This window comes from Harpia harpyja, chromosome 6 (assembly GCF_026419915.1).
Source record: "Harpia harpyja isolate bHarHar1 chromosome 6, bHarHar1 primary haplotype, whole genome shotgun sequence".
Lineage (NCBI taxonomy): Eukaryota > Metazoa > Chordata > Aves > Accipitriformes > Accipitridae > Harpia > Harpia harpyja.
In genome coordinates this window covers 55,418,140-55,474,375 of record NC_068945.1, presented here as the reverse complement: position 1 = coordinate 55,474,375, position 56,236 = coordinate 55,418,140, and the positions used below count along the sequence as shown (strand labels likewise).

Sequence of the window (56,236 nt, the reverse complement as noted above, 5' to 3'; positions counted from 1 at the left end):
CACATTATCTTCAGGAAATCAGTGCTGACAGAAAACCACCTAGGCCCTCTTGTGTGTATCACTACCACTGGTATAACAGGGGCTGGAGGCTGGCTGCCCTTCCCACCAGAGAGGGGGTATCACCGGCTTGCCCTGGACCACGTGTATCTCAAGAAGTTGTGCTTTCCCTTAAAAATGTTGTTCCATTCCTGTCTTTTCCTACCTCATCAGCATTGCTCACTGTTTTGTAGTGACTTTTGGCACATAGACATGGGTGAACACTACATTTATATTCATTTCAGAAGCTTTTAAATGTTGCTGGAGCAGCATGTTGGGGACATATCGTCAACTAGATTTAGGTCCATTACAGCCATCTTCCACCTTCTTTATCACCAACATACATGGGTTTTAATTTCATAGAAATATAGCTGCAAGCTGTGTGATCACCTGCCGGTTCTGTCCAGGTGCCGAGTGCCTCCAAGTGCCCTGACCTGCCTCACCTGGGACCTCTCCTCCTCGCCCCCAGCCCACGGCCCAGGAGCCTTGTTGCAGCTCAGCTGGAGCCCCGGACCTGGGGCTTGGCAAGTTTGGTCCAACACAGACATTTGCCCAGGGACGGATGAGCTGCCAGGTCTGGGCTGTGCCAGGCAGGACAGTCCCCAGGCTGATGGTCCCCGCTCCTCCTGTGTCTTTACCTAGCTAACACACAGATCCCACCTCTCCTCCAGGGCTGTGTTTTCTCCAGCCAAATATTCCCAGCACATTCCTTACCTAAAGATATTTCTTTTCATCATTAGGAATTGCAGTAGAAACCAGGATTTGGCTGGCAGCACTTCCTGCTCAAAGCTAACGGGAGAAGGACGTCCCAAGTGGAGAAGGAGATCGTCCTTAGCCTTTCAGTTCAGAGCACTTTACTGGCTAGCAGTAACAAAGGGAAATAAATAGGGCTTGTGACTTCATTGGTGGGATTGCAGGTCCGTTGAATAAAGAAAACCATCATAATGCAATGTTAATTGCTCCGAGGCATTAGTACAGCACTGCGTTTGGTTTTAAAAACTTGTGCAATATGTAATTGCCAGCTAATTAACTACATGGATTAAAACCTGGTTCTTTCACTGATCTCAAAATATTGATCATTGGGAGTCACCAATAAACGTGACCACATTTAGCAGCGATGCCAAAGGGCTGAGGTCTTTTTGCCACAATTCAGTTTGTTCACTGGTGAACTAGACAATGACATAAAACTTCTGCTGATAAAGTCTGGAAGACATGTAAATCGAAGGGTAATAAAGAGGGACAAAGACAGGTTACTGTTATGCAAACCTGACTCGCCTGGTTGCAGTCCCATGACATCCACTGGCAGGTAGCTAAATACCAACTTACACAACACCAGAGACAAGACACGCAGACTGTCTTGGCAAGCAGTAATTCAGAGACAGATTTAGGAGTAATCATAGATGATCATTTCAGCATAAGCTGCCAGTCAGGTGGTAGCTGAAAAGGCTGCTTACACAACCCTTTCATGTATAAGATGAAGCTATCCAGAAGAAATAGGGCAAGAATCCCTGTATGCAGAGGTTGTGAAAGATCATAGCCTATGAAAGATCACTATTAGAATGTCTCTAGTCTTTATGGACATTTCCTTCTATAGATAGAATATATACATCTGTCTATTCATAGATAGATTTCCATCTTTGTGTGAGTAAAATATATATATATATACACTTATATGCATAGTACGATGCATGATCCCTGTATAGTCAGTATATGTAAAATACCAATTGCCAGTGCCCACTTCATGCCCAGCAAATATGCCAGGGGCACCTCAGTAGTTTCAATATACCTTCCTTTCAAGTATAGAGGTGACCAGGTTTATATATCTATTTTTTCGGGACATGAGACATGTCCAGAGAGTCTTGCATGGGGTTCTAAAACAAATGGCTCTTTACTCAGAAGTACTCTGGTATCTGGTTTAGTTCAGAGTCCCTTGTTGAATACAAGAACTTTTTTGGAGTCCAAGGATGAGCACTGTGCAAACTAGGTTCTCTCTGCCTCTAGTCCACATCAAATTTCTTGTGAAGTGGCTAATGAGGCTGTCTTTTTTATAATGCCCAGCTTTCCTGTTCATGCAAGTCCCTGAGAAGCACCACCAGGTGACAAGCCTCCCACAGGTTGGTCTGTCACTTGGTAACTGTTCCTCTTTAATTCAAACCTGAAGAGCAGATTTGTCCTAATGGCTAGCTGGTTTTCTTATCCCAAGGTACTCCACTGAAATAGATGACTGTCAACACACGAATAAGACTGTAGAATCTTGCCAGCATTGTGCCGTTCACCACTGAGAACTGTATTGCACCATGGCAAAGACAGCAGGAGAACAAGTATTAGTTTCACAAATTCCCTGAGTTGTCTGGAGTCAGATTTTCCAAATTTTCAAAAGACTTTCGATCTTGTGGACAAAGGCACAGAAAGACCAAGGGACTGGATGCTGAAGGTGGACAAACTTTTAAATTACAGTGGAAGGAATGAGTTTAAGCTCCTGGGGAAGACTCTGCATGACATGTGCAAGAGAAAGTCACTTTCTTTGAAGTCCTTTGAAAGAGTCAACAGGTGTGTGGATAAGGGAGACCCTTTTAATATAATTTACTTTAATTTCAAAAAGGCATTCAACAAGGTTTCTATTGAAGTCTTGAAGGAAGCTAAGAAGGTTTGAGACATGAGGGGAGGTGCTTACATGGATACAACATTGATCAAAGATAGAAAATGGAGTAGGAAAAATACTCAGCTTTCACAGAGAGTGTGAAACTCCACTTAGTGATCTGTGCTGGAACTCATGCTACTCAAAATGTTATTAAACAATCTAGAGAAGGATGAGTAAGTAGGTGACAGTTTGCTGGAGGTGCCGAGTTACTCAGGGTAATAAAGATGGGAGCTGATTGTGAAGAACTGCAAAAGGACCTTATGAAACAAAACAAATGCAAATTAAAATGGGAGATGAAATTCAGCATAAACAGATGTGTACAGGAAAAAATAATCCTAACCTCACGCATGAAGTGATGCGTTATGATTCATCTACTACCACTTAAATACAAATTCCAGGGGTTATAAAAAATAGCTTCATAAAAATGTCAGTACAAAGCTCAGTAGCACTAAAACCAACCAACCAACCAGAAACCCAGGCAATTCAAATGTTAGGCAAGAACAGAGATTGTAACACAGAGCTTTACCCCATTGTATGAAACTTACACATGGCTGCTTGGTGAGAGTGGTACTTTCCAAATTCCATGTGTTTTAAGAGAGTAGCGGATAAAGAGAGTGACTTCAAAAAGCAACAGAGACAGCCTTAGCCAACACGCATCTCGATATCCTTGCCTTTGCTGCAGTGTTATAACAACCATCTCAGTGACAGCATTTATGTCTTATCAATTGACTTGGGAAGGAATTATTATATACAATTGTATCACAACCTGCAAAGTCACTCCCTCTTCTCATGCTGGTTACAGCACACCACATATTCAATAACCATATGGGTTCTTGTCTCAAAATGCCTTTGGGCAGCACCCCGTTGTAACAGCGAAGAAACTAATGAAACTCTTTCCAGGTCTTGCCTAATCCAGTATGGGCTGTGAAAGATAGACCAGGGATTCAACCCATGCATGCTTTCTTACAACAAAACAGCTATGGGAATAGTCTCCACAGCTATAAGCAGAGATGGAGTTGAATTAGGCTCACCCAGCCCATCAAAAATGCACTTTTTCCTTTGGGGTTCATCATGGCAGCAGGATGGATTATTTCATACAGTGTTGGACTTTCCCAGCAGCAGATGCAAGACCCAGCATTGTGGTCTCTGTATACTTGAGTACTTTGTCGTGCTATTCTGTGTGCCAGTGCAGCCTCTCTGTCTGATGGAATTAACTGTGTGTAAACCGTGTGGAATCTGGCTGGGACCAGTGAGTCGAGAAGCACCTGCAGAAACCAGGCTAAAGTGTTTGAGTATTCAGCTGTGTTTTATTAATTACTATAAAGATTATAAGTGTATGTTTCAGTATATGTTTTTTTTTAAGGAAACCAGTTTTTAAAGGAACAAATTCTTAGTTTTGCCAGATTCTCACATGCCTATTAACATTTTCATGGTCACAACCAAGGACATGAAAGGCAGCAAAGGGACAGCTTTCTCTTTTGGTTTTAGCATGTGAATCTATTTGCTTTTGTCTGAAGGTGTAAAGATTGCAAAACCTTGTACAGAGGCGAAATCTTCCTTTTTATCTTCTGGAGATTTATAGTTGCAATAACAGCAAATAATGGTCTTCAAGCAACAGTGCTGGAGGTGAAGCTGCAAAAACCACAGCGTGTGGGAAGAACAGTAGCTTTAATGAGGTTTGTCACTGGCATTTGGCTTAACAAGTAGCTACAAGCCTTGAAAAATGGATTAAGGTTAGACTGGGGCACATTAACAGACCACTGCTTTGTTATCACAGGGACACGGCTACACTCTGTTTTGGTTGAACAGCCTCAATGTTTTCACAGCAGATTACAGGATAGACTTGAACCTGCTCAGCTGAGACAGAAATCACAGGGAGGCACCCTCACCAGAGGGAGATTAGTTGTCATGCTCTGACCTTTCTGTGACTTACAGACATATCTCTACCCAAAGCCATTTCGCCCAGAGATTATCCTCTTAAATTGCTGGGGTATGTCATCCTTCTGACACATCCAACAATGAGCCACAATTCCTTATGCTTAATATAGGGTAGCATCTTTTGGAATAGGGAACACTTCCTTGAAAGGGAAGGCCATGCCAACCTTGTTCTTTACAGCCAGAAAGCTGAGGAAACTGCATCCCAAACGCTCTGAGAAAACAGCTTTTTTTCTTCTCCCTTTTGTGGGAAAGGGAAGGAAGTTTCAGACCAATGTTCTTCATTTTACCTTAGAAGATAAAAGGTTTAGAGTCCATACAGTTGGTTTGATGTGAGTGGGTATTACTTTTATTAATATTTTGGTGATATGAATCAGCCATTATAAGTTTCCTAATCTCCTTTTGTATAAAAGGGCTGATGTGAAAGCTTTAAATAGCTACACTAATAACCTAAACTAGTGACAAAGAAGTAAGAATGTCGAGCCCTCAGATCCTTCCATGCATTCTTATCTACCCACTTGAATTTCTTAAGTACTGTAATTACAGAAAATTCTGAAGCCATTTTCAATAATTTATAATTAGCTGGCTACATACAATATGTTTACTTGACACAAGCAACTACAAAGAATCAGAGTCTCAGATCTCATAGACCAATATTAATCAATGAAGCATAAGAAAATGTAAGTAGTTACATATATTAATAAATCAGAGTATGCTTGTGTAAATCTATCTAGTGATCTAGAAACAGCTTGAATTGGTTTAGATGCAATCTAAATTGCTGGAAAAAAAGGAGTTATACAATCCAAATTTTCTGAATTTTGGCTCAACGGTAAACAAACAATAAACTTGCCCTTCTACTTCAGAAGAGTTGTGTAAGAGGGAAGTAAAAACATTGCTGGAGGCATGATGGCTCCCTATCCGTCCTTAAGAGACCTCTCTGCTCCAGCCAGGAGTAGGAGAGAGGACAGCAATTCTGATTCCAGGAAGCCTCACCATTGAAAATGCTAGAAATTCTATTCAAAAAGCAGTTAGGAGTAGTCAGATAAAGATTAGTAAGGAAATGATATGGAACAAAATATGTTACTTGAGAAGTATTCCCATATCCTTTGAATTGGTCTGGATTATGTTACAGCAGAAATCAGGGTACCTTTCTACAACATACTGTGCCACAGGAAAATACTTTTTGGAAATGCTGTATTGCTAAGTGCTTTTCATCCCTTACCATGAATTAAAAACAAACATCTCTATATAACTGTAAAGGGTGTTTTAAAATCATTAACAAGGTCAGCTGTGCTACTAGTAAAATGGGAAAAAACCAAACATAACATCCACGGTTAACAACTGATTTCAGTCAGTGTGACTTTACAGAGCATCTTTCATCTCAGTATTTCCTTATTTCTGAGCATCAGGTTATTTAGAAGGCATACAGCTCTTCACATAAGGTGCCTCTATCCACCAGGTTTAAGACAAGAGGATCATCTGTCACTCAAGTGTTTACAAATTTCACAGAGAAGGTGTGCACCTACAGGACCCTAATGGGGCTCTCATGGACAAAAAGTCGCACGTGACCAGGTTGAGACACAATTACCATTGCTCAAATGCATCCTCACAGTTCCTGCCTTCAGCAGCTCAGCACAGATACTATTTTATTTATTACAGTAGAATTGGAGGATGTAGGAAGAGACACATTTGTGAGTCCCTTGCCTTCTCCTGCACAGTCTGAGGCCTGGAATTTCCCTGCAGACTCCTCTGCCTGATGACCTGGGAGCCTACCATGGCACGCTCACCATTGGTAGTCGCTCTTAACTTGCACCAAGGCCGATTAGAGTGAGCAAAGCTGGAGTGTTGCAGCTGGAGGTTTTTACCAGCATGGAAAGGAGGAGGAATACACCTGCCTACCACTTAGGCTGTGCATGTTCTCTGTAAAGATCATGTAACAGAGACTTTGAATTCAAGTGCTAAAGGGCCATTATTGTAGGCTACAGGAGCCCCTTTCTTACATTATAGTATGACCTGAAGGGATGAGCAACAAAGGACAATAAATAATCTTTACACTAGGTGCCTTATACACCCATACTAACAGCATCTCTGTTTGTAAGGTACACTCTGGAATTTAAAGTTACGTAGAAGTTAAAAGTGTAACAACTTCTAATTATGAAAATCCTGTCCAAAGGGACATGAGAAGTTCTTGCTGTTGAAGAGCTGACATTATTTTTTGACAGATACTGAAGTCAACTGAAGGCTGCAACATCTTTGGTTAATTTGCTTTTAAACAAGCATTTTTAGTGGCTTTAGAGGCAAAATTTAAATAACGAATCTTTGTTTGAGAAAGGATTATGTGAAATATAAATAGAGAATAATGCCTTACATCAAATTCAATTACAAGCGCTTCATTTTTAAGCACAAACAGCCAAGAAGCTGAAGCACAGATGCGCTCATGCCCCAAAACAACCAAAGCAAAAAAGCAAAGAGAGCCCACTTTCCCTTCTCTTCTCTAGAACTGAGCTGACTGTAAATTCAATCACTTAGCCACAAACTGCATGCAAGCCAACGGAGCAGCTCTCCTACGGAGGACTGTAAGGACAGCACAGCTATGCTCTGGTCTGTGTTTGGCAACAAAGAGCACAGGAATGAAATCTGATGCCCAACATGACAACTTTAAGACACAGTCAAATGGCTATTATTTTCACTGCCAGAACTAAACTTTATTTCCATGTGTATTACATACTGGTATTTGATGCCAAGTACATTAAAATTACTTTAACAGATGATGTAAGTGAGGAATATTTATTCTTCACTAAACAAATTAAGAAGGAATGTAAAAACCTATAAGAAAAAAAAAAACTGTTTAAGCTTTGTTTTGATTTTGGCAAACCAAACAGTTAAGTACTCTTCTGTTCTCTCCTCAGATCTTTCAAAGTACCAAAAAAGCATCTTTTCATAATCATGCAGCTGAAGAAAAAAATAGTCTTATAAAATCCATTTCTTATGCTAAATATGGTTACAAATAACAGTATTAAACACAAAACTCCCAATTCCTATTTTTAAATACAAATACTGTATTTATATTATGAAATGGAGATAATTAAAATATATCAATGACTACAAATCTAGTAATTTAAAGCAAACTTAAACATGCTGTTTGTTTTCATGTGGAAGAATTAGGATATTGCATGGTTCAAGCACTGCAGTAATTTCTGTCAACCCCTTGATGCCCAGAATGTCAAACCACCAAACACAGAGACATGTATTCAGGTCTGAATAGCACCAGGTGTTTTTCTTTTTTCTTTTAAAGATATTAACATTTAATAAAATGAGTGATGTGACAACCTTCTGAAAGTGACATGCACAAGTAGACAATTTGCTTCAAGTCTCCAACTAATAAGCTAAAAGTTTTAGACAATAGTGAACAATTACTAATGTGTTTCATGGTACACAAGAAAACAGTGCTTCCACAGTATATCCTCAGTTCTCAAGTACAAAAATATCAGTTATGGATAGTCAATAGTTATCAAAATTTTTTATTGGTACAGAATGAAAGCAGCATTTACTTTACTGTTTTTTAAACCATACATCATAAAATTCCCTAGTACACATGTGGAGGAGTGAAATAGGCTCTGTACTATTTACCTGCTACTGATCCTAGGTCCAGATTTAAAATCTTTCCTGGCCAAATACAAACAATATCATTAATAGCAAAGGGAAGGCAGTTCCTCAGTGTGAAAGGTCAGCATTTAGAGTCTTACTAAAGCACTATTTTTGAAACAATACATCACTTAAATGTATAATTACATACACTACAAGTGGAAAACAAGTTTTTATTAACAAGAACTATTGAGACTGGGCATAAACATCTTAACCACAAACCCTGGAAATATTATGGGTGCTTTGATGTGGCCCTTTTTGGTGAGAGAATAAGAACAATGAAGTATGGCTTTTCAGTCTTCCTTTAAGAGAACAGTTTATAAAATTTTGTAGGCTTAAATTATTTTAAAGTACCCCTAACAATTTTCTGTAACATCGTTTACTTATTAGAAGCATTAATTACATCAGTATATTAAGCCATTGGCGGATAGTTGATCACCAGCATAACACAGGAGCCGTTTACTTTTGCTGTTGTTTTTAAGTAAGGGAGGTACTTTTCTAGTGAGAGCCATCCTACAGTACTATCAAACATTTCAGAGGTTACTACATAGCTTCTCAAATAAAATCCTCAACAGTTTTGTTTTCCAGCAGATATTCAAATCAAGCATATGCAGAGAGCAAATACAATCAAGTGCAGACAGTTCAAAAGTATCTCTCAAACATATTGTTTTATAGTTACCCTCTGCAAAATAAAAGCCCCTCCTCACCTCAATGAGACAGGGCGAGAAGGGGAAACAGGTCTGCCATTCATGTAGGAGTTTGGCTAGCATAAAGTTTTATTAAAGTTGTTAACAAAAATAGTTAAACATTTTTACAATTTAACATCCAGTCTGACAAAAGGCAAATCAATGAAAAAAATACAAAAAAGTAAAAAAGTGCACTACCCAGTCCAGTATTTTGCTTTAAAGTCATGTCACTTACAGTATATGAAAAATAAACCCAGAAGTGTAATTACTTTAAAATACACCGCTTCCATATTTCAGTATTTTACACATATATTCTATAGTGGAAGAGGAGATCTCTTAAAAACTTTACTCTTAAAATATTGAGGTGCATATGCCAAGTGGGATAGACTTGGCAAGTTAAACTGCAGTAGAGAATTCTTTCAAATTTGGCATTTCATTTACATACCTTACCATGCCAGCAAGGTCTGTAGTACCTAAACCTTCTAGTAAGAACAGTCATTTTCTTCAATGCAGATTTACCAATACAGACAACTACAAGAAACAGTGAGGTCAGCAATTCTATGGGTTCTTAAGAAGATACGAGTCCTGATTTAGTCATCAAATGGTACAATGTCACAATAAACTTTAAGGCCATGTTTTATTTGCTGATTAATGGACAAAAGGCAATGGATTTCCCCCCCCAAATATTTTCTTGAAAGTCTGTGCTCATAAAAATCATGAAAAGTTGGAAAGACTTAATTATTGAAACTTTAAATATATTTTACACAATCTTGTTTGTACAAAAATACAAGTTAAATATAAACATAAAGCAATCATGATAATTTTATGTAAATCCATTTTGTGATATTCTGTTATATATAAAAAAGTTTCTCAGCTCTGTCTCATTTGTGAAAAGATCAATACCAGATTGAATCACTACTGGCAAAGGGCCCTAAAAAGCACACTTTAGCATTATATATGTTTTACAATGTAAGTACCATTTCCTGATTTCATCTTTTCTAAAGACTGGCAAAAGATAGGGCAGTATGTCCATAAACCAACAAATAATTTGGCTACAATGTCATAAAACACAAACACACAAATCTGTACAATAAACCCAGTAGCTATGCAGTACATACTTGTTACACACACACATACACAGACATGGAATGAAACTTAGTGAGACACCATTTCTAGTTCACTGTTCTTCAGCCTGGCATTTTGTCTTACTTCATCAAATGAATATGACTTCGTTACCTTTCCATTCTTAAATACTGTATGAAGGAGATCCTGCAAGAAATACCACTGTTTTAGCAAGAGTGATTTGGCAAATGAACAAACAACATAGGTTACACAAACTCAAAAGCAAGCACCCAAATCAAGCCTGGTAAGACTAAAGCTTTAGACTGTCAAGATTCTAAATTTTTACAGCTTCTTCTGACACCTTTTACTAATGGTTAGACAGAAGAAAGGATTTAGGCCATCCTGTGCACAGACAGAAGCTTTGTACTGAGCGGTCTTTATCTGTCCACATCTGGCCAAAGCCAAATACACACATGCTAAATATACCTTGCTAGAGCAGCTAGTAAGAAAGGCGACACTCAACTAATTAAATACAATTCAATTACAGAGGTTTAAATGAAATCTTTATTTCCTCTAGAGGAACTGTGAAAAAAAAAAATTAAAAAATTTTAAAAATCTTTCTTCACAGTACCCTTTGTACATATATTTTTTAAAACAGTGTATCACGAAGTGCTTGCAAAGAGCACACAAAGGGCAATAAGCACAGCTTTGTACAGAAAAGTTAGCACAAAAGCAACGTTGACTGGTTGCTCTGCTTGACCTATTGCAAGGACCTATGGCTTTAGGGAAATGGACCCACAAAAGAGTACATTTCCCTGTCATTTTCCAGGAAGCCCCAGAATCTGTACCACACAAATAACCCTCTCTAATATCCCAGGACAGAAAGTTTTTTAATTAATTATTTCATCTGTCAAAAACGAAGGAACTATATATCACCTAATTTCAGAGCTGAAGTCTTGTGATTTGTTTTGAAGAGATTTCTCACCATTAGGTCCCTCCCTCTCTACATATATATATATACATACATGAATGTTCATCACAAACATATATACATGCAGATGTGTATATATAACTCAGAAAGTCTTTTTTCTTAGATCTTTGCATCCAGAGCACATTATCTACAGTGTACATACTTCAAGACAGAAAACAGACTGAGTTATCTCAGATCTCAGTTTTATGCTTACTGTTGCATAAAACAGTATGCCTAGTAGTACCCCTCTGCCTAGTAGCACAGAAATGTGCTTCTGTATACCAGAAAACTCAAGAAACTTCCAGCTTTTAAAGGCTGAAGTGCAATTTGATAACTTATTTTCAGTTCTCTTAATTCAGGAAGAGACTCAACATGCAGTTAAACATTTAATTGCTTGCACACTGAGAACATAAGAAGTATTACACTGAAAGTCTGAGATTGGCATAAAGTTTGTGCTTATTTTACTGAAATAGCTTTTCATTTTACAATCGTGAAGAATTAACAGGGAAACTGAATTCCTGTTTTATATTTACCTCTTTGAAAATTGGGCAACTACTCCACGTACAGAGCATTAACACCTGAAGGAACTATTTAAAAATCTCAGTGGGGAAGTAGAAACAAATTTAGTTACATCTGTCCCTCTCCCACCTCCAACTTAGGTCACTACTCAAATTGTGCAATATAGCCCACACAAAACTACTTGGCTAGCATATATTCTGCAACATTGACACATTAGTTTTGGGAAAAAGCAGCAATGTTCTCTTGTTTCTGGAGACAAACAAGAGAGAAAGATCCCTAATTGTAAAGCCTGAGCATTCTACTGGCATTCTAACATTCTGCTGTTACTGAATTTGGCATTGGGGACAATTCTGAGGTAATAAGATGGGAGTTGAAAAAAAAAAAAAGTCAATCAAAAATAAATTCTGAAATTAAGTTATAACCTGCTTTTTCTTGGTCTATTTTTTGCACGAAGAATGATGTAATACATTTTGGAATTCATACCTGTCCATACTCTTCAAGATCTCCCTTGCCTTCTTCAAGTGTCACATAATCTCCAGCAGGTGTCCTATGCAACGACAGTCGTCCTTTCTTTGACCTTTTGTTTGGATCAGCAACCGGATCCTTGAAGACATTTACCTAAAATGAAAAGAGTATTTTTTAAAAAGGAATGGGCTTTGTGGGGCTTCTGTACCTAATGCAGATGGTGGAACAGGAAGTGTCAAACAGGTTTTCAAGTGGGGAGGCCTCTATTGAAAACATAATGGTAGAAGTTGTACAAAGACATACCCCGAGACCGTTGGTCACCACGTAACTACACTTGAAGGAACAGTTTAAGAGATCTCTGGTTAGTTTCTGCAACAAAGCTCCACCAGATCCAAAGGCAATATTCTCAATACTCCATTTATTCTTCTTCATTCCCTCCACAATCTAATAAGAAAAAGAAATTTATGATGGAGCATACTTTTAGGCCATGCTGGTTTTCCATAAAAATATTATTCTACTTAAACAAGATGCTTTTACAGACCATTAAGCCAACTAACATTCAGTTTCCAGGAGATGTACATAACAATTCTGTCAATACTTGGCACGTTGTTTGCATTTTTATTTGTGATTGCAGCATGGCATAATTATAGAAAGCTTTTGCTGTAAAACTATTATCATGCGAGCATATATACTTCCCAAACTAGGGTAGCACAGTAATGCAATGCCCAGACAATCAGAGCGCTAAAGAAAATAGAAGATTTCATGGGAGTATTGTAGAGCCTTCCAATTTCTCAGAATTATGGGAAGACCTCAAAGCATAGCTTATATCCTGAAACAAAGCAGTCATCTTGCTCATCAACTCCAGAAAGTTATTACCCACTTTGACCAATGACTTCAACAGAGCAGTTCTCCTGAAAATCACATTGACTAGGATTAGATTAGCAATTTCAAAGATGGGTAATGGAAACACATAAAGCTGTTCAAAAAGTTTGCTTTGCCACCTTCTCAGGCAAGTACAGATCAATGTGAACTGCACTGCTATCATCAGTCAAGTTAAAACTTACCATATCATTTCCCCCCCCCCCCCATCTATCCAGACAAACATGACATCCTCTAGCCTGGAGTAATGGGTGCTAGTTTAGTCATGCTCATAAATGGCCAAGATTTGTTTCCCTGACTTGTTACCTTTATGACAGCCTGAAATGATGGTAATAGTCCCAATAAGAGAGTGTTTGAACTCCTACGTCCTAATCATTTTACTAACAAAAGTGCGTGAGAAAACTTCAGAGTGGGTGAAATGACAAAATCCCATCCATCCAGAGAAAAGGAAAGTGAGAAGCAGAATGTAAGGACATAATCTCTGGGGAACAGTGCAGAGTTTCAAAAATCAACATCATCGAAATCTGGCAATCTTTTGTGCAGTCTCAGCCCCCTGCATCAAAAAGAAATGCCAAAGTAACACTGAACAAGACTGTTTCAGGAGTTACTGTTGTCAAGCCATTTTTTTTAAGGGACAGCTAAGGCAAAATTAAAGTTTCATTCATTAGGGAAAAAAAAAGAAAAAGAAAAAGAGATAATTCCAACTTCAGACAGTGGCAAACAGGTAGCCAGTGTAAACAAAAGAGCATACTAGTATTTTTTTTTTTATCCATTTAGTCACATGCAGACTGTCTCTTCACAGATACTCTCAGTTGGAATGCCTGACAAGAGGCCAGCCAACAGGAGGAGTAGACTGCAGAGCCATAACTTTTTGAGGGCATGCTCTCAACACCTTCCCACTACATTTTTAGCAGAGACTTCCCCAGCAGAGATCTCATCAATGAGTTTCCATCATTTTAAAGGTACCAGCTAACTCGGCCTCATCCAAGAAGCCAAGCAAAAAGAATCTCAGGCCCTACCACCATGACTTTCACTTAAGGGAACCCTTTGGAAGCTTTGTATCCTGAACAAATACCCCCTCAATATGTGACAATCCTGCGAATTTTAGCAGTGGTCATCATATCCTTTCAGACAGTGACCATGCACAAAAGGAATCTGTATTTTCAGGTGATTAGGTTCTCCTGGAAGCAGTTAAAAGGGGTACTCAGGGAGGATGAAGGATTAAAATTAATTAAATTCTCCCTTAAGCAACTCAGAAGTAACTGAAGACAAAGGAAGGGTAAGAAAAGGGATTTGGTATACCCTTTCCTTAAGCATAAGGCTCAATAGTACCATAAGAAACCAGACTTGACTGGGCCTGGATATGGACCCTGCTTATCTATGCTGTCTTTTGAAAAGGCAAGTATAGGTAAGCTCCACCGAGACTCTAATCAAGTTCTGTCCAGATGCTGACCAAGCCTGAGCTAAGGTATTCTACTCCTTTCCTTATCCAGTTTTATAGATCAGGTCTGACACTGAACTCGCTTGAACATGCCCACAAGATGTAGCACAAAATACCTGGTATAAACAACATCCTACCAAGGCACATGATGTTTAGACTTCACATTCACTGATACTTGTAGGTTAACAGATGCTAGTACAAGTATCGTATAGCTGGGCCATGGCCGCTTAACCTTCTTGCCTGGGTGAGAAGAAACGTGAACCCTCTCTCAGCTAGCGTTCCTGCTCTCATTTACAGACAGTTTGCTCATGTTGTGCCACAGGCACAACTCCTCACTTACCTTGGGTGAAGAACTGGCTTCCACCTTTCCACGATCTCCCAAGGAATCTCCTTACTCTGACTAATCATTGGCTAGTGAGGGGTGGAAGGAAAGGGACATCGAGACTAAGCTGAAAGACAGCTCTGACTACCAGTGACGTACAGCACAGGCCCATCATTAGGTATGGGGAAGAGATGGCAAGCAGCAGCAGTAATAGGGAAGAAAAAAAGGGGGAGATCTGAAACGCCTAAGCCTCCCCCCAAAGGAAAGCAATACAGAAGAATTTCTTGTCTCACACTTTCAAACCTATGCAAGGAGAACAGTTCAGGTGTCAAGGTTCTGACCAGCTTCCTCTGACCATTATGAGCATGATTAATGCATCAACTGTGACTCCAGATTAGAGGATTTTCTTTGAATAAAAATTTAAAGACATCTGGAAATTGAATGTTCAAAGAAAATCCTTTGAAAGTGTAGTATATTGTGGAGTTAGCAGATTGGAATGATTTTAAAAAGTGAAAATGCTAGAAGAAAGTCAGAAAAGGTTCCTTACCTGTTCTACCAGCATCCCCTATTAAAACAAAGAATTTTAAAATCCAGTTTATATTCTGAGTTGTTTTCTATATTGTTGTTTCAGCTAGTTTGGATAGTTAAATAAGACTGATTGGTCATTACTCATTCTAGATTTTCCTATGGTACCCATTACCTTCCATCTGATCCATAACAATAAATCATGCCTAGAATCTAAGACTGATATGGAGTAATTAGAATAATGACTTGCATAGGCTATGAGAGGGGGAAAAAAAGATGGCCACAATAATACATTTATATCTGTTCATGTAAGCTCCTTTTTGAAAAGGATGAATTATACTTCAGGGTTGTGTGTGGTTTTTGGGGGTTTTTTTTGTTTTGTTTTTTTTTTTTAAATGGCAAGCTGTTACCCAGTCTTCCAAAAGTCAGCATGGTAACCTTGGTTTTGCTGACATAAGAGGATAAAGAGATCCATGAAATTTAAACATGACTAAAATTAGGCTGCAAGATCATGGTCTTTTTGCTCCAACATAACTTGCTGCTGTCAAATCAGAAGTGTCTCTTTCCCTCCTGCCTGCTTCTCCCAGCTGAAAACAACAGTTTATTTTCTCTCCTGTATTGTGCTCGTGAGTACTGGCCCCTTTTTGGGGACAATGTAATTCACTAAACCACAAATTTGATCACTTTTGGCTGAGTTAGTTTGCTGCTACACGTGCGGGCTAAATTACTTTAATGACCAGCACGGTTCAATGACCAAAGCTGACACGAGGTGCGCAGCAAGCTTACAGAGTCAGGAAGGATGAGAAGGCGGCCACCAGGCAGCAGTGAGTTAGGTCTGCTCTGTATGTCTTGTGGAACTGGATCTTCAACTCTCTTCTACTGTGTATTACAGGTAGACTGTTCCTCATCATCAGTTACAGTCTGATGAGGAAAATACGTAAACAGGCAGATCATCTGAACAAAGACTTGCTCCTTCTGCCTCTTAGCCTCTCCCATTAGCTGCTGGAATTATTTTCCTGCTCTATTTAGAACTTAGAAAGCAGTGCATTTTTTCCTCTAATGTAAAGACTTTAAATACTAGTTTTAATATTTTGATTACTGTTGATGCTATGAGCATCCTTGAATTTTGTCCAGTATAACTTTCAGAAAGGAACCTTTGAGTTCCGTACAAGAAAGAATTCATAGTCCAATTTCTTTCCCGTCATGACTCACGAAAATCTCAACCACAACATACTTTGCCTAACACAGGCATCAGTCCTGTCAAATGGTTGTCGAGAACAAGCAGAGGTTTACTAAAAAAAAAAAAAAAAAAAGTCTCTTCCCCTAGTATTTAATGATAAGACTTTCTTTCCAGCTATTAACCTCTCATGCTTGTGTTCTGTTAAGCACATTAGCACAGTTGTATATTCTCAAAAAGCCACATGGGACAAAAAAAGATAAAGTAAAATAAAATTTGCTTTAAAGGCTTTTGGATGAGGAACAAAATTGTAGTGCGTGACTGCACTACGGTTGGCGTATCAAGTAAAAATCTCAATGTTAACTGCTCTCTAAGGATCTGTGTGACGAATTTGAGTTCTGTCTTTGAGGTTCACATTATGTGCCCACGTTAGATACGCAGATAGTTTCAGACTAACTAAAAAACAAGCCTGATGTCTCTCTTACTCCTAATTTTGAGAAGCAAAATTTAAATTAAATTTATCCAACTTATTTCTGTTTCTGAACTTGAATACAGCTGAAGATTAATGATCCAGGACAAGCCTGATAAAGTCAAGTCCTCCTCCTTTTACATGCCCCTCATCATCTGTAGTTACTGCAGCCTGTACCTTTGTAACCACATTATATTGTTTAGTATCTCCATCTAGTCAATAGTGGTGAATTTGTAACTAGTTTCAAGCACACAGCATCTACTAAGTAACCAATTTTTGTTTTGATGAAATTGCACTTTTGACTCAGACTACAGTCTAATCTGTTATACATATTTTCGGGGCTTTCAACAATCCTTATTCCACTAGTTGCCAAATCGATGAACTCACTTCCCTTACCCTTGTTTTTAAAAAGTCTCCTTCAGAACTACACCTTCAATATTTGAGTGCAAGCATACTTCAGATGGTACATAACTAATGAGCCAAACCAGTTAATTACTACTATTGATATAGCATAGCAATCAAGCAGTGTGCCTTAGATATCAACGAAAGGACCAAACACTGCTAGACATTGATCTGAATTAGACTTGACAAGCAGGATGAAAGCAAACAAAAGGAGAGACGGTGGGAGGAGAAGGGTTACAACAGAGGGATTAGGAAGTGCCTTTTAGTTTTTTTATGCATCTTAATAATTCCCTGTGGAGTTTTAATGAATTTGTTTTACGCATTAGGATATCGCTGCCAGTGTCTGGAATGAAGGGCAGGGTGGGGTCAGCAGTCTCTGCTGCAATATCTGACGAGTCATAACAGAGTCCAGATTAAATATCAACATTGCTACTGTCACCCTGACACATGAACAGGATCTCCTACCTCTTGCAATGTGTTGATATCCACACCATCCCCTTGAATAACTCTGAGATATGGTGGCAGCAATTTGTAGCCTTTTGAGTTCTCTGTAATGGGAAACTTCTTCCCTAAGATCTCCAAGACCTATTGAAAAGAGAAGGGAGACAGTTCAAAATAAAAATAAAAACCTGCCATTCCAATAAAGAAACACAATTTCCACATTTGAGTCATGGTCTCTCTCTCAAAAAAAAGAAAAATCCATAAATATACCCACATATCCTGGTCTAAATCTATCCACATAGGCACACAAACAAAAAGCATGCCAGCCATTGTGGTGGAAGCTATTAGATTAAAGCAGTCACAGACCATTTGGCCTTTATGAACTTGTACCCAAAAGCTAATCAGAACCATGTTTCCTTCCCTTCTTTCTTTGGTTGCTGCGAGTTTTTGCTATTAAATGTGCAACTGAAGATTCTGCTCTTCTTTTGACCTCCCTTAAGATGGTGGATGAGGCTTTCAGTTTTCTACAATTTTGTTAGCCATCAATAATTAAAATGAAACACTTCAGTTAGGAGTTTTTCTTATCAGCTCTGATAAAGATTATTCAAAGTTCCTATTTGTGATATGTCACTTGTCCCAAAGGAAAAAAAAAAAAAAAAAGTGTTAAAGCTGTATGGATCTAATTTGATAGAGTACTAACATAACTAAAGTCTGCCCTACTTCCTTATTAAAACAGTACTGACAGCTACTCAAATTCAGAGGTATCAACAGCTTTTATCATAGAACTGCAACAATCACTATGCTCTGTAAAGAGCTACAAGGCAAGATGCATTTTTCAACTTGGAGGTCGTGTGCCACTGACTTAAATGCATGTCTTACAAAAGGCAGAATAATGCTAAACATGCAGCATAAAACAGTGAATTACATTAATACAGGACACCAACATACCTAAACTTGGTGGTAAGAAGTCTTACTGGCCTGGCATTTATTAACACTCAAGTTGTTTCCTATTTTATTTGTATTAAGTGATGAAAGTTTCTCTTTATAGAATCATTCCAGCATTATTAGACCAGCAAAACTGGTAACTGTTGTAAAAGCTTCAAGAACAGGTTTGATTAAAAAGATTAAACTATTCAGACTGCAAAAGAGTTTCCATATCTATATTGAGATGAGATAAATGTTTACATTTTTCATAGGTCCAAATTATCCAGCATCAACTACATACCATGCATACCAAGTTAGAGCATTATGTTTCCTATGTTTGTTAGCTGGTTATTACAAGACAAACAATTGCCCTTCCCAACCTTGTATACGAATGACTTGAAGAAAGGATTACCTTTAAAACAGTGTCAAGGGGATTCCCAGAATCTGGTCTAATAATAAGTGGTGCCTCTGGACTTCGGGCTTCAATTATATGCCTTAAGTCATCACCCCATATTTTTTCACATGCATTGTAAATGTCGTAGCTGTCACTAACCACAGATACAGGCACTGAAGAAAACTGTGTCACTATGTGTTCAAAAGCATCTTTTTCATGATCTTTCCCCCAAGCTGTTATGGTACTGTAAAGTCAATTGAAAAATCCATATTAGAACAGCATTTATATGTTAAATCACACATTCTATATTTCCTACCAGCAACAGTTCAAGATAATGATAGGCGATATGATTACAAGACAGTATAAACTATGTGTTTATCAGCTCTGTGTTGCATGGATAGTAAATATACCATATACTAAATAAACAGCACCCTGGATTTATCTTTGGCAACTCAGACAAACACTTGACACATTAAACTTCTTTCACATGTAAATGTGAATTTTTTTTTTTTTTTTAAACATTTGTGAGAGAGTTTCTCTTTTAAATCTGAAAATCAGACAGTTAGGGAACTACAGATCCAAGAACAGAACATCTGCTCTGGCAGCTTCAGACTACAAAATGGGAAGTAGAGAACTAGCAGCTTATGTTAGAAAAATCTTAGAAGAAAACATGTCTATTTTCTTTGTTAATAGTGATAGAAAACCATTACGCTCACTCATACAAACATTCTTCTAGAGGAACCTCAGGGCATTACCCTTGGTACAAGGGTACAGGCAAGCACATAAAACAGAGTTGCTAAGAGAGGTAATAAGTTACTGAATGTCAATTGATCTGCAGTAGCTGTTCTGTATGTAGCTTTCACAGACCAGCTGACATAACTGACTGTAGTAACTTTCGTGTGAACACCAAATAATGCTCTCATGCAAAGCATAGGTGTGCAGTAAGAGCTAGTGGGCATTGAATTTTTACCGTAAAATGCTAGCGTTAGGTACTGTGTAGACAAGCCCCAGATCACAGTAGTGAAGATAAAAAACAAAATTTGTTTCAGAGAAGCGGGGCAGTCCGAGGAACAACCCTGGTGGCATGCCAGAGGCAAGCATCACACTCACAACACAATCTCGCATTGCAGGTTGTGGAACAGTAGAAGAATTCTGGAAAGATTCGGGTCTCTTGCATGAAACCCTCTTCATGTATTAACTTGGAAGGGGTGACTGCAGTCTGTATTTGGCAATGAGAACTTTAACTAGGGCAGTTCAAGCTGTCTGCTCTCATCCCACTACTTCAATATGCTGTGCAAAAGATGCTTGTTCTCTGACTCCGTGTGTTTGCTTCCATTACAATGAGTTTTATAGTTGCTTGGGCCATTATTTTTGGATTTAACTGTGGTATTAAGCTAAGCTAAGATGTTTCAGACAAACTTTGTCTACTGATAAAGCAGGAGTTCTAGAACAGCACTACAGCAATGGTCCAGAAAGTTATATGAAGCAGTGTTCCTTTAAAGATGATCACTATGATCAGCCTATGAGGACTATTCATGTAAGCCTTTCTATTATCTGTCTTGCAATCCTAAGTGAAAATATTCACTATTTAAAAGCACTAGGTTTTGTACTAGATAAGAAAATAACCAACCGTCCCTTCCTTTATATTCTGCTTATTTCAGTATGCAGACATGCAAGTGAAATCCAAGGATTTGCATTCACTCCTGACCTTGTACAGGATTTGGATATAAAAAATGAGAGCGCCTGTTTGAGATCAGTTCCTTACTCTCAAAAAACTCATTCACAATTCTTAGTGAGAGATCAAGGATTTACCATTGGGTGAATTAGTTATACTGATGGGAAGCTTTAGAGCAACTGCCTCTTCTGGAGGAAGAACATGATCTGGGAGAGTCCAGAATTGCAACTTACATGGTTTTCCATTTTAAGATTTTATCTTTAAAACAAAATTTAAAGTTCATAATGTGAATCCTCAATATCTACTTTAACCTGCAAGCCTTCAAGTCCATTCTAAAAAGAATCATCCAAATTTACTTAGATGCTGATAAGAAGGTTATAGTTAAAAACATTTAAAACACATTTATAGTTAAGAACAACCATGCCACTGTTGTGCCCCTAGAACATACAGAGGCATCAGTATTGAACTTCAGCCTCAACAGCTGGGTCAGTCATGGCTAATACTGTATAAGTGAAACAGCATTAAGCTGTATTTCCGGATACAAAGATAGATAAGAAAAAACTACATTTTGTTAAACTATATTTAAAAAGGCTTTAATAGCCCAATATCTTACCTGTGTTCAGCAGCTGGAACAGAATATCCTGGAACTGGATCTTTTGTACCGTAGTACTTTTTAATTAATGCAATTCCTGCTACAGTGTCTGTTCCTTTGAAGTTCACCAAATGAGCTGAAGCTCCTATTCCTGCAGTCTGAAAAAGATGCAACTTCCAGTTGCCATGCCAAATATAGAAGCCTAAATCCAGTCACCGCCTAGCACTAGTTTGTAACAGCAAAACTCTGACTTGGTTCTGCCAATACCCTCTTCATGCATTTACACAGGAAAGACAGCTTCCATACAGAAAAAAGCTCTCCTGGACTAGTGCTCACAGTTCAGACACATACCCACCCCAGATCTCCCCCCTCCACAATAAGTCCAAACACAGTGCTCTATGCATTCACAATTTCACTGGTGAACTGGGACACAATTGTTAACAGATACGTGCTACAATCCTTTATAGTTAAGAACAATTAGACTTCTCAAATCATTAGACAAGTAGCATTACCTCTTGTGAAGAAACTCCTCTGTAGCCAAAGTCATGCAGTTTATACTCCAGTCCTTCCAAGCTGCCAGAAGTCTCTAGCAAATATTTGGCCAAAATCTTTTTCTGCTCTCTAGAGTTTGTAGCCACTGTGATTGGATACCATGACTGCACAAGAATAGTCTAAAACAAAACCCATCACATTATTAGGTTTACATTTGCTTAGGACTTAAAAATCCCCACCTGGCATTTAATCAATCAGGCACAAAAAGGTCTATTTATTTTCATCACCCATTCAGAAAGTCCTGATGCCTCCAGCAGTTTGCTTTAGGGCTAAAGTAATTAGCCTTTACAATACCTTTATAAGGTAGGCCAGGTATTGACTATCTCAGGAGTTTTCACTCCCAAGCTACAGACACACGATTCCCCCCAACCTCTTTTCCTTGTGGATAAAAGTACTGTTGTGAATTTCCTGTAAAATTATTACAATCTCTTGCCAGGCAGTGGGAAAAGGTCTGTGTAAGAGCACTAAAAAAAGAAGCCAGGCTTACTTAAAGCAGAAAATGAAAGCTGCTAGAGATTCCCCTTAAAGCATTATGGGATTCAGCCTTTAATTTAAGTGCATTAATATTTACTTAGAAAAAACACGTTAACTTTCCAAAACTGACCTCAATCCAATTTGTGAGCCAGTAGCACTCTGGATCTGTGTTTTCTACTGTGAAAAGAACATTTCCTCTGGGAATTACAGAGCCCTCAGGAACAGCCTTTATTTCTATAGGAAGATGGCCATCGTATTTCTGTGTAAGAAACAGTAATATTGTTAGACGACAGGAAAGATTAGGACCTACCTCTCCTTTATTTTACTGCAATGGATAAAATTCAGTCTATGAGTTTACTGATAAAGCTTTTTTCTTCTTAATTTCTTTCAACTCTAAAAATAACTTGGTTTATTTGTACACCCACCCACCAGCCCAAATAAATAAAAAAATCTGCATTTATCAAAAAAGGAAGAAAATCCTGTAACCTAAAAAATAGTCTCCTTATCAAACCAAACGATGGTTATCAGTTGTATTCCTTGTGCAAATTGAGTCAGGAAGGCTTAAACATTCTGTAAGTTCTACTCACAGAACAAGAAATAGTTGCTACTCAGTTTTCTTCAGTGCTTTCACATGAAGCAAGCTAAAAAAAGTTTAGCTATTATCTAGGCCTTCAAAAAAATCCCTAGTTTTGCTTAGTATAGATGTGTGCTTTGTTAATTTATTACAGCAGGATCCATTTAATATGTATTTTAAATAATATTTTATCATCTCAATTATTCACTAAACATGAAATCTAATCTTAAAGTGTCATTCTTTTGTCAAATTCAGTCTTCTATCCCTGAAGGACTAAAAATTGTGTGAAATATGCCTTTTGAAAAAGAGTAAGTTGCAAACAGCAACTCTAAAAGAGTAATTACAACTTTCTGACAGAGCTTTGCAAGCTAAATTGATAATACTTAAAATGTTTTGTATATTAATGTTTTTTGACAGAAAGCTTCTCATGAGATATTCTTTTAAGGCAACAAAAATTGCATTAATTCAGAGGGGGGGATGCAGGAAGGCTTCTTTTGACTAAACCAAAATTGAACAGAATTAGTTAAACCACATTAAAACTCAGTGTGGAGAGACATGCAGCATTGAAAGTGTATTAGTTCAGTTTAGCCAAAGACAGATCAAGATTACTTTAAATACAGATGAGAGCAGTTCACAATGTATAATGTAGCTTAAACACAAATATGGATTGAATTCATATCTGTAGTTATTTGAAATGGATGCAAGTCCTCTACAGACCTCTCCATAACTCCCTCTTAGAAAACAGTGGTTTTATTTACCTTGCTGCCATTTGTAAGATTTAGTTGAAATTTACTTTTTTCTTGCACACCTTATGGTCCACCCTGGTTGCAAGATGACATCCAGACATATTGACAGACAGATGCCACCATAAAATACGGTCAGGGTATCCAGGGAAAATTAAACGCAAAGAACTAAAAATTGTGTTTTCAAGCGCCAAAAATATCCATTCACTAGAACCCACAATGAAACTTAGCTTTTAATTAATCTGCAGAGATTAGAACAGCTCTGATGAATGGTATTAGTCTGAATCTGCTGCTTTTACTAAGAAGAGATGTTTGCAATTACTTGAAGACTGACACCTTTTTAAACAAAAGGGGAAGAGGATAATTGTGGAAGGACTTAATTTGGAAGTATTTGTGTGTCAGAAGTGCTCAAGCCTTGTATTTCATAATAAAGTTCAATGTAAGTAGCTCTGAAAAATTTAGGAAACAATGGAACAAAACATGTATTTTCTGGAACTATTTACACACGCAGGAAGTTGTAATGGTTTCTGCATTAGAATAAAAATGGTTATGATTAGTTACAGAAAGCAATGTAAATGATGCAGGCAACCACTAAGCACTATATTACATATGGAGACTTGCCAACAAGCCCCCACTTATATAGCTGGCTGACGGCAGCCATAAATCCTTATTACCTGCAAAGCCGTATTTGGCATCTGAAAGGATGAAAATCACTTTTCTCTAAGGAACTGCAATTATATGATTATTCTTTGACAGCTGCTACTCCCTGTACACTGAACATAAAAAGCTAAATTTATCCAGTCTTTACTATCATGGTGTCCTGGTTTCAGCTGGGATAGAGTTAATTTTCTTTCTAGTAGCTGGTATAGTGTTATGTTTTGGATTTAGTAGGAGAATAATGTTGATAGCAACAACTAAAAACATCAGTGTGTTAAGTAGTGTTTAGACTAAGTAGAGGATTTTTCAGCTTCTCATGCCCAGCCAGCAAGAAGGCTGGAGGGGCACAAGTAGTTGGGAGGGGACACAGCCATGGCCAAAGGGATATTCCATACCATGTGACGTCATGCCCGGTATATAAACTGGGGGTAGTTGGCTGGGAGGGGCAGATAACTGCTTGGGGGCTAACTGGGCATCGGTCAGCGAGTGGAGAGCAATTGCATTGTGCATCACTTGTTTTGTATATTCCAACTCTTTTATTATTGTCATTTTATTATTATTACCCTTATTATTTTCTTCCTTTCTGTTCTACTAAACTGTTCTTATCTCAATCCACGAGTTTTACCTTTTCCCTTCTGATTCTCTCCCCCATCCCACTGGGTGGGGGTAGAGTGAGCGAGCAGCTGTGTGGTGCTTAGCTGCTGGCTGGGGTTAAACCATGACACATGGTTAAAAGGAGAGACTGCTGTATTTATTCTACAGATGATTCATAAATCCTTCATTATCTCATACTATTTTCATAAATTTTTACCTCCAGAATATAGTTCCATCCCTTTTCATTGAAGACATCATCTTGAAAATGCTCCCTATATACTTCTTTGGCTTCCCTGATTTTCTCTTTGGTCACCACTTTACCTGTGGTTTCAGAAACAGATGAAAGCTTAGAAACTTACAACACTCATCAATTTATAAAATAAACAACAAAAAGGTTCAGACACAGAAGTCACTTTGCCTCCAACAAAGACAGGGAGAACCTGTCAAATGCAGTACTCTAGCTATGTTAAAACCAACTTTTACTTTCATTTATTATATAGATTAGGATGCCCAAGAAACCAACAATAAAATACACTTGTGGTTTGCAGGTGACTCAGGAACAATTTGCAATTATTACTCTTTTATGACGGTCAAAAACTCGTCATGAGTTTTAGTAGCAGTGCTTTTCACAGAGGAATGTAACGATTGTGCACATTGGCACATGCAACAAGACATAACCAGAGTAGTACAAGGGTTAAGCTATGCTGCTCCAGGGAGAATCCGTGTGGAGAGGCCTTACAACCAGTCTTTGATTGACCACCTTGTGATAGGAACTGACAGACTAACCACATTATTTGAATAAGCATTGCTACTGCTGTAGGACCAGTCATCTACTGGAAACATGACAGAACAATCCTCAGATTGCTAAAGAGAAAAGAAACAAGATTATCACGTGTTTGATTATAGTGGAATTCCAATCTTTGGCAGAATTGGCAGACATATTTATGAATTGTGGATCAAGACAAAGATATATAAGCCATATGACTAAAGTTTTCCTTCTAAAGCTTGGCAGAAGACAACTTGCATTCAGGTCAGAACAGGTGATATTTGCACATAAATCAAAAAAGCAAACAAAATCTTAAACATGCACCAAGGAATTTTCAGATGTTACTCTTAAAGTTGTCAATATTGAAAACACTTTCACATGTAGCTGCCATATTCAATGATCTAAGCTGAATGGCAACCAAAATTTAAGGGAAATTAAAAACATTATTAGTTTACACAGTAAATAAACCAGCAAATACAGGCTAACGTTTATGTTCAAAATGTGAAATGTGTTTTCCCTCTAATCTTCTATCTTGTGATTCTATGCAGTCTCGCTCTATTTCCATTCATTTCAATTTAGCCCACTGAAGCTGGGATATGAACACCTCTTTGTTTTTAATAAACCATTGGTATAAATAAACACAGTAGAGAGGTGTCTGAATTAAGAAGTCAATACCATTTTATGAGGGTGGACATCTCATTTTCAGAATCACATAAATAAGATCTTATGCATGTCACTACCTATGCTGTACCAAGACAACCTGGAATTGTTTCAACTGTAAGGCTCCAGCCTTGAGAAAAATTAAGATATTTATTTACAGGTAAAGTTTTACTGGAATTTGAGACAGTTACCTTTTAAGTATTTATTCAGAATGTACTGCAAACCATAAAAAACAGTTTCTTCATATTTCACTTTCCTTAATTTGGAATTTTCAGTCTTCTTTTCACGACATTCAAAGTAGGAATATACTTTGCTTGTGTTAGGTGGGTATTGCTTGTAGTGTGTAACCTACATTAAGAAAAACTTCAGTAAGAGCTCAAAACATCACTACAAAACACAATCATATTTGTACGTTAAAGCTTAGAGTAACTCCCAATGCTTCTGGACTATTGTTATTTATCCGTTCACATTCCATGCAGTAGGTATTTAGGGGATTTCCCCTTCTTTAGGTGCCTTCAATTTTCAGTTCAAAAGACTGTCTTCCCTATCTTATTCTTTGCTACTGTGTCAAGCCTTTCCCCCTAGAGTAATCTTCACAGTCAGCTTTTCCACTCCCTGATGACCTTGCTTTGATTAACTGGGAAAGACACTGGTTAGGATTTTGGGAGCAGCACTGAGCACCAACGTGCCAGGTCAGTTTTCACTCTTCCGCACTTTGGCTTGGCCAAATAGCTACAGGCAGCACTAAGTTGCCTGCCACTACCAAAGTGGAGGTACCTGCTTGTATTTGATTGAAGTTTTGAAGGCTATAGTCACGTAGTTCAAATAAACACTACCCAGACTCAAGAAGGCGTTGACGATGGCCTTTACCCAAGCATCTCATTCACCATGAGCAGAGTGGGTTTCTCAAGCCCCGGTTACATCAAAGCCAGCTTACAAACCTGTTACTGTCAGTAATGCTGTTAAAATCTACCTGAGGTTTGTACCTTCCCACAAAGTTTGCTAGATGGACTTTTTTCCAGTCTTTGAAAAAGGTCATGTTCAGCATAAAGAAAGCATGAAAAGTTGCAGCCTGTAAGTGTGTATCCCATGGAAACTGGTCATATGAACATAAAATGTTATGCTGGATTCAACCATAACAGCTTTTTTTAGCTAATGATAGTAAATCTACCCAGAAATTTGAGTAATATATAATTTGAAACAATTACACTCTAAACATTAACAACTTAAACCTGCAAAATTTTATCTCCTAACGTGTAAAAAGCAAACTCCATGCAAAATCCATAATTCCACATTAAACAAAAAGAATACATGATGACATAAATTTCATACTATCAGTGATAAATTATAGGATACATAAATCAGCTTAAGGCATTTCCAAAGGTGAAGCTATCAAAAGTTTTCTTAGATTATGACGAAAAGTCTGTGAACAAGCCTATGCATTCCATAAGGGAAAACTGTTCCTACGGCCAAGTAAAGCACCATTATACATCAGAACAAAACTCAAACAGGTGTGAAATTCATGTCTGAATTTTTCCAAACCCCCAGATTTATAGGTTAGAGCATGAGTTCATTGTAAGTTTCTTGCTGTTACTTCTTACTCTAAAATCACCTTAAAAATGTTTGTTTATAGTATCACAAGGAATTGGAAAAGCGATAATTTTACCACTTCTTCCTTATTGTCCTGTTTTTTTAAATGTACCTCTGACACTTTCAAAATAAAATATTTGAAGGTTTCCCTTACCTGTATTGCTAAACCTGTATATTAAAGGATTTTAAAAATACAGTTTTTGTTTTCCTCTCAAATGCCATTTATAGTTAGTATTTCACTCAGTTTGGACAATGAACTAGACTGCTCAGCTGAGTTTTTCAGTTCTCCTATACCAGCACAATGCCGTTACAGTTGTGTTTCCAATGCTGCAAGGAAACATTCAAATAACGAAAAGGTCAATTTTCAGATCTTTCCATTATCTTTATTTGTATGAAGTTTTCAAGGCCAATCAAATAAAACCCAAGCTTGTCATTGCAAGTTTTCTGCCTTTACTTCAAACAAAGCACTGCAACACAGGCATTTAATGGAGCACTAACCTATTCTGTTCCAATTCCACAGCCGCTCAAAAGCAGAATGTTTAAGAGTAGTAATGTTAGACCCAAAGACAAAACCTGGCTTTTAGATTTAGTTCTAGCTGTTAATAAATGTCTTAATCAACAAATTATAACATGTCCTTTCCTAGTTCTACGCAGAACTTCCAAAAAAGTAAATCGCACTGCCAGCTCACAGAAAACTCTCTTCAGAATATCATCATGTTTAAAGGAAAAAAATCCCAAATAAAACAAAACTTAACACAAACACCCCCTAACTCCCCTCCACTTACTGTGCAGCAGTCAAAAAATATGCTCCGTTTTACATGTCTTTCTAAGGGGAATATGAACACACACACACAACTCCCTTACAAAAAATTGTATTAAATGGACTCAGAGAAAAAGACCATCTAACAAATCATTAGAAGGTTCATTTCCTGTAAAGCACAGAGCATAGAAACTCCTTGCTTCGCACCTTTGCCACTCAAGTTACAGCAACTGTATGAAAAATTTTGCTCTTTTTTATGACTGGGACTGGACTTTAAGTTGGTGTTTCTTTATGATTTGATTGTATCACCTGGGAACTCTGTTTATTTCCATTCTTCATCCTATTGGCATGCTACAGCTTCATGATTTCAGAGTAAATGCTCAACACAGAACCCACCAGCTTCAAGTGTACATAGCAGACGTCCCAGGAACAATTCCCCAAACCAATATGTGAATTCCTTGTGACAAGCTCTAGAGCAAACCAATGTTAACGCTGTTGTTCTCACCACAACAGTTCAAGCAAAACAAAGAAAACTACATCTGTGTGAGACTGCCTACTCAGATTTCTTTAAAAAAGTTTAATTATCCAACTTACTGACTATGGGCAGGTTGCTGAAGCCAACACCTATATTATAATGAAAATTTGCATAATCTTCAGCTACCATCTTTAAAAAAAAATTTGACTTTTGCAGTTCAAAGACATCTCCTCCAGCTAAATGCTTCTCTCTCTCAAACAGGTTACAGGCCCAAGTTAGCTTAAGGTGTACAGTGCACACACTGAGTTGGTACCACCTCTTCCCATTGCGTTTCAATACAGGGGTTTTTTAGGGACCTCCCATTCTAGCTCTGCTTTGAAGCACGATCACAAAACACGGTGCTCTGGCTGCAAATCAGAACTTGAGGGCTGAAGTCAGGCTGGAATGCTAACAGCCAGATTTATCCTTTATGTAGCATACCTGGGGAAACAGCTACTCCAGACTACCTTGCTGGCAGTTTCAACCTAAAAAAACCCACTCAAGTTCCTCAAACATTAAAACACAGGTGTAGCTAATTTTTCTGACATTAAATTAGAATCTTAACCTGAAAATATATACCGGCTAGTGTCCAGAAAATAGTTATTTCTAGGGATTCAAACCAAAATAAAAGTGTTGTGTATGATAGAAATGTAATTTTATCAATTAAATTGCTTCAAGTACTTGAAAGAGATAATGAACTAATTTTACAAGTTACATGTGTAACATTCAATTATATTCTTCGCACATTAGAATCCATTTAAACAGTGAAAAATACACATCCCTGGCAATGAAGGTATTTACATCTAAGCAAACTTTACATCTGTAATTTAAAATAACTTGTGCTTCTTTTGAAGCTATTAGTTTTATCTATAAAGCTGAAACACCCTTTGGGTGTCCGCAAGGCTTCTCATAGACTACTCAGTATTTAAAGACACAATTGCAATCTTAAAGTACCACACTTCCCAACAAGCACATGCTTACTACCAGCATGCTATACAAGTATGTGAGAAGTTAAACACAAGACCTACATCCCCTGTTCACTTATCTGGCCATCTGTTTTGCTTCCAAGCTCTCAGGCAGGGCACCATACCTAGCAGGAGCATCTGCCCACAAAACATCACGGCAGCTCTGACCATTAGCTGGCTTTTCTGGACTTCTAGGCCATGGGGAAATAATATCCATCCACCATAGCGGTGGTCAGGAGGTTTGGCATGTAGTGAAATGCCTGGTGGTAAAAAACAGTCTGAAAAAGGATCAAGCTCTAGGGAGCGGGAACAGTTCACAGGAGACACAAAGAATGCCACTGAAAACAAAAAAACCCAACCAATCAAACAAAAAAACCCCAAACCCAACACAACACTACAAGAGACTTGGACAATGAAAACTATGCTTCAGAAAATGCCTGAACTTTCCTTGTTGTCAGATGAAGTTTTGCATCTTTCTGTATTCTAAAGAAGAGCGGAGAGAACAATCAGTGACAATATTTGGAATTTATTTTAGGTGACTTACAGATCAAGACAGTATTGATAAATCTATGCTTTCAGTCAGGGGATGACAGAAGCAAGACTTGTACAGGCAGGCTCTTGGTAAGTAGGAGTGACTATGAAGCCAATAGGAAACCCCTTCTCTACAGAAGAAAAAAAAAAACCCAACCAAAAACCAAACAAAAGCCCCTACTGGGATTAAGAGACCCTTACAAGAAAATAAACCCCCAAAATATCTTCAAAGGCCTTTTGATATTTAGTTCAAAGGCTGTGGTTTAGGTTTTGTCAACAAAAAGCATGACAAACAGCCTTGGAAGAACCACCTACAACAAGGTTACGTACTATGACTGAAATAGAGCACTTTTATTCCAGTTGTGATAGCTCCTTATTAAATTTCATCCAAATAAAGGTACATTCTGAACAAAGAATACCTCCAGAAGGACTACATCTACTTAACTAAATCGTCAGCTATTTGAGAAAAACCATGAAGCACAAATTGCATTTAGATCAGCCATCCAAAAAACTACCCCAAACATTAAGAGTTAAAATTTAAGAAAAAGGAATTAACAGGTATTCATCATAAAACAGGGATGACTGAGGTAAAAGCTGCATTTTTATAGGCTCGATAAGAAAACCTTTGTCATAAAGCCAAATAGTCTTATAATCTACGATCTTTGTTGGACAAGAAATTGCAGTGAAATGACTTTAAAAGGTTATTTAAGTCTATATAAACTCAACCATTTGAAAACTTGAGAAAACTAGGTCTGAACCTGAGTAGAGAAGCGAGGCATGGCCAAATTCTCCATCAGGGGTTTATTCCTGGTGCTCACCTAGGTCAGATGGGTGCTAACATGAGCCATCGGAAGGATGCTTCTAAGCCCTGCCTACAGTGAAGGAAACAAACAAAACCCCAAATATCTAGCCAGCAGGATCTTGCCTGGACCATAACTTTACAAGTGTTAAGATGATATCAGTTCAACTGAGATGATATTTGAACTTTCTGGAGTTACTTTGAAAAATCTTTCATGCAAAATGGGTACAGAACAACCCAGCTTCTGAACCCATGGCACTGTACAGCCAGAAGCGTGAAGAATCAGAGGGTCAGGTGGAAGATAAAGCCAGAAGAAGCACGGCCCTGGAAGCCAGCAGCTGGGCCACTCAGCTAGGGCACTTCAGGTCTGCAGCAAGTAATTAGGGCCCAAGGTATGGGTTGGTCACTGTACTGCAAGCCTTGTTCATACACTGAAGTGAGCTATATCCTTTCCACTGTGGATGAAAATTGATGGTAGCCTGGTTTACGTGACAACTAAAAATGAGAGCTATGGTTGTAGGGTACAGTGTCAGAATGGCTTGTTGATGCTGGAAGAGATATATTTGGGGGATCCGCACCCCCACATACAACTTACTGAGTTAGATGACTTACTTCAGTGGTGCTTCTGGCATTTACACCGGGGAGACTTCTGTGAAGCACCTCTAAGATTCCCACTAGTTATGGAACATTGTGGAAAGAGGCCGTGATTTGAAAGACCGCTTTACCTAAACCTTTACGAGGTTTAGCCAATGGAGAGGTTAAAGCAAAGGTTGCCAATAACCTATATGGAAAACAACATCATTAACAACAATGAGGAGATGAACCAGTACTTGGGAACGAAGGAAATGCTTTATCAGATATACCTCACTGGGATGAGACATAACTAACAGCAGTTATAAGGTAGTGCTGAGCCCCTTCAGGGGAAAAAAAACCAACCCAACAACACAAAAAACCACAACTGTGACTAGCAGTTATATTCAACAAGGATGCTTTTGTAGCTTTCAAAGCAATCATAAAAGGAATGCACACCACAAACAAAGGTGGAAATGAAAACCAAACCAAAAGTCAGTGTGGTTAAATGATAAGCTTATTTGAACAAAAGAGAAAACGTCAGAAGAATCAATCTTCAATAGCTCAACAAAAAGGACATCCGACAATAGCTGGTAAAGTGCAAGACACTTGAAGTGAGTTAAAAAAAAAAAAAATATCTAAGAGTCAAGTACAATCTTACTATTTTAGTTATACATGAGCTTCAGATTACCACAGGAAAGTAGCCTTAGAGAGACTCCAGAGCCCTTATTAAAAATGTGTAAGTAAAGCATAATACAGATTAAGATAATATTTAAGAACTAAAGTGAGAATATTGGGAGATATCTGCTCTTATGAGATGAGAGGGACAAGCTAATGCAGGTTATGACTGAAGGTTGATCTTGTACCACTTTTAATGTCTCTATTCTAGTTCATCCATCATCTTTTATATGTGTATTAAAAAATAAGAGGACCAGAGGTGAGCAAAGAGATCAGTCAGTACTAAGAAAACTAAGGAGAGCACATGCAAGCAACTGAATTCCTATGGAAGCTGCACATTATCAGCAGAGATGCTGTAAATGACCACGTCCACATTCATTTAAAAAAACAGGTCAAGTGTAAGCACTAGAACTGAATGTATTCTAAATTGCTCAGAGACAATACAATGTTTAAAAAAAGGTAACACTTTACAGCAGATTTCTTTACCACTAAAAATTTCTGGGTGTTTTGCATCCAAGATTATAATAAAGAAGATGACAAAATGCCTTATGCTTACTGTTCACACATTTGCGAATAGTCAGCTGTACTTGCTCACATACTGCTACAAGTTTCCTGTTCTTTAAGGAAAAAAAAAAACATTTACCTTTTCAACAATGAAAGTTGCAATGATTCTGGAAGGGGTTACTTTCCATTAATTTAAAAATTGGCTGAATTCTGTATAGTTGCAGTGTTCCTTTAGAGCAATGATGACTCGGGGTTTGTAACAGGACCATGTGACTGCAAATCAAAACTTGGAAGATAACAAACCTAGATAGAGCGAAGATTGCTTCTTATGAGGACAGTGAGCCAGAAGTTTGCAATGCTTTCCCACTGACAGAATTGCAGGAGGTAAGAGAACACATTCATACCCCCACCACAAGATTTTAATTAAAAAAAAATATATATATATACACATACATGGGCTACTGAAAAGAATATTTTGCAGTCATTAAGTACTAGTCAAAATCAGTAACCTAAAGAGTACTCATGTCTCTTCTTTGCATACCTCTAGCCTTCTAAATAAAGAATATACAGGCTGTCTGAGCCTGCAATAAACACACTCAGGTGTGTGTATTCAGAAGTAACTGCTCTCCTACATCCATGCAGAGTAAAAGAAGTCATTCGAATGACAAATACTTAAAATTCAACATGTAAGGCATACAGAGTTAAAACATATCTTTTAGCCTTGCTTGAGGCATCCAGAAAGAACTGAATTCTGAAACAGATCTCATTTACAGTCTAGATAGCAAGTCAGCTCCTCCTATGGGGTAATTGCATGGCGGTTTATTATAGCTATGAGCTTAATTATGAAACATTCCAAGCAACAGTAATATATTCCATTGGTAAAAGCAAAATAAGCTATTATTACTTTAGTGAACAAGGTTCAGTCCTCATTTTGATAGCCTTTCCCCACTTGCAGCTCATGGTCCATCCCACCCAGGCCTGGCATACGCCAGTCACTGGTATCTTCCAACTGAACAACGCAGCTCTGCTGAGCTGATCCTCCCAATACAGTTTCAGACTACATACACCCTGGAAGATTTCTTGTCTGTGCAGAAATAAACAAACACAGGATAAACAGAGCATTGGGAATCAAAGAGAAAGAAAATGGAGAGGTGGTGTGTCAACAACATCAGACGAATGAGGAACTCAAGGGCATGGACCTTTTTCCTTGGGAAGCGCAATGAGTAAACAGAACCCTCACCGTCACAGAGGGACAAGACTGCAGGGACTTCTTGGTATAGACACATCATGCAGCATCAACCGCAAGCTTCAAGGAGCCTGCTGATGGCCCCTCACTTGCAGCTTTCTAGCAACAAGGATTTTAACTTCAAATGCTTCCCTTTTTCAGTAATACTGAGTCACTAGCAGAAAACTTTACTATTAGAAGCGTCATTGCTATACTGGACATTCACACAAAGAGGTTCCCCCGATAACACCACATTGATGAATCTCTTGAAAGTCTTATGATCCAAAGAATTAAAAAGACTGCTGTTATTTATCAGCGGGATGCACACATACCATACCATATGCCCACACCCAGGCTCTGAAGGGATGGCATATAATACCCAGCACACAGGAGGAATTATACTCTTGGGGGATTTGGAGTAGCTCAAGAATACGCAACAAAGTATACACAGGAAGAAAAAAAACCTAACTGATGTAAAAACATTTATCTTGTTATGGGGGTTAGAGATAAAGTGGACAATTTGAAGGCCAGCTTCAAAACCCTGGAGCGCTTGTACAATTCAGTAAGCCCCAGTTCATAATGGAAGCTCAGTACTGGGTGCAGCGTGTAGCAAGTCTCTGAAATTCACCCACTGGGAACTATTCCTACATAGAAATACCCAGTATACTAGAAATTAGCATGATACTCAGCTGTTTTTCAAAAACAGCTTTTGAGATTTTGAAACTGAATATCTGATAATCTTCTCTAATTTAAGAGGAAGTGTCCTATGATGTGCACATAGACAGGGAAACAGTTTAGAGGGAGGGGAGGCCGGCTTAACTGTCAACGTAGGCAATAAACCAGTAACCAGTTTTCTCTCCATGCCAAATTTCCAGCTGTAGAGAACTGGGACACTGGAGCTAACACTCAAACTAATGAGTTGTGACAGATATGACCCTGAGACACCAGAACTTTTTACTCACGGACAGCTGCCTAAGCTAGGGTTGTACTGTTTGGGGTGGTCTGCACGTTTATTTTTCTTTTTCCCCGAGCTGTTTATTTCCACGTGACTTTTGTCACCAGCATTAGTTTGTATGGATCAGCATCTACTGCGATAGGATCACCAAGTAAGCCTCTGAACTGATACTTGTTTTTTCTCAGAGTCTGAATGTTATATATGGACAGTACTGCACACAAACAGATGCTACAATTGTGGATACAGCAGAAATATCTTAAAAAACCCTAACACACACATAAGATCAATTGTCATTTTTGTTTTAATTGCTAGTGAGAGTGTTTGGTAACTCCTGTAAAAAGCTTGATGTTGCAAACTACCAGATATTTTAGTGCAATTGTTACTGAAAGTGCTCTCACTAAGTGTGTTTCATTGATTAGGAAATGCCAGTACCATCCAGGGAGAAGATAAGTGATGTTTGCTCATATTACCTAACAAGATAAAAGAAGCTACTTGTTTAAGCGTTGTTGTTCAAAGATGCCGGAGTTCCTAAGATTTTGAAAAAAGCATATAGGAGGGGAGACAATTTGAATAGTCCTAGCAAAGCAAAGCAGACAATTCCAACTGTTTTTAATATAATACAAAATGCTCCTAGCTGCCACAGAAAACCTCATCCAAATTCAGTTTTCAACTGGGGAAAAAAAAAAAAAACCAAAAAAACCAAAACCAACTCGGGCCTTTACTTGACCTCTAAGATTTCTACCACTCCTGGAACGTTACCACACCATCTTTCCTATGAAACAGCAAACCAGAAGCAAAGTGGTCATCTGTCATCCCAGCGTTCCTCACTACCACTAATCCTAGAGCAGATCCAGTGAATTTAGGAAAAGCAGTGTGCAAATTAGGTTTAAAATAGACACCATTTAAACCCAGGCCTACAGTATTTAATGTGATTAGTCTCAGACATGGAAGAAAAGAGGATCTTCCATATTCGAGTAAGTTTGATAACGAACACTTAAACATAGTTCTTAAAGAGCACTGTAGCTAGATTAAGCCCTTTATGAAAGCAGTTTTGTGAGCCCTCAACAGCAGTGTTAGGATGCTCTGACTGAGCTGCTCCGAGATTTATCAGCGTCTTCCGGTCTTCCAACATACCTTCACAGAAACAGCAACAACAAATGTTAAGAATTTCTTTACAAAAAGAGCATCTTTATGTAGCGTCATATAATAATAATATCACAGAGGAGCTGGGACAGGTACAACAGCACAAGTCAGCAATCGGAGCACCTAGTGAGGCTTGTACTTTGGTAGTTAGCCAGTAACAAGACCTGGCCGTAACATCATATTTGCTTTGTTCAACTCTTCTATTTAGAAGTACCCCCCCACCCAACCCATCTGAGTAGTCAAATCTTTAAAGAGCTATAACATAGTAAATGCTTTATAATCAGGACTGTTACTGTAGTTTTGTTGAGGGCACCAACAACCGCTCTGGCATTGCAACGCAGCTCCTGAAGGGAAAAAAGATAGTTTTTCAGCCTAGGAGACAGCCACAGGGTGCATCCGTAGGACCGGACTCGGACGCTGGCTCTGCCCAGTGCCGAGAAACCGTATGCTCACGTTAATGCAACGCTGCGCAAGAGGAGGACTCGGGCCTGGGCACACTCACGTTGTGAGGCACGTCAAGAGCTTCTGGGTGAGAAACCACCGGATCTGAGCGCGGACAGCGAGCGCGCCCGTACTTGGCCGTTGCTATCAGGCAACGCTGTTTTCAAGTAATTTCACGGAACGAAGGAGCGATTGCGAAGCGCGGCTCCCCACTCTGAACGAACACCTTGCCTAGCAAATCTGACGCCGCAATGACCAGAAACTAAGCCGAGGACTACAAAACAGGCACTTTGGGGCAGCCGGCGCCCTAGCGCGCTCTGCATCACAACCAGGTACAAAGCCGCAGGCGGGCAGCCAGCCGCCGGCACCGTTTCGCCGCCCGAGCTGAGCGAAGCGGGAGAAACGAGGCACGGAAAAAAGGAGTCAGCGCTCTGCCCGCTTTCCACCCTCCTGCCGAGGCAACATGTGCGCCCGCTCCCGTCTCCGGCCAGGGAAGGAGGGAGCGGGCGGGCGGGCGAGCGAGGGAGGGCGGGCAGCCCAGCGGCCGCCGCCGCGGGCCAGAGGATGCTCGGCGGCGGCAGGAGGCCCCCCCCGCCGTGCCCGCCGCGGCCGCCCCTCGCGCCCTGCCCTGCCCCGCGCCTGCAGGGCGGCGGGACGGCGGCGCCCCCCTCGCCCGCTTTCACTTTCTTTTCTCGGCCGGCCGCCGGCGGCGCGGCCACGGGCACCCCGCAGGGCAGCGGGCTCGGGGCTGCGGGGGGGGGGGGGGGGGGGGCAGCCCCCCAGCCAGGCCTCCGCCGTCCCCCCTCGCGCCGCCCCGAGGCCGGGCACCCTCTCTCACGCCGCGGGGCGGGGAGAGGTGGGGGGCGACCTCCCAGCCCCGCGAAGGGGAAGGGAGCCGGCGGCGACGGGGACGGCACGGCCCGGCCCGGTGGCCAGAGCGCCCCGGCGCCAGGCCCGGCGGGTCCGGTGCGGCGGCAGCGCCAGGGCGCCCGCAGAGGTGACCCCCTCCCGCCCAGCCGTGCCCGCGCCCGCGCCCACCTTGTAGGAGTCGGTGGCGAGGAGGATGTTGAACTCGGCCCCCGCCGCAGCGCACTCCATGTCGCCGAGCCCGGGGAGGCGCCGCCGCCAGCACGGACAGGACTACGCCGCGCCGCCACCGCCAGGCGCTCGGTGCGGGGGGTGGGGGGGGGGGGAGAGAGGAGAAAGGGGGGACGGGGATGGGGCGGGGACGAGGGGATTACGGCCGCGGGGCGGGGACCGCGCGCGGCTTCCCGCACCGCTGATTGGCCGCGCGTCTCCGCCGCCGAAGGCGGTGCCGTGAGGTCACCGGGCGGGTGGGGCGGGGTCAGGGCGCCAGGCAGGCTCTGATTGGGCCCGCCGCCCGGTCGGTGCAGGGGAAGGGAGGAGGTGGCCGTGACACCGCGGGAGGCGGGGAAGAGCCTCTTGCCCGCACGTTCTCTTTCACTGGGTTCCGGGCGGAGGGCAGGAGGGGCGGGGCCGGCTCGGTGACGCCGCTGCGCGGCCGGTGCGCGCTCTCTCGCCATTGGCCGGCAGCGCGGCGGCATGCTCGGCCGAGCGGCCGACGCCTCCGGCGGTCGGGCGGAGAGGGGGCAGCCGGAGGGGGGGGAGGGGCGTGCGCAGGCGCGGGGGCCCCCGGTTTCGATTCTCTGCGGCCACCGCCTCCGGGCGGCGGTGACGGGAAAAGGCGGGTAGCGGCCTCAGCCCCTGCGGGGGGCTGGCCCGGCCCGGCCCGGCCCTGCCCAGGCGCACCCCGGGGTGCCGTGCCCAGGGTCAGCCGCTCTGGCGGCAGCGAGGCGGCCGTGATGGAGGGCCGGCTTCCCGCCCGCCCTCCGCTCCCGCGGGCTGCGAGGAGCCCTGGGGCCCTGTGCCGCACCGGGCTGTGTCGGCCGGCGGCGGGGCTGTGGGAACTGCCTCGGGGGGAAGGTGCCGGCCGCCGCACCGATGGCGGGCAACTGCTGAAGTGAGGGCAGGGCTGGCCGCCGGGGGCGGCTGCACGGCCTGGCCTTGCGTGCTTCACCCTGGGGTGAAGGGTCCTCTGTGGGGAGGGCAGAGCCCCTCGGAATGAGGTGGCTCAGAGGGGCGACACGGGTTCAGCTCACGGTGTGACTGCCACCGCTCTCCTGCCAGGAGAGGACTGCTGCGGCAGCCATCGAGGACGCAATATCTAAGCTTGGGCCAAGGCCCTTGGGGGTGCCTGAGGAGGAGAAGGGAGAAGGGGACGTGTACCTGGAGTCAGTTCGGGGAAGGAGATGGAGTAACACGGTGGAGAACTGGGGGAAAGTAGAAAGCGCGGGTGAGCGCTTGAAGAAGAGCTGCAGTTGCTGCCATGTGGAGAACGATGGCTGACCAGCAAAGCGTAGGAGCTGCTGCTCCAGTCAGGCCTCCCGTTATCAAGTGCTGGGATTGCCATATTGGAAGGGACTCCCCGGCCTTCCAGAGCGTCAAAATCTCCGTCTCTACCTCCACTGTTCAGAACCAGTTCCTCCAGTGGAAGAATAAGATACCCTTCCATAGAACAATACTTCCTAGCCCTCTTTTAAGCCCGTGTTGATCTGAAATGACATGTAAAGATACATATGCCTTCTAAAAGCTGTCTTTTATACTCATAATAATTGTAATTGGTCCTCTAATCTGTGTAAATACTTGATGGTTTTGAATCATATTTAGCTATTGTTTGAATTGTTCTGTGACAATACGAGACATTGCTTCCTTTGGAGCAAGTAGCAAATACGGTTTCTGGCACAATCGTGGCTCTTTCGTGATGGGAAGATGGTCTTCTTGCTCTCTGCTAATTAGATGTATGGAAAAATAATAACATTAAATATTGACCATAATATTGATTAGTACTGCATTTAAAAAGCTGCTTAATTAGCCTTTTCTGTAAAACCATTGGTCAATTAACACTTAGGTTGACATTTGATGATATACAAATCCAAACCCAAAATTGTATAACTAATAACTGTTTATTAAGATGATTCGGAAAGGATGGTTTTCACCAGTCAAGATTTTCATAGAAATATGAATATCCAAGAAAATTGAGAAGAATAAGGTCAGGGATGGGATCCAGATATTTTGGGCCTGATTCTACATCGGTCCTGTTTGACCCATAATTGCACTGTGACCCACATTCTCCTTTTGATTACGCTTGTGTGCCCCTCTTGACTTCAGCGTGCTCTTGCTTTATGCCATTTCATGTGAGAGAAGCACCAGTTTTTTTGTTTAATTGTGACTACTTACTATTTACTTACTGTTTAAAAAGAAAGAAGGTAAACACTGACAGCTACTAACAATAATCAAGCTATACGAAACTACTTGCATTAGTTTTCTCAGGAGGGAAGGGGTTCCCATGGAGCAAGAAAAAGTCAGTGAAGCAGTTGGAAACATTAAGAGAGTATGTATATCAGGAGTTTCCTGTACGCTTCCCTCTGCCAGCTTGTCTGTATGCTCTTCTGCAACAAAATCTGGGAGTAGCAATGGTAATTGCTATTATTGCTATTATCCACCACGAACTTGCAACTAACTTTTCTTGTCTTAGATTTTCCTCTTGCTCTTGTTCAGTCCCATGGACACAAAGTTATCTTCTTACTGTTTGTTCCCCATCACAGCAAAAGAAGTTGAAATTTCCATTTTCTTTCACAGGGTGCTCTGTAGCTCTTCCCCTTCTTACCTCTTTGTCTCGTTTGTTGCTGCATAGCCAACTTGGTCTGCCCTACTAAATTCGCAAAACTTAAAGTGCTATTTACATGCTAGTCTAGAAAGCTGCTCTACCTTTTTCCACATCCTTCTTAAATGTAAAATGATTTTTCTGAAGTTGTCTGGACTTGACTCCTCCTTAATTCCTTTTGAGGATTCCTTTCGTGGAGTGTCCCATCAATGCGACAACACAATTATGGGATAATCTGAAATTACCTTTATATACAAATCTCCCTGGTTTTGTCCCAAAACTTTCTTCTGTAATGTCATTTACATCAGAATTTTCCCCCTTACCATGTCCTTTATATGTGTATTTTTCATGGGGAAATTTCTCTGCCGCAAAGGACAAATCTTCATTTTCGTTTGGAAAGTCTATTTTAATATAAGGCAGATTAGTAAAAAAAAAAAAAAAAAAGACTTGATCAGATCAGTCTTTTATGTTAACTGTTGCAAGAAATTAGAATAGTCGGAGAAGTACTACAGGGCTTGTTGTGTTTTAAAAAAAATGACATTTCTCGCTACAGAGTTCTGCTGATATATCTTCAAGCCTTCAATAGAATAATTAACGATGATTTGCTCAGACAGAATTTTTAATTGTCAGCATCTTCCTCCTCCTCCTGCTGGCTCTTTCTTGTATCTTACAATGTGCCAGAACTTGAATAATGGTTTAATTTAGCTCATATGAACATATCTAAAGCTGTATCTGTAATGAAATATTGTAAAGTTAGGACACTTGAGAGTATTAATAGAAAATGGTATTATGCTAAACAGAACTATATTAAATCACAGTTTGCTGGTGAAGAGAACATATTTTAAGTTTGGAAAAAATGAAATACAACTCTTGCAGCAGTAGATGGTGGGAGTACAGTTACAACGGCAAAAGGGAAATAATCCCAGGAGCCTCAAACACTTGATTCCTGTGCTGTATTTGTCATCTGTTATCTGTGAAACCAACTTTGGACTGTTCATCTGGCTTATTGAAACCAGGATTTGTAATGTATGTGGGGCTTAACTTCTCTTTTCAGATGAACCACACCAAGAAATCATGTTGTTCAATTTAAATGCATGTTCAGCTAAATTTGTTTTGACACCATTTAGCCTACTGATAGAATCAGCGTTCTTCAATAATTATCTTCTAACATTTTCCTTCAGCATATGAGAGATTTTTAGAAGTACTCATTTTAGATATTTTTAATAAACAAAGCTCTAATGATAGGTTTAATAATTTCATATTACTCCAGGGCTATGTTTTGTTCCCCAGGGATTTCTGATAAGAAATTATATTCTGCATGGTAGAAGTGTCCAGTCAGCATCTTATGTATATAAAGTCTATAATGTAGTCTGCTGCTGTATTTGGAGGAAAGCTATCCTGCAAATATGTTCTCAGCCTGATGTCCTAGGAGGTATACAAGGACAGCCAAATTGAGATGGATATTACATCCATTCTTCGATCACTATTGCAAAACTTGATATTTATTTCATCTAGCTGTGAGAGTCCCATCACAGATGCATAGAAGATCTATGAAGCTGAAACTTCTGTACATGCCATGGTTATGCACAGAGGCTGAATGCTTCCCCCCTAAAGAGTTTCTGGTTCTTTTGGTCAATAATTCTGAGCCTGAACCAATCCCCCATGCTCCTTTTATCTTGGTGATAATTCCAAGGCATACTGACAGATTAAATGTCAACATTATCTCTTAATACTGTTATTTTTCTGGTGAAAGAACAGAATTTTAGCTGTACTCCTTTGTGCTTTAGGTTTGGTGCAATTAGTACTTATGGTGGCTTTTAAGCTTATAATGATTGGCACTAAGTCCCTCGGTGCCTGACAGCCAGGTTGGTATTGCCGGAGTTTATCAGACATCTTTCACTCTCTACCTCAGTGCATACAATTCTTTGCTGTGGAGCTATGAGGAAAAGAGAGTGGAGCCTGTAGACTTTTTTTTCAAGGCTAAGTCTCCTAAATATCCTTTTATCCTTCCTAAAGCTTCCCATCCTACACCATTCTGCAGCATCTCAGGGTTTCCTCTGCATTCTTGTAGCGTTCTTTCACCTTGGATACCTGGCTGGGACTCCAGAGTTAATCAGTACATAATTGGTTAAGATCATCTAAGTAGATTTTAGTGGGCTCAAGAATTTAATTCTCATTGCTAAACAGTATCCATCAGTAGTCCTGTTAAATAGTATCCCAATCACAAGGAATCATGGAGAGGTAGATTATTTTGCATAGAAGTGAATAAAAAAATCCTGACACATCATTTTAAGTCATATTCAGTGAATGAAGCAAGCCTAGTATTTCCGCTTCGTAGTTTATCCAAAGGCTTGTGTAGAAGTCTCTCTTTAAAAATTATGTATGTGCTATGCAGACTGTATAAATAACTGACTATGATATGTATGAAAAATAAGAGAAATTGCTTTATGCATTATATAGGACAAGGTTAAATCCAGTGCAAGATTCTCTTTACAGGAGATGGCAGATTCTTCTGGTGAACAGTCACACTAGATTATATGTAATTTGATATTTAGATCTTTTGTCTGTGCATGTGTGTGTATATATATATAAAAACCCTAATATTCTGTTGAAATACTGCTTGATGGTCTGTCTACTGAAGTTCCCGTTCAGTCCATGGCATAGCAGCCCTTTTTTGAACTCAGCTACCAAGAGGTTTTTTATATGACTGCAGAACCTGGGTCAGCAAGACTCACACCTCAGCACAGCTAACCTTCAAATGTTTGTCAGGTTTTGTGCTTCTGAGTGTGAGTCACAGCAAGTCAGTTTTTCTTTATACCTTCTTAAGAACTGTATCTTGCCATTAGGTCTTATCTTTGCAAGTCAATGCATGCATTTCTGCTGGGAGCTGGGTTACTAGCTTTCCAGACATGCTGTGAGACTTCGTGCCTTGATTTTTGGAAGAGGTGAATTTCAGATTGTTATTATGGCTTTGTGTCACAGCATGTAAATTTTTATTTCTTGGCATGCATTGCATAACCAGTACTGAGGTTTTTTCATGTTCTTCAAAGAGTAACAGAAGTTCAAACACTTCATTGTTCGGAGTGATGTGAAGCTAAGATAACGAAAATGCTGTCACACAGGTGGATGAATGCCACAGGACACCCTGAAGTTTCCTGTGTTACAGAGATGCCTGACTGGTTCTGCATAGTCACTGTGGATCCAGCACAGTTTACCAGCTTTGGCTGAGTCCTGAGGCTCCCGCCACAAAGAACCACTCAAAGTGGATCTGCTCTGCATTTTTTTGGTGCTTAAGATTCATCGTGAGCTGGATGGCAAGTAAGTGTTGCGCATGGATATTTGAGTGCATCTGTCTAGTACCAGCTTGGATCAAGAAAGACCTGAGCAGGAGCTTGCTGAATCTAACATGGCTCCATGAAGTTAAAGGTGCTGGTGTTGCACTTCTGAGTTTTCCTGGTTTTGTACTGTGGTCTGGATATACAGTGAATGGAGCTGGCTTAGGTCAGTAGAGCTTATTCTTCATGTTCCAGATCATATAAAAATGGCTAAACCACTTCCAGATCTGAACCAACACCGAAGGCTGTTTAACCTTGTTTGTGCAGCGCTGCACCTGAACCAGTAAACTTTGTATTAAAAACCTCAGTGCATCCATGGCGCAATTAATGTGCAACTGAAATAACCCTCTACAGCCGGTTAAGTTATGGCTGTGGAGTGTGGGGGACAGTGCAAGAAGGGACCTGACATGAATATGAGACTGGATCGCCTGTGCTTTGCCCACACATCAAGGTTCCCAAACATCCAAACAGCTGGGTTTCTTTTTCTTTTAAAACAAGTAAGCACAAAGTATTTTCTTTGCCTCCCAAATCAAATTTCCTCCACTTCATTACAGTGCCCTGAGGCAGTTCATCACAATGAATGCATCAGGCTTTTACAGGAAGAAGAGTGAAATATTTCCAATAAATATATTTCAAGATTCAGAAGTACTTGTAAATAGTTTCTTCAGCAATGTTTGGCCAATGGAGAATTTGCGATGTTATGACATAGTGTGAAGATTTTACTGCTGTCTGTCTAGAATAACATTTGTAATTTAATCAGTTTTTACTGCTCTGGAGTAAAACAATAAATAGTGAGTCCTCTGGAACTGAGACCATTTCTAGTTCTATGTTTGTTTGTCACCTGATGTGGTGAGGACTGATTCAAACTAGAGCCTCTGCACTAACACAGTGTCTGCGGGGCATGACTGAGCTTTGTATGGTGGAGGAATAGGAGACCTGAAGCTAAACTGATTGATTTTTGTTGTGTATTTCACAATACACAGTATGTATTCAAATATGAGAGAGAGATGTACAGTTGTGTATCTAGGTAAAAATACAAGGTTGACAACACTCACTACACCACTGAGTTAGCAGAACATGCAAAGTTCAACCACACTGCCACGGTTGTGTCTGAGGACCAAATGACAGTTGTCTGGTTTGGAAAGACAGAAGATGACTTTCTAATGATCCAGGTCTCCATGTTCATTCTAGCAAGCTGAAGGTTATATTTATCTTCATTTGATTTCTACCTACCCGGGAAGAAAAGAAAAAAACCTGGAACCCCCTAGAAACGCTGCTTGCCCAGAATTTCTGTTTTCACTGTGTAGACAACATGAAAGATTATACATATTTACTGATTGCCCAGTTTCTGTAATATTTGTACTGGTTTGTGCAGGAGAATACCTGAAGCAAAACAAGATAAATGAACACATTTGTAAAAAGCAGTGGAGGGCCAGACACTCAGCTTTTTGCTATAACCCATCAGTTAGAGGACTTGCAGTTTCACAGCTTATGACATCAACCAGTCCCCTCACATGAACTTCAGCCTTGAATTGTCTTTTCTCTGGGGTTGTGTTAACATGCTCAGACACTTTCTACTTAGGCTTGATCCTATAACATGCAGTGCTTCTCCAGTGAGCCCCCTGAGCTGCCACTGACTTTAGTATGCTCAGGATCTTGTATACTGTTTCTTTAAAGAGAAGAAAAAAAGGAATAATTTATTTATGCTCTCTGAAAGAATGGTATGGAGGGCAAGCTGTACTGAACAGACAGTTTTCTGGCAAAAAATATCACAAGGTTACAAAATCTGTTGCACTACAAGTGTCAAGAAATGCAATTTTTTTCCCCTTGCACCCTTTCTAAAAGGGAACTGGGAGGTTTATCAGGGAAAGACCTTGCTCCTGCTGTTCCTGAGGAGTGTGAATATTTAGATTATAAAGGGATCAGGACAGAGCCCCAAGCATTGTCCATTTTCATAACAGTTCATCACAGATTATAGTTTGACTAGGAGACAAATTAAGACCATTTCATTCAGTCAGCAAGGGTATTTGTAACTGTGGCTGGAGCTGTGATACTGCATAAGGATGCAGGGATGTTCTGCCAAGTCATCCTAGCTGTAGGTGAGAAAACCCGGCATACAGATGCAGGATCATTTCTGCTCACTCAGTGCTGGTGCATGCAAACTGCTGCTGGACTGTGTCATGGCTTTTGCTTTTCCTGAGCAGAGGTGGAAATAGAATTGTCTAGGAGAACACCTTTGAAACCAGGGAAATTCTCATGGAAATTTATATTTCGGTTTGTATTCTGTTGCTTCTTAAGGTAACAATGAAGGGAAAAGACCTGAATTTAGAATATTAGCCTAAGCCCATAACCAGCAAAAACTACCTCAGGTGCTTAAATTTAGGATGTTAGCAGTTTATTGACTTAAGCAGGATGAAAATCAGCACATTTGGTGAATAATTGCAGAAGTGATGAAGTAGTGTGTGTGTGCACTCATTTGCGGAGCTGGAGATCTTTCTTTTTGATGTCTCAGACAGAAATGATCCCTGAAAAAGTGTTATTTTTTAAAAAAAGTGGTGTTACACAATATTTGCACTGTGCAGGGCACTGTGCTTCCCAAGATCTCTGGGGACTGATTTATGTGAAATGCAGAGTCGCTGGAGCAGCAGACACCCTCCTGGAGCAGTGCCCCACAATCCTTACCATGTAGGCGAGATGTAGGTTTCTCCTGCTCTCTTTCAGACCCAATCCATCTTCAGTTCTCCCTAGGTTGGCACGCAGCCTAGGCTCACCCGCAGCCAGCTGGTCGGGGAGCTGTGCTGGAGGGCACAGGCGGGGGGCATTCGCACGGCCCTTTTCTGTGGTGCTGCGGTTTAAATGTGTGGGCAGTTTTCTGCTCTCACTTTCCACACGGAAAAAGATTGCAGCTGCATTTTGCGAAGAGCTTAATCCCATTAGTGTGCACGAAGCGCGGCCTAGAACTGCTCTCTGGATGTCAGCAGAGGGATGTTGTCTGTGGATGCTGACGGGCTGAAGAGGGGTAGGCACCGAAGCAGTCAGGCTGTGGGCATGCACAGTAGCAAACTGATAGGCACCAAGAAGGTCTTTGGGCTGAACAAATAGGCACCTACTACATTACTCAGAGTTTTTTATGAATGGTATGTTTGGATTTAGGTCTTTTTTTTTCCATTAAATTCTACTTTACTCACCTTTGTCCTAGTTTTAACTTAGCGCTTTGTAATTAAACATGAAATGAAAACTGGAGATCGGAGCCTACTGTGGCAGAAGAGGAGACAAGGATGAACTTTATGCATCAATTTCAATACAGATCAGACTGATGCATAAATTAAAAAAACACATTACCTTAAATTATGAGGCGCTACAAGAGGTGCTGAGAAGTGGAAGGAAAAGCTGCCTGAGCCTAGTAGGAAGAGAGATGGCAGGCATACCGTGTAACGGCTTGTGCTGCATCAGGAATCAATGTGGGATCCCAGTTTGAGCTATTTGATTTGGATTGCACCTACCCAACAGATACCTGTAGGGTCTGGCTTTACCCTTTCATTCTGGTGACATTTGGAGAGTTTGTCAATCTGGTAAATTGCACTGAACTGAAATACGGCATGGCCCCCTGCACACAGTGTTTTCTTGCCAGCTTCTTTTCTCCTCCTGGTTTGCAAGCTCCCTGAATTCAGTTCCTGCCTATAGTCTCATTTCTTCCTCAGTGCTCTGAGAAATGAACCAAATAATTAAAACACACCCCTGAAATCCACACTTGTTTATAGCTAGTCCTTCCTCTGGGATCATTAGCAGGGTGTCTTTTATATTTCTCTCTCTGTAAATTTGATCCTGAGATCTCAAAGTTAGTGGAAACAGGAGTGAGATTTTAGATTGCTGATTTTGAGGTCTGGTTTTTGTGTCAAAACAGCACTGGAGTTGGGATGAAACAATAATCAGATCTCCGGCAGTATTACTTTTTAAACAGGGAAATGAGATAATCTTTAGCAAAAAAATTTTAAAATCCAGCATTTAGCTTATCAGGTAGCAAGTAATAATCATTCCACAAATATTTGGGGAAATTTGTGGTTCAGTGAACCCAGTGAGGTGAATAGTTGGCTTGTGACAATCCCTGGTGTCAAGTGAAATGTGAACCTTTCCATAGCTTCTGTTAATTTTACTATATTGAACCAGCCCCTTCCTTATGTTTTCGTTTTCTCATTCATTTTGTCTTTCTATCTAAAGCACCCATTTTGCTGCTTCTGGCAGGAGTTTCTTTCTTCTTGCCGGGGAGGCAGAAGGTATCTGATGTAGTTTTTCTCTGCAGATACCTTCTTCTATGGTTTACATAGCAATGTTTTCTCTCTTTTATAAATTGATCATAGTAGTGGAAATCAATCCATATTCCTGTTAAGAGGATTTATTTCCGTGTCACTTTATATTTATTAGTGTTTATGTATTATCCAGTCACCTAACTTATACTGTCACAAAGATCTGCCATTTGATAATAACTTGATTCCAATTAAAAGATTTAAATTTAGAAGACTTTTAAGATTTAAATAACAATTAACTGATAAATGTTGTGCAATATTTGTTAATCCCAAAGGTCTATTTTACAGAGAGAATGGAAATGCAACACTGGAAATGGGGGGGGGGGAATGTCTGAGTGTGTAGCTCAAGAAACAATATTCTATTTGATGCTGAAGTACTAAAGAGTCAAAACTTCTCCTCCCAAAGGGAAATACTGAGAGGACAGTGAGGGTCAACTAATTAGGATGGAGCAATGGAAAAGAGTAGGAGTGAAATTAAAGATTGAAAATAAACGATCCAGAAGACAACAGTGAAAATATATATGTAGAAGACATGGTCAGTTGTCCCTATTTATGCAAACAGTGCTGGAGTAATCTTCCCCACCCCTCCTATGAATCATGGCTATGGGGAGGTTCTCAGGAGTCCACGAGATCAGGAAATCAACAGAGGAGTTGTGTCCTAATTTATGTGTTGAGTCACACTGTGGTACAGCGGTGTTCTGGCTGCTGGTTATCCAGTTTAGCATCTCTTCTAGCATATCAGCTTTCCAAGAGGTGTACCTGAGATTATTTAGTATGGTATGCAGGGCAGGGTTAGGGCAAGGAGGACGGCTATGAAGTTCCGGTCTCATATGAGACCTCCAGATGCAGTCAGGAGGTGGTATCATTCCAGATTCAGACCTGGAAATTAGAGGATATTCCTGGATGCAATGGTGTACGTGCAGACTCTCTAAACATTATGTTATTTTGAGCTGGTGAGAGAGAAGATGCGTCAGGAAGGGAAAAAGGTGAGCTGAAGTCTTGGCAAATCCTGAGACCATTTCTTTTCCCACCATTTCCTGTTGGATCTCAGGCAACAAAAACTCTCTGTGATAATTCATAGAGCTGTCCAGGCTGGAAGAGACCTTGGAACAGCTCTAGTCTGGCCTGCTGCTCAAAGCAGGTCAATAAGGAATTCAGACCATATTGTTCAAGGCTTTGTTGTGTCAGGTCTTGAAAATTTCCAAGAACAGAGGTTCTGCAATGTCTCTGGACAATTTGTTCCAATGTTTAATTATCCTCCTAGTGATTCCCCTGCCCCCCCGCCCTTATATCCAGCTGGAACCTTCCGTGTTTCAGTCTCCTTGTAGGCACTGGAAGGCTGCTGTGAGGTGCTCCCTGAACCCTTCTCCAGGCCGAACAAGCTCAGCCTCACCTCATAGGGCATGTGTGATCTGATCACATTGGATGAGTCAAGATTTCTGAAGGGATACTTGCCTCAATCCTCTTCCAAGGACAAGATAGTTGTTTGCTCCCTTCTCTAGGCACAACAGCCCAGGAAACCTTGCTGGTGAAGACTGAGGTGAAGGAAGCATTGAGGAACTCAGCTTCATCTGTGCCCACTGTCACTAAATCACCCACCCCATTCAGCAGCAGGCCCACATTTGTTTATTCTTTTAAAGCTAATGTAACAGTAGAAGTTCTTGTTGTCCCCAACGTCCTTTGCAAGTTTCAACTCTAGCTGAGCTTTGTCTTTCCTGGCATCATCCCTGAGTGCCTGGGCAATGTTTTAATATTTCCTTTGCAAACCTTTGTCTGTCCCATCTGTCTGTCCATCCATCCATCTATCCATCCACCCATCCATCCCAGAACTCTGCTGGTATGACTGGTCTCATAATGTCTCAGTGATTCCAGTGATGTCATAGCTCTGTATCCAGATGCAGAGCTCTAGCTGCTCCTGTTTCTCTGGCTACGTGTGTTTGTGTATGGGCATTTGAGGTAGCCCCTTTACACCTATTTTATCCTTCCCAAGGGCTCACTTGCTCCCATCACCTTGTCTCAACTACTTACCACCAGGACCTCCCTTGCTTAACTGCAAGCTGTTCTCACCATCTTGTGATGTTGTATCTTGTTTGAAGTCCTCTTTACCAGTTAACAAGCCTGCTGCCTCTTCATTCCCTGTGACATGGGGATGGTTGTACTTTTCTGTCTTACCAGCACATCATAATGATAAATACATGAAATAATTGGGAGCAGAGCTGGTTGAAAAGAGAAATACCTGCCTTCTGGGAAACTTGTGTGTGCGATGAAATTCTTTATGTTAGAAACAAAGGTAGAAATGTCAATATTTGTTGTGGAAGGATTTGTTAATAATTGTTTTAAGATAAACACAAACATTTTATTAAACACAGTCTTAAAAAATGCTGAAATTGAGGCAGGGAGCTCGGCTTCAAGACACGTGCCTCAGCTGCAGTGCACAACTTGGATGCTCTGCTTGGAGCCCGAGCAGGATGAAGGGAACTGGGAGGGTGGAAGCCCTGGGAAGAGTGAATGAACCTGGAAGCTTTGGAACCAATGGTTGCAGGGTTTCTGGGCTCCTCACTCTCTGTCAGAGCACTAAATAAAGCTCGGTCATCCATACCTTTGGGGTTTCCTGGAAGCCCAAGCATGCTCTAGCCTAATAAAAGTGTTGGAAACAAGCAAGATAAAGTTTTATTTGAGCTTCTCTTTTTAATAAGAAACTCTTTAAAGCCTATATGTATTCATGAGATGTGTTAGTTCTAGCTACTCAGTCTTTCCTACCTGTTAAGTCAGAAAATTCCCCAACCGGTTGCTCAGATAATGCGGCACTGTTGCTCAGATAATGCAGGTTATTGGGAACCCAGGAAATGGTGGTCCCTGTCATCCCAACCAGAGATTATGGAAGACCCTGAATGTTATGCCGAAAGTGAAGGAAGGTGGCTAAAGTGCAGTATCTGAATCAGCTGTTCCCCTTTTACTGTGCACAGATGGTAACCTCTTCATGAAGATAGCTGACTCTTCTTGATGACTCTCTCTTTCAAGTGAGCCGATTGAAAGACGCATCAGAATAAGGAATGTAGATTGCAACTGTAGGTGTCCCCCTTGAAGGACACTACAAGCGATGGAAATGCCTTTGAGAAATGCTGTAGCCACTATTTCCTCAGATTGTCGACTTCAGATGAAAGTAATTCAGAACAGTTCTGGTTCAGGAGGTGAGCTCACGATGGTGGGATGAGTCTGTTTAAGCAATGCATACTGAAATCTTTCTCCATATAGATATTTCTGTGTACTTCTTGAGAAAGATTTTAAAGTCTGTAAATTCGTCATAAGGAGCCAAGAACTTCCAGTACTCCTCTGAATACTTCTGCAAATACTACTGTGATTTATTAATGTATAAAAGACTATGTTGTATTTTATCTTCTGTGAAATTTCTGATCTACAGCTGGGTTATCTAGAATATCATAGTGAATTCCTGCATAGATTTAATACTCTTGATTATAAGTGCCTAGGGAAAACCTGGACTTCACTTAACATTTTCTGAGTAACACTTAGCAGTTAACACAGAAGCAGTGCAACTGAAGTGCTTTAATCTTCTACAGCTCAGGTCTGTGCAGCTCTACCTGGCATTTAGTAGCAATCATGCAAGTACAGATGCTCCAATTTTGAAGGGCACTGCTGGAGCATAAACTTCTACTCATTTCATACATACTGATTACATACAGCTTAGCTGTGTGAACAGGGAAGGTTAACAAGAGTCAAGTTAAAGTCCTTGGGCCTTGTTTCATTTTCTGTTACCCTGGTATAAAATAGGCATAAACATGCTGAAATCAGTAGTAGTTACTGCTATGTAAAATGGGTGTAATGATTACAGAATTAGGCAAATTTAAGCCGATATTTTCCCCTCCTCTGGTTTAAGTAAAATGGATTATCAGATGTGAACTCTGATTCAACAAAGGCATAAGACTACATTAGCACAACACTTCAAAATGTCTTTTTTTCTGATCCATTTCAAGTTGGTTGAATCATAACAATTAAATCCTTCAAAGATCAATAAAGACCTGTATTCTTAACAAATTTCTTTTAACTTATTGGATAAAAACAGATATTCAAATAATGAATAAAACTGCTGTGTGTCACATTAGCGTGACTGTATATCATATCAACATCAAGCCTGTCACATTTAATCTTATTAAGCTCACAAGCACTGGGTTTCTCAGTATTAAAAACACCATCAGGAGCACTAGTAGATTCTTACCTTCTATGGACTAGCCAGTGGACAAGATGAAAGGTATATTCTCATATTAAATGGACTGCATTTTTTCTTTTAAAGTATCAGTCACTGATTATTTATGCCATTATCAGCAGGTCTTGCATTATAGAATGAAATTAAAAGTGTCCACATCACTATATTGTTGTGTACATATTTTTGGAAGGTTTTACTTTTGCCATCAATGCAGTTAGATTTTGAAAACATACCTTTCTTTAATGGAAGGCTGATTACAAACATTTTTTGGTAAATGCCTTTTTATATACCTCACACAGACTTTTTTTAATAGGTTATTTCTCCAAGAACTGAAATTTTACATTTTTCTGTCTCCTGCTGTAGCCAGATCAGAAGCCCAAAGAGTTTTGAGACGAGAAGAATTTATACTCTGTGGTTTTTTTGAGGTTTTATTATCTCACAGAGATTTACAAATTTTTTTTTATAGTAAGAATATTAATCCAACATTCTGAATAAATTTCCCATCTCTCCAGCTTAATTGGAACAAAGGTCTTCAGGTTATTTTTCACATGTAGTCAAACACTGCTATGTGGTTTTGAAAAGTCACTTCAATTCAGGGAGAATTTCCAAATATATGAGAAATTTTGATCAATAAGGTGGTAATCAAAAAGAATATGTTTTGTGCTTCTATATCAGTCTACCCTCCCAAGATCTTAGAGCCATTTGAACATCAAAGGAATGAAGTCTATAAAAAATATCAAGTAGGTAACTTATTATTTTCATTTAATAAATTGGGAAATTAAGGCATACAAATCCGTAGCCATTTTTTAAATGTCCACTGGCTTTTTGGGGGGCAGACTTTGTCCCAGGCTCTGGGTTCAGAACAGTTTACGGCATTTAATTGTGTTTAGCCCTTGAATTTTCAATTCCATGTTGTCATCTGGAAGAGTTAGCTTTTTTTGTGGTGCCTTCATCACTGTGTGTACCTTATTCTCCAATCGCTCCACTTTGTTTGTGTTCCTCCATGACCTGTATTGTAGCTCAAAGAAGCCCTCCGCTCAGCAGCTTGCTGCTAGGGCCCATTGGCATGGACACTGCATTTTGTTGTTGTTTGCTGTTATTCCTTCTGGGGTTTTTTGCTGTTCTTTTTGCTATCTTTAATCCTTTTCTTTATCCAGTTTAAATTTAGGGTTTTACTTTTTGCTTCTTCCTTCTCCTCAAAGGTAGATGTCCCAGACTTCATCCTCCTACAGAAGGAAGACACAGGGTCTAGAAATGACGTTGTTCGTGTGAGGCTATGCTGAAAGAAGGGCGTCAGGTTTTGCTGTCAGGAGGATTTCCTAGCATCAGTGCTGGAAGGGATGCTTATTGGCAGCATATTGGTTCAAGATTTAGAGCAGTAAATCTATGGTCAAGGGCTTGTCAAAAATAATCTCACTGAAGATGATCAAGATGAAAGCTTTGACTAAGAGTTCATCATGGTGCCACGTGTACTTTGGCCTTCATATAAGGCCTGTCATGGTAGAGGAAACCTGGGACACTGGCTTGTCATTCCCATCCAAGGTCAAGAACAGTGATCTAAGTGAAGTCTGTCCAATGGAATCAGGAAACAGCTTCCTTCCTCTGTCATCACCATCCTCAGTCTTCATGCCATGGTTCTTGACTACCCAGAAGCCTAAATTCGTGACTGCTTTGCTTTGTACAGTTGCTTCAATCCTAAGAAAAGGGACAAGGGAGCATGAGTGCAACAGACTGTGAATGCAAGTGTTTTCCAAAGCTGTCCCAGCTATTCTTACCGCTATAGACCACATACAGACAGTAGAGCGTGCTGGGTTTGTTAAACAGGAGTTTCCCTTGTTTGACATCAGCTGGAGATGACTTCTGCGCAGAAGCCAGCTACATCACATCAGTCACTCTGGTTAAGACCATGCTGCAATAATTGTGTTGGTTGTGTACATTGTGATTGCAGTTCTGGGAGGAAAAATTGCTCTGAACAGCATCCGCTTTCATTTCCTGCCATTGGCCTGGTGTCATGGTGTTACTGTCAAAGTGCTATTGCAGTTACATTTATTCTCCTTACATGGGAAAAATCAGTGCAGCACTGTCTTCTGCACACCCCCTTTTTCCTTTTACAGAACCTCCTGGGTTACAGTGTCCCTTCTCCGTCTTCCACTAGCCTTGGAAAATGTCTACCTGCTGTCAGGCCACACTGGCATTCCCAAGAGTCCAAGCAATCATCAGCAGAACCATTCCAGTGGTATGCTAAAAGAAGAGGGAAAGGATGGAGGAAAAAGGTACTTTCTGGTAAAACAAAGCAAGATAGGAACCTCTTAATTCTTCACATAAGCAAGCCCCAGGATACACAGACAGTTGTAAATCAGCATGAGACCTGCGTATGTTGGAGATAACTTCCACTAAAAGCCATTAGAACTTACTCTTCCAGTCCCTACCTGAACACAGAATCCATGATGTGTCACCAGGCTCACTGGGAATGGGCCACAGAGGCAAATTCCAACAGCAATGAGAACTCCATGAAGTTTATAGAATCATAGAATAATTCAGGTTAGAAGGGACCTCAGGAGGTCTCAGAGTCATCTATGGGATCAGACTGTGTTGCTCAGGGCTTTATTCAGTTAGGTCTTGAAATCCTCAGAGGATGGAGGCTCCACAACTTCTCTGGACAATCTGTTCTAATGCTTGATTGTCCTCATGGGGAAAAAGTTTTTCTCAGTATCCAGTCTGGTACAACCTCTCTTATTTCAATTTATGCCTGTTATCTTTTGCTCTTCTGCCATGGATCACCTAGAACCTTCTCTTCTCCAGACTATAGAAGCCCAGTCTCTCCTCATGGGGCATGTGCAGCAGCCCTTTGATCATCCTGAACCTCCACTGAACTTATTCCAGTTAATCAACATCTCTCTTGTATTGGAGGGCCCCATAGTGATGTGGTATTTCAGACATGGTCTAATGAATGCCAAGTGAGGTAATCACTTTGCTCATCCTACTTGCGCTGCTCCTGTTAATACACCCCAGGAGGCTGTCAGCCTTTACTGCTGGGGCACACTGTTGGTTTATATTCAGCTTGCTGTCTGCCAAGACCTCCGGGTCTTGTTCAGCAAAGCTGCTCTCCAGCCAAACAGTGCCCAACCTGTATAGTTGCAGGGGGTTCTCCAGTTGCAGGTGCAGGACTTTGCATGTGTCCTTGTGGATTTTCAGAAGGTTCTTGCTGGTCTATTCCTCTAAGCTGCCTAAGTCCCTCTGAATGGCTGCTATGCCCTTGACCATACTGTCTGGTTCTCCCTCCTGCCCTGTCAATTTGCTGTCACCTGCAAACTCTCTGACAGTCCCTCCTTCAGGTGACTGGTAAAGTTAATGAACAGGGTAGGGCCCATGATAGACCCCTACAGTACTCCACTTGTTACTTGCCTCCAGGTATAGTACTATCCATTAACCATTAAGACAAACCATCCAACCAGCTTTTTCCATCTAGTTGTCCAGCTATCCAGATTGTAACATCCCAACTTGGATACAAGATTATTGTGAGATGGCATGTCAAAAACCTTGCTAAACCATGCTGACTGTTCCCAGTCACGATCTTCTCCTTCATGTGCCCAGAAATGTGCTCCAAGAGGCCGCAGTCCATGACTTCTCAAGGGATTGTAGTGAGGCTGACCGTGCCCTTTTTGAAGATGGGTGTAACATTTGCCTTTCTCCACTTGTTGGGGACTTTCCCCAACCTTTCAAAAATTACAGTGGCCTCACTACAATATTAGCCAGTACTCTCAGCACTGTTGGGTGCAGCCTGTGTGGTCCCAT

At 40.5% G+C, this 56,236-nt stretch overlaps 1 protein-coding gene and 1 long non-coding RNA gene across 5 annotated transcripts in view; both read right to left on the bottom strand.

Moving 5' to 3' along the window:
• Positions 1-8,117: 8,117 nt before the first annotated feature.
• On the bottom strand, positions 8,118-38,079 carry NAMPT (nicotinamide phosphoribosyltransferase). 4 transcript variants are annotated; one of them, XM_052789382.1, is made up of 12 exons: positions 37,934-38,079; positions 26,412-26,568; positions 25,012-25,115; positions 22,357-22,485; positions 21,713-21,871; positions 21,222-21,358; positions 18,952-19,177; positions 17,640-17,759; positions 15,149-15,166; positions 12,263-12,403; positions 11,978-12,112; positions 8,118-10,212 (listed from the first exon to the last, which is right to left on the bottom strand). In XM_052789382.1, exons 1-12 carry the CDS (start codon positions 37,991-37,993, stop codon positions 10,099-10,101), a joined length of 1,500 nt encoding a protein of 499 aa, XP_052645342.1. In that variant the 5' UTR covers positions 37,994-38,079; the 3' UTR covers positions 8,118-10,098. The 4 variants fall into 4 exon arrangements, with proteins under 4 accessions (XP_052645342.1, XP_052645340.1, XP_052645343.1 ...); XM_052789380.1 differs by lacking the exon at positions 37,934-38,079 and adding an exon at positions 27,207-28,628; XM_052789383.1 differs by lacking the exon at positions 15,149-15,166 and having other exon boundaries at positions 37,934-38,078.
• Positions 38,080-52,703: 14,624 nt separating this feature from the next.
• The window catches only part of LOC128143411 (uncharacterized), a 9,373-nt gene continuing 5,840 nt past the window's right edge, over positions 52,704-56,236 (bottom strand). Inside the window, exon 3 of the long non-coding RNA XR_008235746.1 lies at positions 52,704-54,136. This is a non-coding gene — a long non-coding RNA (uncharacterized LOC128143411). The remainder of the gene's footprint in view (positions 54,137-56,236) is intronic.

Coding starts and splice junctions, on each gene's coding strand:
- NAMPT (XM_052789380.1), bottom strand. CDS start 27,311: ATGGGATACACACTTACAGGCTGCAACTTTTCATGCTTTCTTTATGCT. Junction 19,178..21,221: donor GTTCCAGCTGCTGAACACAG/GTAAGATATTGG, acceptor TTGACTTTACAG/TACCATAACAGCTTGGGGGA. Junction 17,760..18,951: donor CCCTTGACACTGTTTTAAAG/GTAATCCTTTCT, acceptor TCTTTTCAATAG/GTCTTGGAGATCTTAGGGAA.